This window comes from Opisthocomus hoazin, chromosome 1 (genome assembly GCF_030867145.1).
Source record: "Opisthocomus hoazin isolate bOpiHoa1 chromosome 1, bOpiHoa1.hap1, whole genome shotgun sequence".
In the NCBI taxonomy this organism is placed as follows: domain Eukaryota; kingdom Metazoa; phylum Chordata; class Aves; order Opisthocomiformes; family Opisthocomidae; genus Opisthocomus; species Opisthocomus hoazin.
In genome coordinates this window covers 123,915,690-123,979,899 of record NC_134414.1, presented here as the reverse complement: position 1 = coordinate 123,979,899, position 64,210 = coordinate 123,915,690, and the positions used below count along the sequence as shown (strand labels likewise).

The window sequence follows — 64,210 nt, the reverse complement described above, 5'->3', positions numbered from 1 at the left end:
CTCATAGCTTGAAGCACACAGAGCAGAGCTGCCAACAAAAGGTGAATTTTGGAAACGTGAGCAGCCTGAGAGCACGTGGCTAATTTTAAGTAGAAGTTTACCCGGGGTGTAAGTTAGTTACTAGAAGGATCTTTCCACGATAGAGGAGAGAGGGGACTGTGCTCTGTCAACAGCTTGTGGAGGCAAGTAACGGAGCCTTTCACATCTAAAATACGGGTTCAAATCCCTTCACAGCAGATGGTTTTGCAGTCCTCTTCCTCGGGTGTGGTGGTTACTCACACACTAGTAACTCCTGCTTCCCCAGCACCGGCTGGGTCTCGTGGAACAAACGTTACGTCATGCCGCCGGGTTCTGCGTTTGTGAGTGAAATACATGAAATACAGATCAATCAGCATGGGGATGGGTTACCAGGAGAGAGATTTTGCCAGGGGTGAACCTAAGGTTGTGCTGGTTGTACAAACGTGTACAAATTAGTAAAATTTAACTTCCTCTATAAAGCCTTTTTCTGTCATTGGGCTGTAACTTTTAAGCAAAAGAAGACATTCTCTACTTTCTAATTCGGACTCAGTGCATCACGATGTCACTCAACATTCAGGACACTTTTACTTACTCAAATTTACTTTACAAAATTTATTAAATTGTGTGTATTTTAGTGTAAACACTCACCAGTAGTTGAGATATTCAGAGGTGTACATTTTTGTAGCTCTCTGAAAAGCAAGTCACTGGCATGAAATTCTGCTTGTTTCTTTCATGAGAATTACAATGCTTTGAAGAATGAAGTAGTTCTCCAGACATGAAAGTTTGCATCACCTACATCAACACTTAAAGGATGTTTTCTTAGTACAGATGGGTGTAGCAGCAGATGCTAAAAATAGGGAGGCCACATCCTGCAACTCAGCTGGTCACGGAAACCATTGTAAGCTCTTATTTCTGTTCCAAAAATCCACAAAGTACTCTCAGCATAAGTGCTTGAATACCACTAGGATGAATACTCCAACAAATGCATATTTACATAATGGCTGTGATCTTTTAAGTTTTAGAAACGCTGTGGGACATAAAACCCGTACATTTGACTGGCTGCAAATCTGGCCACAAATAACAGGAATGGGAAATACTTGCGAATACTTTTTTTAAAGACTTCCATGCTGGTATGTCTAGACAAATTGACTACAAGTATTTATTAGGGTCCCCTTCTGGAAGATAACACAAGCTTCAGAAGAAGGTCATGTGAGTTTTAGTCAGCCCTCTAATGCCCTCTAAACAAGAAATAATGTGTTTAAATACTGTTTGTTATTTTTTACTATTTATACAAGCAATAGATTTTTGAAGTAAGTCTAACTCTCCGTTGGGAGAACACTTTGCCAGTGATTACATTCACAGCTGCAAAGTAACTGAAGAGTTTCCTCCATCGAAGCAGGTTGTGGAGGTTTTGGGCACAGGTGTAGGATGTGCCCGGAAGATAAATACAGGCAGGAATCTCTTTTCCTCCACATGACGTGTGGGCCTGCTTGCAGGACAGCCTACACAGGGCTTGGGCATGCTGAGCTGCAGGGCTCTTGCTGCTGCAGATCCTGTGAGAAATTTAGAAGAGGGAACTGGTCTGGGTCAAGACGCACATGGGTATATTTCTGGTGGAGGCTGAGGATTCACTGTGGGCTACAGGACAAACACCTCTACCTATAAGGCAGATTAAAAAAGTTTATGTGAAAACACTGGAGTTATGTTAGTTCATGTGAAAAGTTTAGGACACACACATTTAGATCAATTGGATGGGATCTTCTCAGGCAATCTGGAACATCTGGGCAGGATCCCTCCATAACAGCAGTGCAGTCATAAGGATGTCCTGGGGTTTTTTTAATCTATATTACACATTTGCTCAGCTTGCAGTCTTGTGTGCTGTTGCTGTTGCCAAAGCCTGTGTGTCCTTTGGCTTTACGTTCCCAGCATTGTCATTCCTGGTGCGGTTCTGCTTTCCATGACAGGATTTCCTGGAAGACTATCAAAGCCGTCTTAGCTCTGACCATTTGTTTGGCAGCGAACTGGCTGCCAAAGTACCCACTGACTCTGTCAGATTTCAGTCTCCCGGCATGCAGTGTGTCACCAGCTTCTCCAGCTCTGGAACTGGGAGCTTGACAAATGCAGCTTTTTGAAAGAGTGAAAGACATCACCATGCTATGAGGAAACAATATTGGAGCAGGAAAATCAAACAAATCAGAGAGTGGTTCAGGCTTCCAAATTTATTCCCATTTCCTAATCTTGACCAAGCAGTGAACAAGCATTTACCTTATGACATTTTCTGCCACCACAAATTATTATTTTGAACTGACTTTGTAAATATAAACTCGCTTCATTAAATGACAGACAAACCCAAGAAATTTAAGTGGAAAATGCTGCTTATTTGGGAAAGTCGCAAAAATAATCATGATTCTTTTCTGAATCACAGAATCACAGAATAGTAGGGGTTGGAAGGGACCTCTGTGGGTCATCTAGTGAAGCTATGAGCGTTTTTTGTGTGTGTCCCTGAACATCCTTAATTCAACCTCCTCAGCCTGAACCTAAGGCTATTTCCATGCAGGATTCATCTGGGACCGTCAGGATTCCTGTATATGGCTCTGTTTTGGCACAGCTGTTTCCATTTATTTCCTGTGTGTCTTGGTGTGGTTTCTTGAACTGTGCTGGGGACCAGTGCGGCAAGCAGGCATATGTAGCTTCTCCTCACTGTACCATTCAATCTCAAAAGTCAGAGGGAGAGGGAGGGTGGCAAAACCGCAAGCTCGTGTGTGCAGCAGAAAGCTGAAGAACCGGATTCTGATGAAGACATGGTTTGTGTGTTTTCTTGACAAAGCTTCCTAAAATCTCTGCCTCAAAGCCTGCATTTCTGAAACGAACGCTTATGCAGAAAGCAGGTGATTACAGCAGGTCTACAGGAGGCACAGGTGTGTGGGTGTCACGCCAGGGGCATAGCTTGTGCAGGTGACGCCAGCCATTCACCTGGGAGGTGGCTGTAAGACACCGAGCACGTCGCGTCTCGGACATTGTTCCTGTGCTGCCTCAGGGACTAGTGATCAAGATTTGTCCAAAATAGAAGGCCCTTCCCAGTGGTCCTGTGGGAAGTCAGGGACAGCTGGCAGGGTGAGGGGTTTTCTTGATGTCTTGGTGATGCAGAATGTACAAAGCCCCGTAGGCTTTGCTTCCTGCTTTCCGTTGGTCCCTACTCCACTGCTAAGCCGTAATCACTTTCCCCCTCGTTACCATTGGAGGATGAAGGCTGCTGAGGTGCACAGAGGTTGCCTAGTGAAATTGAAATGAGCAAGTGAAATAAGGGTAGGAGCTATTTGAAGACGATTGGTGATAATTGCCTACTAAAATGGACCACAAGTGGAGAACAAACAGAAAGGCTGATTAAAGAGGAACAGTTAGAGTGTAGACAGAAACTGGACAATACTTCAGGTGGAAGCTGCTTTCTGTTCAGGTGTTTGACAAAGGGCTCCCTTAGTGAGTGCGCTGCTTCTATGCTACTGCAGCAGTAGCCTGGGCATCAGATTGCCCCAGTGAAGTGTTGCACGGTCCAACTGAAAAAGAAACCAGACTGATGAGAGTTTTTCATTACCAGTTTTGCTGCTAACCAAACCAGCCTTGGTTATGAAGCAGAAGTCAGTTTTGGAAATTTTCAACTCTTTCTTCTACTGCTGTTGAATTATTTTTAAAACACGATGCTACCCTCATACGCAAAATAATGTCTAGCTTATAATGATTTTTGTTCATATGTACAAACCCCAGTAAAAAAAGTTGAACACAATATACACACTGGGAAATATAATCCTGGAATATGTGTCAATAACATGGTTGTTCTGCAAAATAATCCTGCCTACATTTCCCTTCAGAGATCTCTTCCTCTTCATGCGAGTTGTGTCCACGTTGGAGACGCTGGCTGCATGCGCCGGAGTCTCGTTCTCTTCGCAGCGCTCTGAGAAAGCAGTCAGGTCCATGTCCACATCTGTGTCGTGAAAGCAGCCGTCGAAAGCCATTGCTTGCACTGCATCGATGCTATATGTTCCTGAAGCCTGGCAACAAAGAACAGTTATTCTGCATCTAGCAGGGGCCATTTTAGTAAATTATAAATAAATAAAGCAGAAAATAAAGAAAGCTTTCCCTTCAGTGTTGTTCCCTCTGTGGAGAGTGTATGGAGAACAGGGATACCTCACAGCATTGCTGTCTGTGGGGCCTGCTCCCTTGCACAGGACGTGAGCGAGGAGGGGGATACATGCGGTAAGACACACATGTCTGACTGATTATTCCCAGCTTCTGTCTGGCAATGTGTGCCCAAGCTTCTGAAAGAGAAGAATCAAACTCTACCTCTCCTGTAGGTCTGTGTTGCTGGAGTTGTGGGAAATGACTTCCAGCATTTCCATGAGTGGGGTTTTGGTGGGATTATCAAATCGCGTGAGCAACATATACACCCTTTTTGTGTTTTTCCTCTTGTGATATTCCAACAAATGAGTTTACCTGGAGGCATATTCCTGAAGCAAAGATTTTAAGTGAGTGCTTCATAGAAAGCGAATGTTTAACTTGTGACTGTCTCTGCTTCAGGCACACTTCTAAAAATGACCTTTTCATTCATCTGGTCTTGGGACGTGAAGGCATCATTAAACCCATCTTCCCAATTGAAAATGGCAAAGCAGGAGAAGGATAAATAGACTGTGCTTTACAGGAAGCAGGAGTGAATATTACAGGAGTGGATTCTGGGGTGTATTGCAGAGAGAGGAAAAATACCTTGATCAATAGGTATTTGAGAACAGAATGAAGGTTACCTTCCGTGGGGGGGAATCAGGAGATGTACTCCCTAACTTCTGCGACGAGAAGAGGAAGGGAGAGAAAGCATAGACCTTCTCCAGATCTCAGAGAGGACGAAACATTTCCTCCCTTCAGCCAAGTAAAGAAAAGTGAGATACAAAGTGGAGTCACAGAGATAGTTACTGAACTGTTATCATGGTGATGTACTGGGATTACACTGTGGCTTCTGTGATGCTTTCTGAAGGCAACAAAACACAGAGGATTGTACCTTGCCCCTTTTTTTGAGTTGCTTTCTCTCTTCGATTGTGGTGAGATAGTTCACTGCTGCGTATTCGATGACAGACAGGAAGACAAAAAGGAAGCTGATCCATAAATACACATCCACAGCCTTTATGTAAGACACTTGAGGCATTGAGGCACTTACTCCTGTCATGATGGTGGACATTGTCAGCACTGTAGTTATACCTGCCAAAGGAAAAGGAGAGGTTATCATAATACTGGCCAGCTGGTTCTGTTTAGCTCATGACCATTGCTTGGACAGCACAGCTTTGTGAGGGCATGTGACTGACACTGCCTTTAACTTCATTGCACAGTGGAGTGAACCATGAATGACCCATCACATACAGTACTGAAGCCAGTAAATCATCTCTCTGCTCAGAGCATACAGTTAGAGCTGTGGCGCACTGGGTTTGAACAGCGGGGACGCAACACTGGTGATTCAGCAGCATAAGGAACACATTGCTGTGACAGTTTTAGGCACTGTTATAGAGAAGTGAAAGCAGGTTTGTAGTCCTCCCTCACTTCCCAGAGCCAGGGTCTCCACTACGCACTTTCTTGTGCCAGAGAATCATGAAAAAATCACCAATTGCCTTCCCAACCCCTTCTCAAATTGTACTTCTTGAGAACATCTGTCAGCTTGTATGTCTCATAACTCCATGGCTCTCTAAAAAGACTAGCATAAAATTTCTATATCAACTGAAACTAAGAAGTACTTTCTCTGTACTTCAGTGTGTCTGGAATTTCACCCTCATCTTTTCAATGTCTTCTCTTATGTGCAGCTATTCGTCTTACTTGGTTTTGCTGTACCTCAGAAAAAAACACCAACCAAAAAGCCAACACCCAACCCAGGTCCTGCATTTAAAGAAATGAAGGTAACACTGGAACTGAAGACATTTCAATCACACCTGTGAGACAGCACTGGCTGATAGCATGGCATTTCAGCTGCATCCCAGTATAGCCTTTCTCCAGTTTTGTGCTAGTTCAAGTCCACTGGAACATACAGGAGTTTTCCCTCTCCCTCTCTGCAAGTTCCTTCGGCTGAAGGATGGAATTTGAAATATAACATGTAAGAGGAAGTAGATTTATTTAAAATATGTATACTCTAGGCTAGGGAGCTAAGCTTTTTAAACTTTGTTGTTAACATTGCCTATAAATTATGTATGGTTATGTTAATAAAATGTGCATTATTCATAGAACTCCTGATGCATAACCTTCTGCAGAAATCCCTATATAAATTAAAGTACATGATCAGCAAAACCATCTTGACAACATTACAAATGACCTACTGAGAATTAAATCTTTATTTTTAAAGATGAAGTTAAGTTTCTTATAAAGAAAAGGAATTGGTAGATATGTTAGCAAAAGTAGGTAGGAGGTACCATAGATTGTTTTTAGACTAACAAATAGATTTATATCTCATGTATTAATAGCTTTAGACTGTGCAAATAGAAAGGGATCGGAGGTAGCTACATTCCCATTTTTTCTAAATTGATATACCTGTAGATAAAAATTGAGGGCTCCCTCAGTACATGCAAGTTTGTTTCATAAACAAAAATCCTCAAATTTTCACTTGTCTAAGAAATATGGCAACATACAGTTGGCTTCTGGGAGTAGCATCAGTGAGAAGAAAGAACAGGAGCTTCTTTGCTAGTTGTTAAACTGACAGTTGCAGGACTCAGATGCATTATGGTTGCATTAGACATCCTAACAAATTTCCATCAGATCTTCACAGAGATGCTAATCTTTGAAAAAAATGTACTTGTTCCAAGGCCGTCGGCATTGAATTCTCAACAAAGGCAGTCCTGAAGTGGTATCAACTGATTCATGACTGAGAAAAACAGTAATATTCTAAAAACCCCACTGTAATCGGTCTTTTTCTCCTGATCAATTGTGCTATGCCTATTAAGTATCTCTCATGAACCGTGGCGTTGGGGAGGGATCTGACCACCTCTTACTACCTGTTACTTTGCTGGGAAGAAGGGAGGAAGAAAACAACCCAGTCTTTGAAAAAAAAAAATAAAAAGGAATGAAGTAAATTTCTACACAGAGAAATCTGCAGAATCATCCCTTTTACCTTTTGTGGTGTGTGAGCTGTTTTCTAATACAGCAAAGCCAGTCTGAACACACATCCCATTTCCAAATGTAGAGGTTGATGAAAGGAATTTGTGGTAGTGACAAGAGTGGCAAGAATAGCATTATTCAGGCAATTGCCTGATATACTTGGTCATGTGCTGTGTAAATAAGCAGCTAGGGTAACTCCAAAACCTCTGCCCTACCCATTCTATATCTCCCGAAAGAACACACGAGGAGCTGGGGGAACCTCGCCCCCCTCCTCTTTATCTAGTGAGGATGTATTGAGCTGTAGCCCTATACGCACTACCGAATAAGGTAGTACAAAAGTACTACTAAAGTACTGTAGCCCTATACGTAGTGCCGAGTAAAGGTTTACCTAGGGATACCCTGGCAGGAACAGCTCTTCTGTCAATCCAGAATGAAACCCAGGACAGCATCACCATCAGCATGGCTGGGAAATAGGATTGCAGCACGAAAAAGAAAATATGTCTCCGGAGTGCAAAGTTTATAAAAAGTCGATTGTACCAACCTATTGAAAAAAGAGAGAGGAACAGGTTGGGGGAGAAGAGATCTGTATTATTTGTGAGCTCTGTTCACTGGCCTGGTCCTTCCATTAAGAACGGTGTATTCACATCAGTAATAGTAAATGCCTAAGAAATATCACCACCACCTTGGTTTTATGTAGTGCTTTACAAACTGACCATCACACCTCACTAAAATACTGCTGCCTTGGGAGTGAAGCATCACGACTGCATAAATAAAATACTGTATTAGCTTAGGAAATGGAAAAAAAAAAAAGTAAATGGCCTAAAAGTGAAACTGCCAGGGGAATACAGACAGAATACCGTTGTCCAGTCGGGCTAGGACGGTGCAGCCATCGCCCCGAGTCCCCCAAAAGGTGGCTCTCCCTCCCTCCCTCCCTCCCGCCGCGCGTACCCGGCCCCAGGCCGCCCTCCTGCCCGGCGGTGGCCGCAGGGGAGCGGGTGCCGCCTGGCGAGGTCCCGCCCGGGCAGCCAAGCGCCGGGGCCGCCCGCCGGCGGCGGGACGGAGGTCGGCTGGCAGTGCGGGGGGGGAAGAAGGCAGGGGGGGCTGGATGCACAGCGTCTGCCTGTCCGGTGGGAGTCGACACACGGGTGAGCCTGTGCTGGAGCAGCCGTGCCACTGCGGAGAACCACTTTCTAAAAAAGAATATCTCACCCTATCTAAGATTAAACACGCTCTGCGTGTTTTCAGTTCTGGAGGAGGTTTGTGGTTTTAAAAACAGTTGTCTCAAAAATGGATTGAAATTGTTGCTCCTTTGGAGGCCAGGGAACTCCAACAGCCTCAACGCTGTGTGTGTGCAGTTCTCTGAGATTCGCAGGAAAGGATACACAGACCCTAAAATGCGTAAGGCTGCTTTGTGACTCTCCAGGGGAGATGGCTCCCGTTAGAGCTGCGCTGATTGTTCCCCACTATTACTTACTTCGGGGGGCAGGGTTTGTCTGTCATCTTTTTCTTGTAACAAGAAGCTAAATAAAAGAACGAGAGAACGTGGAACCTCCTGACTGAAACAAAACCTCAAAGCCAAAGAAAAGTGTATGTCCACCAAGGGCAGTGTTCTAGTTAACAGATACAGTACACGCATTATTCAGATACTTCCCAGTGGTCCCTGCGACTTAAAAAAGTCCTTCCTTCCACCTTTACCCTGCTGAGTAAGCTTATAATCAAAACATCTGCATGTAAGTGTTAAGCAGTTACACTTTGCGAAGTCAGAGGTGCTGTGCAGGTGCTGCAGAGACCTGGGTGCAGGGGTACGAGTTTGCACAGTGGTGCACAAGGCCATATTTGCTTGCATAAGTGTGTTTTGATGAGAACAGCAAGGCAGAAAGAAGCCAGCTGAGTTCCCAGACACCAGTTTCAACACACAGTGATAGTAGTTTGGTGGAAAACATCCCAGTCTCCTTCTTGCAACAAGGACAAATTTGACGTAGCTCTCAGCAAGGCACAGTTATGATTGTAAGGTATCACTTGCCCTCTTCTCACATGACAATGGCGCTTGAAAGCTGGAGCTCTGTTCTTAGCTCATGCACAAGCAAGAGATAAGGATGAAGAACCTGATCAAGCTGTGAATTCCTCATTGCTTAGGCTGCATCGTAACTTAAACTGGAGTTTCTGCACTCAGTATCAGACACCTCAGACTTGAATGGGTCTTTTTTAAATTCAAAAAGAAGCTATCCTATAAATAAAATACAGCAAATAAATCTATTTGCAGCTTTCCTGTATGTCTTAAAGGCGTTTTTTCCAAAGTGTTATGCATTACATCTATTATATGGAATAATTTCTATTTTATTAATCTGCCTTGGTGTAAAGGGCAATATCCACACTGAAATGAATTGACTCAGACTGAAAAGTACAGTAGCAAGTGTGCTGTCTTATCTGGTTAAAAACGTATGGTTAGACTACTTACATAGAGAAGTATTTCAAAATTTAAAATTGCATGTACAATGAAAATAAAACCCACCTTGCGTGAAATCAAGACTACAATAAACTCCTAAAGCCTTGTTCAGGTTGCCAGAAAGTATAGTTCAAGATCTATAAGGAGAAATAAAAACCTGTCTGGGGCAGATATCTGTATTTAAACAATGTAGCACTGACATAAAGGGATTTTTTTCTGCTTCTTTATGTACAAGCATGGACCATTAAGGAAACCATGAATTAGACCTCAATAGGTCTAATACTTGACCCTTTAGGGTTTGCATTTTCAAGCTTTTCTGTACAGCCAAGACCCAAAGATTCTTGTAAACCAAATATTCCAGTGGCTTTCAGAGAAGCATCACAATTTTGCAAGAGATCACAACAGCACATCTTTGGTTGTTGTGCATTTTTTTCAGGTTCTTTTTGTGAGATGTTAAATTACAAGTATTATTATAGCCTCTTCTAATATCAAGAAAGTGTTGCATTGGTAATGTAAAAAGAACCAAGAACCTAGGCCGACAGACTAGTGTGATTGACAGACATCATTTTAACTAGATCTCTCAGCAGTAACAGTCATTTATTAGCAACAAATTTAAATGTGAAAGACATTCTGGATGATTGTATCCTGTGCTTCTCTCTTGTGATGACAGGGGCTTACTATACCAGTACTGCTGTAAAAAGCTAATCCACTGGAAGCACTGAATTCTTCGATGAAAAACTGGGAGAGAGAGATGTGCTCATCTGTGCTCAGGGACTTGTTTCCATGTTTCCAGTATAACATCAGATCATCTTCATTGTATGCATCTATGAGAAAACAAAAACTAAATCACGTCTTCTGCTGGAATAATGCTTCTGTTTTCTTTTCCTAGGGATAGGAGACCACTCAGACAATTTGTGAAAACCCCAAAGAAACATTTTTTCACATCAATTTGCCAGTTAGCTGACATGGAAAAATTTGCAAAGGCCATATTCCAACTTGTTTCAAGCAGAGCCCATTCCTGTGCCCTGCCAGCAGCTTACCTGACAGGTGGGGTACATGGGCATGCTCAGGGTCAGAAGGCACATGGGATCGGAGCTCTGCAGCTGCCGCACTGAGCAGACTGCCCAACCCTCAAGATCTGTTCTCTTTTCCAAGACTAAGCAACAAACCAGCATCCCAGTTTTACTCATAATCCAAATAAAAATAAATTTTGAGATATCAAGAGGCTCTGCAAAACAGGATTACCATTTGTTGTCCAGCTCTGCAGACAACTACAGACAACTGAGTCAGGGGTGAGAAAGCAGACATGTCACAGTAACACCAGCACTCATTTTCATTTTTCCATGAGGTGAAATATTGACATCTTATTTTAATTTTAACTTATACTTTTTACTCAGAAAATAACATGACTTTTTTTGACAGAGGAAACATTTTCAGATTTAGGCCTTGGATTATCAACCCAGTCAAAATGAAGCAGGGCACATCATGGTTTTCCTATCTTCCCAAAGCTCACTGTGTTCTGGAATGATCCCAAACTGACCACAGTTTAATAGGTGCAGGTTGAAGGGTTCAGGTCACAAATCAAAATAAGTGAAAAAGGTATTATGAACAAGGTGGAATGCTGGTAAGAGTGCACATATGAACAACAGGTATGATTTAAACTTACAGCTTTCCAGTTCTAAAGAACAGTTCTGAGTGTCCAGAGGAAACCTACTGAAATCCATGAAACACATAGCAGAAACTGTTATTCTGCAGAAAGGAACAGAAAAACAGAAATTAAATGAAAAATTTCATGCTTTCTTAGGGTTGTGCAGACATGTTCATGAGATCCCCCACTAATTGGCTCTTTAGAACCCTAATGATTGAGTTGTTCTGGTTTTTTTAGACACCTCTACAATGGCTTCAAGAGAATGAGATGCAAATAAATCAGTGAGAGAACCGTATTTTTTAAACATAAATAGTCTTTCTTATTAAGTACATTACCTTCAGTTTTTAAACCCTTTACTGGCCTTCATTAGCTTTTCAAATGTTTTGCTTTGAAAGGTTACACTTATGAAAGTTAATAAGGAGATTTCACATTTCTTAATTGGATTTCTCATAGACTGAAGTAGATAATATTACAAATTAGAGGATATATTATTTCAACTGCTATTTTCCCAGCTGCAATGGTTATAATATTTAATTGCATAGAAAGATAAGCTGCAATTTCTGGAAGACTACTCTCCTCTTCAACACCACAGAAATGCCTTATACTATACTCTATAAAGCTTAAGGAAACCTAGGCAAAGACATTATTCTGCATTCCACCTGCTTTTTCACAAATGTTTAGAAGGAAAATGTGCCTTGATATTTTAACCAATAAACAAAAAAAAGGCTAGAGGCAGCAATTTAAATATGGTAAATATTGCCAGATTTCCCTCTCTTGTCACAGCTTGCATGTCATTTGGTGTTTTAGTTTGATTTCTCAGTTTTCCCCAAATGGAATCCTACAGATATTTAAGTGTAAGGGATATACTGGGTATATAAGTGATCTTTGAAAACTTGTGACTGGTAATCACACTGTAGATTAATTTTTACAAGTGTAAGATTTTACTGGCTTGAAATGAGATTGTGAGAGTGGTACATCTTTAAAATCATGCATAAGACTTCCAACTATGGATATTGTTTCTGTCTTTTAGCTATTTACTAAAGGATCAGGGGAAGAATAAGAAAATGTTGATTGAAAAAAAAAAGACCGTTTTAGCAACAAATCTGGATTTTTGTTCCGCTTTGCCTCAATAAAATCCTGGATGCTAGGCACTGAAAATAAACTGTGGAATATGCAGATTTCTTGCACATAAGTATTTGGAATGTAATCTACTCACTGTGTATAAAACTGGGAATGCAAAAAGGGTGTTTTAATGAGCATCTGACAATACAGGAACATACACCCTAACACTACTCAGGCTACACACACATTGTTTCACCTTAATCAGTTCAAAACTTTGGTTCACCAGCCTTTAGGTCACCCTTTTCCCCGCCTCTCAGTTTGATAAGAAATGAGAGAGAAGTAAAGGAAGGGGACAGGACACCTGTCCTTCCTGCTTATGTCCAGGAGGAAACCCACAGGTTTGTCAGGAACTTTGGGGCTTTGCGGTTCACTGGCACAGGAAGGTGAGCCTGGCCGCAAGCTCACCTGTCAGAGCAAGGACAAGTCACCCAGTACCCACCATCTGGTAATGCTGGGTTAGGGAAAAATAGCTGTGGGAGCAGAGAGGAAGAGGGCAAGGAAAAAATGCAGAGCACCAGCTTGCAAATGTGACACAGGACACAGGGCAAGGGCTCCCACCACAGAGGGGACCCCGAGCAACGAGCAAACTGATTCATGCTGTGTCTGTCCCTCAGCTCTACTTCCTCCTTTTCCTTTCCTCCCATCTTGCTTTTTCCTTTCTTTCTGTTTCTGTCCTTCCCATCACATGCTTCTTTTAGTTTGTAACTATTTGTGTGCAATTTCCTGCTGTTAATCTTGCTGACCACCTCTCCAGCAAGCTGACAGAATGTGTTTGCCCATCTTCTGCCTCTTCGCCACTCTTCCTTCCCCCAGCTGAGTGTGTGTCGTACCCCTCACATGGAGAGCCACAGCTGTAAGCCTTGATGTAGTACTGCCATTCCTCTGATCCCTTGCTTTCTCTCATAAAGCATGGAGATGAATATAGCAATAAAATGCATACTTTACCTCATTGTTTCTTACTGGTCAGTGTGGTTCTTGAACAGGCACTATTTTAAAGTGGTGTACAGCTGTTGGGAGGGTTTCTGTGTGTCTTCATGAGAGGGTAGATAAATTCATTACTTGTTGGAACGATTATTGCATAGCCAAAATTTCAAGTGCTTGCATAAATCTTCAAACTATCCAGATGAGATAAAGTATCACCTCTGTGCACGGGCCTAATTAGTAATACACTGGAGAACTGTGATTTCTGCAATGCACAGGCCTCAGGGCCTTTATCCTAGGGGGAAAGTTCCTCCCTTAAAACTCTTTCTGCCACATCATCCAAACCTGCTTCATAAAGAAAAGCAATAGCATGTAGATATAAAGGAGACATGTCTAATGACCTTGCTGTTCTAGTCCTGGAATTGCTGTTTCACTTTCCAGTTCCTTATAGTCACACAACACACCTGTCTAACACTGCTGGTATTGGCACCAAGAATCGGCTCTCCATGCCTGTCTGGAGCCCCAGTTAATATCAGTGGCATCTTTACAGGTATCGCAGAGTGAAAATAACAGAGACAGACAGTTTTAAAAGACTCAGGGGAAAAAAACCCCACATTTGTTCTTTGCTAATAATTTTGGGCCTTACTGTACTCAACAGTAAAACTACTGCAATATTGCTAAAACCACTGGCAATGAATTAACACTTGATAGACTTCAGCGCTATTTACAACAGATGAAAAAACTGTCGTTATTCTGTGATGGGAAATAATATGTGAATGATAGAAAAATATGTTATCTGTATGATATCAGTCCTAAATTTATTTTCCCACTGGTACACTGGTCACCTGCTCCCATTATCTGATGCCAGGGGATTAATGCCTGTCCAGAATGAGAATCTTTACTGCAAGTACTTCTAGTAATTTCTCACTGTACAGACTATTGGCCCACAATTGCAGTAATGCATTTTCTTATAAAATGCTATTTTTCTTACCGTAGACTGAAGAGTACATTGCCATCAGGGTATACTCGGAGCATGACGTTTTCCACAGTTGTGTCATGGATGAAAGATCTTTTGGAGTGTACAAAAAATACATCAGGTACCCAAATCTTTTTTATCAGTCTTCCATCAAAAGTCATACTTTTGTTTTTGTTACTATGAAATGAAAGTCTCTCATCCTTCCAGTAATGTCTGAGATATAAAGTCATTGTGAAGTCCTTTGTTTAATTAAAAATAAAAGAAGACAATGCTTGTTTTATTCACATACAATAGAAAACAGTACAAAGTAATCAACTCATGCAAAGGATCAATTTGTTCTCTGGACATCATCTGGAGGATCCTCAATGAGAGGAATCAAACACCACTCAATGAGTTTAAATACAGATTAGAACTACCTCTGAGATACTGGCTGTTTGGCTTATCACTGGTGTCTGTGTCTGAGGTTCATACTTCGTTTATACTTAGACAAACTTTTACAGATTTCAACGGCCTGCTGGATTGGGCCATCAGTGGAGTAATAAGGAAACTTTAAAACCAACCAAAGGCAAATGGAAAGGGATTTCCTCTAGAAGTCTTCACAAGCTTTTCCCACAGTGGACTGTGGTTCTTTTACAAAAGGATAAATTTGAATTCTCCCTGAGCATTAGTCCAATTTGTAAAATCCATTAATCTGCACATTTTGTAGAAATATTGCACAGGGGTTTTAGATTCGTACATTTATGAATGAAATGCATCGTGAAGAAATAATATGATGAATTTCATAAGAGTAAACAACTAAATTTTACAAGAATTAAATTTTTTTAAATTTGAAAGATTGTTACAAATATTTTATCATCCTATTTAGAGGAATAATGTGACTACAGATATACATGTGGAAAGAGATGGAGAGAATGCTGCAAACCCTGTCTGGGCTTCTGCACAGCCTGACTGTTCTGTGCTCACCCATACAACTTTTGCCTTATTAGGCAGGCATCATTTATCTTAGTAAAACAATTACTTCTGAGAAGAATACTGGGAAGATACTTAGGGTGTAGTATGGTTTTATGACCCCGTAATGTGATTTTATTGTTTGGGTAGGTTTGCAAAGGAATGCAAGGGTTCATATTGACAGATCCTATTGCAAACTGAACACCTACGACTCACTGTCAAAAGATCCTGTAAATGAGGCCTCTTTGCAAAGTTAACGTGCCCTGCTATTCTAGGACGGAGCAACTTGGCACTCATGTCTGGGTTGCTTTATTAGTCACAATTTCATCTGAGGAATGAACAGCCTGCATTCCAACGCTACAGGTCCTTGATTGCAGTGATGGTGTCTCCTTCCTAGGACCATTCCTGGAACTGTTTTTTCTATTTCCATTTGTTATGACCACAGCTCCACACATGCCAGAAATGATGGGAATATTCAGATCTGCCTAAGCAAAGGGAGCAAAGGACATGAAGCCTCATCACCTAACATGCAGAGCACTAAGAGGTCATGTGGAAGCCCATGGGGCTGACTGAATTGTCAGCATTTTCAAATCCAAGCACTATCCACTCTGATCTGTTTCTCTTGCCCAGGGAGAAATTCAACATGTGCTCTTATATAACACTTACTAGTTTAAATGAGAATGACTTGCATGCTGCAAGGCAAGGTTGTGCTTTTTAAGAGTTTGCTTTCTTTGACTGTATTATTCTATATCATCCAGCTGGACGTTTCTGAGACTCTGTATTTTGGCTGAAATTCTTTATTCCAGTTCTACTAACCAACTTACCATGTCAACTTCAGATATGCTGTCAATGCTTTCTACCTGCACATCAATGCCCACAGGTATTGGCGACCCTTCAATGTAACAGAATGAAAGAGTGATGAGAAGTGTAAATCCATATTTTTTAAGGGATGACCGTGTATCAGCAACATACAGAGAGCACCCCATCCCAGCATTTACTATGCTCTGTCCTCCTGGGTGCACTGAATGAGACAGTCCACAGCAACAAAGTAAAACCCGGTGCTAAACAGTTATAAAAGCAAGTACAAAATCTGCAGTGATCTTTTTGCAGCCAGGCTAGTTGTCACTGGCATTGCAGTTTGGACAGCAGTGACAGCTTCCTTGTGACGCCAAAGCTGATGAACTGCTTGGAGTGCTATCTAGAACTGTCGTAGCAATAAGAAAAAACCATGAAAGGCTAGTGATGCAAATGAAAAGCAATTGCTCATCACCGATCAACCAATGCCCAGCCTGTCCCCAAGCAGCGGCCCGCCCTCAGTCAGCGTTCCCCTTAGTTTACATGATGAGCATGACATCATATGGTATGGAATATCCCTTTGGCCAGTTTGGGTCAGCTGTCCCGGCTGTGTCCCCTCCCAGCCTCTTGTACAGCCCCAGCCTCCTCGCTGGCAGGGCAGTATGAGAAGCTGAAACGTCCTTGACTTAGTGTAAACACTGCTTAGCAACAACTAAAACATCAGTGTATTATCAATGTTATTCTCATCCTAAATCCAAAACACAGAACTATACCAGCTACTAGGAAGAAAATTAACCCTATCCCAGCCGAAACTGGGACAATATGTCAAATACATCAAAGATTGCAAAGCTTACTTACCAGTTCCAATGTTTATTCACACACTTATAAACAAAATATTTATTATGCATCCTAATTATCTTTAGTTACTTACCTATTTAAAGTTTGGCATAGATATTTTTGAAAAAGGATTTCTTGCTCACTGCCTCATGAGGGAAAAGCTGTACACATACTAAGCCTGTTCTGTGATGGAGTGTTGTATATTACTGAGTACATAATTTATTATCAAGTACAATACATACCAAACTGCACTAGATGACTTTATTTTATATACTGCCCCACTATTTCATGCCACTGAAAAAGGCTGTGGGTTTATAACACAATGGGATCTCAACATACAAACTATAACACCATATTTACATTTTTACAGTGCAGTGACTAAAAATCAATTAAAAATACTGCAAAATAAAAAATTATTTCCAGTCTCTTCAGTGTACAATATCTAAAATGAAGGATCTAGCTCTGTATGGGTTATGTAACTGTGTAATTTTTCAGCAAGCCAGCCATTCCACTAAAGTAATTGACTAATCACTTCCTTACCGAGAAGGGAGAGGAGAGAGGTGTGTCCATATATGTGTATACACCCTTTCCCCAAAGAATATTCTGCATTTGGCATGAAAATTGATAGCAATTATTGTACATGGGATTCCAATTATGCTTATTAAAAGTGGTCAATTAAAATATTTTTAAAGTACAAGTTTAATATAACCCAGTACAAAACATGAGTACAAGGAAGTCTGAACAGGAGGAGATAGCAACAGCTTTTTTAATGTGTCTTTCTGTTTTTCTTTCCTTTTCCTTTTATCAGTGTCAAGCCAAAATAGTCCAGAAATATCACTCTCCTGATAACCAGCCACAATACTGTGCCTCTTTTTGGAATTATCCTTAAAATAGCAGCCCTCGAGGATTACACAGCTGCCTCCAGTTCTTACCAGTAGAGATCTTGAACTATTTTTGAGGTATTTTAAAATCTGGCTCTGTAATCTCTTGATTTGACTTGTATTTTTTAATGGAGGGTTTGACCCTGCACAGAACAGATGAAGATGCATTGTGCATGGAAAAGCAAGGTAAAATGTGTTCAGAGTTAGCAGGGCACATAGGAGCATGTTTCAGCACTGACAAGAGCTGTGCTGTCTGGCTTGGAAATCACATCTCTCTCTGAGAGGAATGCGTGGCTCAGTCTGTTGGCCAAGGCTCAGAACAAAATTCAGGACTCCAGACAGCAAAGTGCTGTCAATTAGTTTATTGGTAAAACAGTAGACAGCACTTAGAAAATGCTGCTTCTTTTGAAGAACAGAGGCAGCAGGAGACATCTACCCTAGAGGCTTACACACAAGAGTATCAATGTATTTATCCAGCTTCTTCACACAAACCAATAAAAATTTTTATGCCTCTCCTAAACCAGTTTTGACCACTTCTTGTCTTCACAGAACGGTTGGGGTTGGAAGGGACCTCTGTGGGTCATCTAGTCCAACCCTCCTGCCAAAGCAGGGTCACCTACAGCAGGCTGCACAGGACCTTGTCCAGGTGGGTCTTGAATATCTCCAGAGAAGGAGACTCCACAACCTCCCTGGGCAGCCTGTTCCAGTGCTCCGTCACCCTCAGAGGGAAGAAGTTCTTCCTCATGTTCAGGCGGAACTTCCTGTGCTTCAGTTTGTGCCCATTGCCCCTTGTCCTGTCGCTGGGCACTAATGAAAAGAGCTTGGCCCGATCCTCCTGACACCCACCCTTCAGATATTTGTAAGTATATATTAGGTCCCCTCGCAGCCTTCTCTTCTTCAGGCTGAACAAGCCCAGCTCCCTCAGCCTCTCCTCGTAGGAGAGATGCTCCAGTCCCCTCACCATCCTTGTAGCCTTCCTCTGGACTCTCTCCAGTAGCTCTTCATCTTTCTTGAACTGGGGAGCCCAGAACTGGACACAGTACTCCAGATGAGGCCTCACTAGGGCAGTGTAGAGGGGAAGGAGAACCTCCCTCGACCTGCTGGCCACACTCCTCCTAAGGCACCCCAGGATCCCATTGGCTTTCTTGGCAACCAGGGCACACTGCTGGCTCATGGTTAACCTGTCGTCTACCAGGACACCCAGGTCCCTCTCCGCAGAGCTGTTCTCCAGCAGGTCCACCCCAAGCCTGTACTGATGCATGGGGTTGTTCATCCCCAGGTGCAGGACCATGCATTTGCCTTTGTTGAACCTCATCACGTTCCTCTCTGCCCAGCTATGTCTTTGTTTTGACTACACCACACAAGTAGCTTACTTCATGCTAAATACCAAGTTGTACCAAGTACCAGTACAAAAATGCCTGCTTGTAATCTGAGTGGAGTCATCCTGTCAGTATTCCACTGAAATCTAAACTATCTTGTAAACTAAAGACAGGTTTTGCCTGAGTAGAAGTCAGTGTGTGGTTTATAGAAGATGTGAACATCATTCACCAGTGGCATTCACACATCATTTACATGCAAACGCCACAGAAAGATGAGGTGTTGTCTCTCAAGCTCCTTATTTGCACGATGAAACAGGCCTAGCCTACACTGCAGAGCTGACACTTGGGCTAGCTCTACCCAGGGCAGGGTGGCTCAGGGAGCAGGCTGGTTGTAGAAGGACAGTGCTGCAGCCTAGGAGCGTGATCAGTACTAAAGCTGATGACTATGCCAACAGCAGGGAAGATAGAAATCTGGCCTTGTCGCCCTTGGCTCCCTTTAAAGTCTGTGCAGTGGAACAGGCACTTTCTAGATTTCTAATTGGGGTGGGGTGGTTTGTGCCTTGGAAATGCCTGTTGGTTACCAGGGTTGCTTAGAGTGACTGTAAATGGACAGATGAACAGGGTATTATCTAGCTTTACCTACCACAAAGCTTCGAATTCTCTATGTTGTAGGTGGGTCCAAACTGTTACCATGGGACTATGGCAGAGGCGCGTGGTAGGATGTACTGGAAATGCTCATATCTGAGCATACATTTGATCTAGCATGTTAAAAATAGTGGGTTTAGTCCTATTTATGTAGAATTATGTGAATGAAAGGGGAGGAGAGGGGAACAGCTCTCAACATAAAGCAACGGCATTACCAGTTTCTGAGTCAAGGACAAGTCTAACGCAATAAAGTTAAATGTCAGCCATCAACATTCTTCAAACAGGCAAGGACCTACCCACAAATCGTATCACAGAATAGAACGACTAGTTTTCTAAGTACACATATACTACTTGTTGTGGGGAAAACATTTTTTCTTAGTGACAGCTGCTCAAAGATGATGGCTATCCTAATACTTTGTTGGGATTGGCAAAAATTACAGACAGTCGCCTACCCCAACAAGCTCTATTCCAGTGCGGGCACAATTTCATTCAATAATTCAGCTCATCTGGGCAGATATAAAGGAACTGATCACAGAACTAGAAATCACTGCCAGCTTATGATTATGTTGGTTATATGCACATAAACTGAAGTGCAAGTTATACATAAATACACACAGAGGCACTTGATTCTTTGAAAGGACAGCTTGCACTAAATTGGGAACTCTTATAAAACTATGTCAGTGGGGAAAATGAATAGCATAAAAGAGCTCAAAAGCTATGGCCAGGAGAAATACAGTGGATGGTTCTAAAGTGAAATAAATAAAAAGGGAACTGTTACAATGAATTTTGTTCCTAATTAGGTAGAAATGTTAGAACTGCAAAACAGACTTCTTAAAAAGAGATTCCTGCTCTCTGTCTGGGGAAAGGTCAAAGACCGTACTCATGCTGCTTAATGAGAAAATACTGTTCGGGCTAGCATTCACTACAGACACTTATTAAACTACATCCCTGACCCCAGCCCTGACCTAGCATTGACAGATCATAGCAGCTGCGGAAGTTTTCTTCCCATTCTGACTGTACTTTGGCAACAAATCTAAGTAGGTGACAAAGACACTACACACTGCATATATACGCAGCCCCTGTCAGTTCAGTGTGCTGTTCACTTCTCTAATCCAAAGCATTTTTGTATTTTTGTCACCAATACTCCCACCTCCGTAAGGTACAGATTGGCCTTACTCTGGTCCAGGTCTTCTGAGCGCTGTAGTTTTCTGGGAACATTTCTTTCTGTGATTAAAAACAACTCCACTAGAAACAGTAATAATTAAGCTTTGGGAACAGGTTGCGGAGAACTGTAATTTCTTCATCACTTGGATTTGTTTTACCATGATTGGATGTTTTTAAAAAAGAACATTTCAACAAACATTGGAAAGGATCCTAAACCAGCCAGAACAGTGAAGTGATTTGTCTATACTTCAGTCTGCGCAACAGCTTTCTCCCTAGTATACTGAGAATTTCAATCGCTGGCTGACCATCACGCAACAACATCAAACTCACTTTGAAAAAAGTAGCCAGAGCAAAGCTGTGTTTTTTATTTCCCAGTTTGACAAAACTGGGGATGGCAGAGAGGATTTTGTTATTAAATTGAGCAGCTTCAGTTGCTTCTGGAGCATTGCTACAAATCATTATTTTAGAGGGATTAGTGATTTTCACAATGGAGGCTCCACAGATTTTCAAGATAATTACTCCTCAGGAGAAAAAATAGAATTGTTTTCGGATGGGATTATCTTCACACAAGCCATTTCCAGTCTTTTATTTTAAAGGTATAAACATAGCAAAAGAATTCCTTGATGAGCGTGGAATTTTTTTAATAGATAGTACAGCAGGCAAATTCTATAATACCCTTTTTAGAAAGGTTATTACGTAAAAAGGATATCCTTTTAGCATTTTAGGATCAATTTCTACAGTAATAATGACTGGTTTAGTGAATTCTACGGTATTTTTCTGATAGTCAGACCTTTGAACACGCAGTGGATTGCACCTGAAATTCCATAAGATAAATGTTGATTTGAGAAAAACCAGCCACTGTATCCCAATTGTCTTTGTAACAGTGTGTGCTGGAAAAACACTAGGTCTACAGAAAGCTCCCAGTAGGAGACAGAGACCAGGGAAGGATTAAGGTCTGTCGGAGTACTTTCTTCTAAAAAAGGCTTGTGGACCTGTAGAGGAAGAAACCAGATAGAAATGTAAACAAGCCCCAGGGAACTGAAGCTATGCAGATGTATTTACTTTACTGCGGCAATGAGTGAAATGGGACAATTACTGGAAATGGAATTTTTTTCTTGTTATTGTTCTGTTTCTTGCTTATTTATGTGAGAAATGAAGGTGGACTGGTATTAGCAGTAACCAACTCTTGGAATCAAAGAATTAGCAATGTTACAGAAAAAAATCCAGGAGAAGCAGCCTTGCAAATTACCAAAATATTTCCCTCCTGTTCTGGACCCCAGCTATTCCTTCCAGCAACACATGAGAAAAAGCCATTCCACTTAAATTAGTGAGTCTTCTCGACCACAGTGAGATCTTTCTGACTTTCAGGGAGGGCTGTGGTGCAGAAAGGAAAACAGCTTGGTGGCAAAGAGCTATTAAAATTCCAGCATGCTTTGAACATTCATTGGGCCCTGTTTTCCTTCCTTCCCCCCCCCCCCCTTCACATGCAGGTGAATTTAAATGTTACTAATATAGCTTGAGGAGGGAGGAAGCATAAGGGGGAGTGAGCTAATGGGATCTCTGATCCTCTGAAAATTTGGAATTAAGATTATCCCTAATTGCAGATGGGGATGCATATTGTCTAGAAGGGCTGTTACCTCTTGACCAGCTAAATGCTACTATTTTTTTCTCCATGATTTTTAATACTTGTTAATGTTATTATCCTCTATATTGGTTTGCAAAGCAGAGACAACCAAAAACTTATTTAAGTAACACACAGTTACCACAGGAAATTAGAGGTCCCTAAGACATAATGTAAAAGAAAAATGAAGTTGTCATACTTCAATATATATGTACACTACACAGTGAGAACTTGCGTGTACACAGTGGCAATGATCATATGGTTCCATAATCTTTAGATTGCAAAATAGTTCAGAGAGTGCATGGAGGGGTTTTACTGTCAGGAAAATCAAGGCACAGAGGAATAAAAGAATGACCTCCTCTGTATGCTAGTCTACGATTTCTTTTAAGGGAAATGTTAATTTTTGGTAAGTGGAGACAGAACTCAGGAAATCAAAAGCTCACACCAATGACTTCTGAAATAACATTATTTTGGAATAAGATAGTTCAGAAAATAATAGGTTATAGATGAATAGATGTATAATAGAAAAGAAAGTAACTTTAAAGAATTTCTAAGGATTCGCTCTAACACCTCTCTCGGCACACACACTTTAGGCTGCTAAGGCAGCCTGCATCTTGGCTCTCAGATCTGAGCTGCTGGAAGTCTCTGTTCATTGTCTGATATTGGCCTGTGCTCACCCTTCCTCACTGAGCTTAAAACATGAGGATGACCATTCCAAGAAGTGCTGGCATCATAATTTGATTTCTTACTTTTTCTTCAGTCCAAACTTCAGCTATCTTCTTACAGACTATCAGTTTATCAGGCTACTGAAAAATCCATTGAAGTACTTTAGGCCATAGTAGTACAAAGATAAATAAGCCATGAAAAGATCTGACTCAGTCTACTGACAGTCTTTCATTTACTTTGGTAGCACCTATGCGGATGGAACAGCCTTACCAGAAGTGGCCAGCATTATTGTACCATTGCAGGGCCACTAACACACCCATCTCCTGGCCTTTATCAGTGCTTCTGGAAGCAGCAAGGACTGAACATAATTCCTACAATGTTCACTGATGCAGTTGGTAGAGCTGTTTGAGCAAAGGAAACATCTGTGCTCCTAGTGTCTAGTGGAATTATTCAAATCACTATGCTGGCCCACATCTGTTTGCATCAGCAAGGGTCCATCTATTGGAGACTTCCAATCAAAAGAGGACCACAACATTATGTAGAAGGCAACAACAACAACAACAACAAATATCCAGGAAAGGAAAAAAAACACAACCCCCTGCCCCCCTCAAACAGCAACCCAAGAACCTGTCTTAGGGAATAAATGCAATGTAACAGTGTAAATTTAGTTCTTTAAAGAACATTTGCGTGTACTGAATTATTGGTTTGCTACACTCAATCTCACTGTATAACGAACTGTAGACAAAGTAGCATTTCCACAGAAAAAATGTAGAAACAGGTTGCTAGCAGCTCGCTGGTTTTGCTTCATCCTGACACAGTATGCCTCTCAGACTTTGATCTCCAATCTGTTAATAAACGGACAATGTCAGGACTCGATTTTAAAATCAACAGAGAGTCAAATTTTGATTGTACAGCTGGAATGGCACAGCAGTCTGTTTGGTCAAAAAAGGATCTCGTACCCCCACAGGGCAGTGATAAATTTTCATGAGAAAGCAGCCAGTCATGTGAGCAAAGTCATGATTATTTCCAGTAACACTGCAGCTGGTAGCATCAGTATCCAACTATTCTACATTTGTTTCCCCCAGGTTTTCTCCTGTGCATGCTTGCTCAGTTTATAATCAAATTCAGCATGTGGTCTCTCTGTTTTTCCTTTGTTACTTAATTATGAATACTAAAAACTCTGGGTCCTGTAGTCTGCCTTGTTTACTTTGCATGTGTGAGGCTAAATGAAATCAAACATGCCAAACTCAGATTTAAGAGTTCCCTGAACTGAGGGATCTCCAGCAGGTTCAAAACAGCATGAATTTTCCAGCTGTTTCTTCTCACAAACTGGTGCAATGGATAATTGACCTTCTCAGGGAAAGGGGCACAGTGGAGCTAGATTAACAAAATCTGTCATTCCAACCCCCTGACACACCCAGAAAATTGCAGTGGGGTATAGAACAGCACAAAAAATTGTCCCTCTTCTAAAGGTACAGAATAATTTTAAACTACATGTTTTTCACCCAGCTGTTCTGATGTGGTTCTTTTTTCTCCCATCAGTACTGTGAATTGATGCATTGTGCTGAGCTGAATGAATCATGCACTGTGGCACGTGACAGATATGAGCCCTTCATGAATGACAGTATTGAAATGCTTCATTAGATTTGATAAAAATAACCCCAAATTTTACCTGCTTTAAATATGTAAAGCCACATATGCAGTTCAGGGCTGTCATGACTGCCATGGCAATGACTGTAGCAATGGTATCTCCAATTTCATCTTCTCCTCTAGTTAGGTTTCATTCTGCTGCACACTTAATCATCAGAGAATCTTCAGAGAAACACAGACTCTGTATCTGTGGTCATATAATAATTCTGGTTATGTTATTCAGATTCATGTTTCAGTTGGTGAATTTTGTCTTCTGATGAGGTCACACTTGTGTACTCGCTGCTGCTGCCTTATTAACCCGCCTTTTGTTACTACTGTAACATCACTGAAATCAATGGTAAGATAGGAATAATGGGGTATAAATTTAAGACATTCATTTGGCTGAAACTTTTTTTACTATGTGCTGTAAAAATGTTAATGGATCTACGTTGTAGTCTTACAGAGATTCACATGGAAGTATTCTCCATATTAAGAGAATCCTGAAAATTTGGAAATGTATGAACTATTGCATGTGACTGAAAAAAGTGCCTCCCATGTCACTCTGGCACATGGATGATAGAAGAGAAGCAAAGCTGATGTACTCTTCTGCTGAAAGCTATTTCTGAAAGACAGGAGTACAGCTGAAATCATACCCATGGCAACGTGATTACTGAGAGGCCTGTGCAATGAAGTCAGCGGAAAAACTACAGCTGGCTTCAGTAGGAAGTGAAGGGGCTCTATGACCAGTCATCTGAAAAGAAAAGGACAAGGGGAAAAATCCTGGTACAGATTTGCTGGGTGTAAAAAAATCCTTACTGCCTGTGGAAAATTACAACTGCCAGATCACAGGGTATATTCTGAAAGCTGCTTTTATGTACATCATAAGTATTGCTTTCTGGGTTGATCGAGCAGTAAAGTACATCCCAAACTGTTGTTCGTTTTCATGGAAATGCTGCTTCCTTTCTGAGATGACACTCTCGAAAATTTAAATTTCTTGTGTGGCAAAGCAGGTGGTAACAAGAAGATGTCCAGACTAACAGATATGAGACTAGACAGGTATTAGGCAAGAGGTAATCCTATCTTTTGTTATCAAGAAACAGACGTATCTCAACTATTGCTCAAATTCAGGCATGATTTTTGCTCTCTGACAAGATAGAATTTCTAGGGTAACAAGAAACTCTTGCACATTCTCCCAGTGCACCCAGAAAGGCTTTTCTTACCCCAGGTTTCCCTTCAGGCATGCTTGCCAGGCCCCCTGTCCCAGCAGCTGGTGTCAACAAGAAGAGCTCCACGGACTTCAGCTAGCCTGCCAGATTTATGTTTGTTTACACAGCTGATTATTGGTCCTCATATATTTTATTTTGGCTTCATAATCCAGGGCAGTTCAGCCTCTTTTCATGAATCAAGAACATGGAACTGGTGACGCAAAGGCTCAGACAAAGCTTATTAGTGGGGCAGCTTTCTCATTTTACCTTTCATGAAGAAGAGTAAAAATTGAATCCAAACTGTGAACATCCCATTGAATACTCCCTTTATCCACATGTAATTTAGTTAAATGAAGAAATAATCATCATAGTGGCCAAGAACACAGAAGCAACATGGTAATACACTGAAGACCGGTGAGCAGTTTTTTAATTTTATACAGAGCAAACAGATTTAGGAATTGATGGTTCATTTCAATCTCTCAAAAAAAATTTGATGACTAAGTAATTTGCTAATTGCTGCTGGACTATGCAGCTTACAGGAATACCTTCATCACTGTTCTCAAAGAATCCTACCCTAGTAATATGTTTTTAATTAGTTCTGAAAAGGGGGCAATTTGAACAGTTTCTCCTACCAATACGCTAAACACAAAAAAGTCCCTTGCCTTCAAGTATTTCTGGATTTCTTCTTTCTTTATTTCCTGGAGTACAACGAAACAGATGAGCTACAATTAAGCCTGTCATTCAATTTTAAATGACACTGCTGGACAGAGTTTAAGTAAACTTCCAGAAATAGGATAAACTATTAACCAGCACAGCGCAGGCATGTGCTGCTTACCTCCAAATCCAGGTCTCAGTGCAAAGTCATGGTCCTCTATGCGAAGAAGCTGCTCAGATTTAAGTGGCCGTACTTTGGTGCTGTCAAGTTTCCTCATTTTAATTTCTCGTTTGCTATGTTTAAAAAAAAAATGTAAGAAATTTCATTTTTTTTTCTGCCTGACATTCAGAGTGCTAGTTAAATGAAGCAGGGACGCAAGAATACTGGACAGTTGAATCTGGTGTGATAAGGGAAACAACTGTGCTAATAAAGTAGGAGAAAGATATATTGAAAAAGTAGGGAAATCAGGTATAAGGGTGCCCAGGTCCAAGAGGAACACCAGTTATATATAAAAAGTCCCAGGAAGATCATCTAGCTCTTCTTCTGTTTGCCTCAGAAATTGTACCTATCCTTACATAAGAGATTACAGCTGTTTAAAAAAGTGTTCTTATTCACACAGAATCACAGAATCACAGAATGGTCAGGGTTGGAAGGGACCTCTGTGGGTCATCTAGTCCAACCCTCCTGCCAAAGCAGGGTCACCTACAGCAGGCTGCACAGGACCTTGTCCGGGCGGGTCTTGAATATCTCCAGAGAAGGAGACTCCACAACCTCCCTGGGCAGCCTGTTCCAGTGCTCCGTCACCCTCAGAGGGAAGAAGTTCTTCCTCATGTTCAGACGGAACATGAAGAAGCACTTCCTGTGCTTCAGTTTGTGCCCATTGCCCCTTGTCCCATCACTGGTCACCACTGAAAAGAGCTTGGCCCTATCTTCCTGACACCCACCCTTCAGATATTTGTAAGTATATATTAGGTCCCCTCGCAGCCTTCTCTTCTTCAGGCTGAACAAGCCCAGCTCCCTCAGCCTCTCCTCGTAGGAGAGATGTTCCAGACCCCTCACCATCCTCGTAGCCCTCTGTTGGACTCTTTCCAGTAGCTCTTCATCTTTCTTGAAGTGGGGAGCCCAGAACTGGACACAGTACTCTAGATGAGGCCTCACTAGGGCAGTGTAGAGGGGAAGGAGAACCTCCCCCGACCTGCTGGCCACACTCCTCCTAAGGCACCCCAGGATCCCATTGGCTTTCTTGGCAACCAGGGCACACTTGCTGGCTCATGGTTAACCTGTCCGTCCACCAGGACACCCAGGTCCCTCTCCACAGAGCTGCTGTCCAGCAGGTCCACCCCAAGCCTGTACTGATGCATGGGGTTGTTCCCCCCCAGGTGCAGGACCCTGCATTTGCCCTTGTTGAACCTCATCAGGTTCCTCTCTGCCCAACTTTCCAGCCTGTCCAGGTCACGCTGAATGGCAGCACAGCCTTCTGGTGTATCTACCACACATCCCAGCTTGGTGTCATCAGCAAACTTGCTGAGGGTACACTCTAACTCTTCATCCAGGTCGTTGACGAAGAAGTTAAACAAGGCTGGGCCCAGTACTGACCCCTGGGGGACACCACTAGTTACCGGCCTCCAACTAGACTCAGCGCTGTTGATGACAACGCTCTGCGTTCTGCCATTCAGCCAGTTCTCAATCCACCTCACCGACCACTCATCCAGCCCACACTTCCTGAGCTTCCCTAGGAGGATGTTATGGGAGACCATGTCCAAAGCTTTGCTGAAGTCTAGGTAGACAACATCCACGGCTCTCCCTTCATCTACCCAGCTAGTCATGTCATCGTAGAAAGCTATTAGATTGGTCAGGCATGATTTCCCCTTGGTGAATCCATGCTGACTACTCCTGATAACCTTCTTTTCCTCCACTTGCTTGTTGATTACCTCCAGGATAAGCTGCTCCATCACCTTTCCCAGGATGGAGGTGAGGCTGACCGGCCTGTAGTTCCCTGGGTCCTCCTTCTTGCCCTTTTTGAAGATTGGAGTGACATTGGCCTTTCTCCAGTCCTCAGGCACCTCTCCTGTCCTCCAGGACCTCTCAAAGATGATGGAGAGTGGCTCAGCAATGACATCCGCCAGCTCCCTCAGCACTCGTGGGTGCATTCCATCGGGGCCCATGGATTTGTGGATGTCCAGATCGCTTAAGCGATCCCTCACACAGTCCTCCTCAACCAAGGGAAAGTCATCCTCTCTGTAGGCTTCTTCTCTTACCTCCGGGGCCTGGGATTCCTGAGGGCCGGCCTTGGCACTGAAGACTGAAGCAAAGAAGGCATTCAGTAGCTCTGCCTTCTCCGCATCCTCTGTCACCAGGACACCCGCCTCATTCAGCAGCGGCCCCACATTGTCCCTAGCTTTCCTTTTGCTGCTGATGTAGTTGAAGAAGCCCTTCTTGTTGTTTTTGACATCCCTTGCCAGCTTCAATTCCAGGTGGGCTTTGGCCTTCCTCATTGCATCCCTGCACGCTCTGACCACATTCCTGTACTCTTCCCAAGTGGTCTGTCCCTCTTTCCACATTCCATGGACACAACCACTTGCAACTCAGACTTGGAAATAACAACATGTATCCACAGTTTTAAACCACTTCATACATTACCCATATTACAGAGACACCTATACCTTTTATTATAAATATTTTTTTTTTCCTAGGAGCTCAAATGAGTTAATATTTTTTCAGAAGGATGGAGAAACTGATGGTCCTGGCTCCAGGGACTTGTTTTTTGAGATCCTGTTAAACATTGTTCCGATTTGGCCAAGTTACTTGCTAGCTCATCCCCTTATTTGCTGCTCAGACATGCAGCGTTTCTTTGCATCAAGAGTCCTGTTTCTGTATTTTTCACCATGCCGCATGTATCTGAGCCTCTGCCTAGTACCAAGGCAACACAGATGAACCTGTGCTCTAAGCAGGATGCCATGAATTCCATACTTCTTTCTGGTGACTGTTGCTAACTTTCTTCCCTTAACAGAACGTGCTGAACAACATCCCAAACTCCACTGGGAAATTCACATGGCTAAGAATGGACTTGAGGTCTCCGGACAGAAATCTCATATTCTGGGCCTGCATTTAAAATGAACAGCAGATGCCCATCACAACGCAAACTCTTTTTCCCATTTTTCCTGTAAACAGAAACCGTGGCACAGACAACAGAGGAGTCTGGTGCATGCCCATATCACAAAGGTATTGGGTTAAAACATAGACAAAATCTACAGCCATATCTGGCAGCTGGGGGGCACAGCCTTTAGAAAGAATCTGTTACGTTATTTGGTTCTGCTATTAGGAAAATGCTATGGTGTCTCCGTAAGTTTCCACTCCTTGTTACATGTCCTGCTTTGAGCGGCTGGCCCTAAGCAGTAACAGAACTAGCCACACCTTAGCTGCAGAACTATAGGTAGATTCGGGCCCTCAGTTCAGGAAAGGCATGGGAAGATTGTAAGAACCTGAGTAGTTCAATTCAGAGGAAGAAGACTGAGGGAACACATCACAGTTTCAGAACACATCATGAGCTTTTAGAGGACCCTTTGTTCCATGTCCACTCCCCAGCAGCATAAGCAGTGGCAACAGGGGAGAGCTGTGGTACACATTAGGAAAACCTTTCTTATGGTGAGAATAGTGAAACATGGAACGTATTGATTGGGAAGGTTTTGAGACTCCTTTCACTGGAGCTGTTTAAGAATAGGTTAGGCATATATTTGTAGGAATGACTCAAATACAGCTGCTTTGCCACAAGCAAGGGACTCTCCCTAGACATAATTTCTTTCACACCATCTGTGATTCTCTGGGACTTTGCTGCCAGCAACTCTAATTACTACTTTAGACTGAATGATAGAAATCCATTCTGAAGATTTGCACTGTAGTCAAACACTGCTAAAGACGAGGTATGGAATACCTTAGGATAAGGTATTTTCATATTTTTTTTCTCCTTTCCTCCCTTTTTTCTCAATAATGAAGCCCAAGAAACTACTTATAAAAATGCTGTGTTACAGGAATGCCAAGGTGGCTGCTAGGCTGTTCAGAACTGTTGGGCTTGACAAAATTAATGAATTACTTTACCTGAGTATTCTTGAATGTCTCTGGCAGTGTTGTCTGAACCAAATTACCAGGGCAATCAAAATGCCCATCAGGCATTTCAGATACAGTCTTTAGTTTTCAGAGTATTAAAATTATATGGATGCTGAACTGAAACCCCATGCTTCAGAGAATTAAAACCACCACAGAGCAAGCCTGTATCAGAGTAGAATGGGCAGTAGAACTGAACCCCTGCAATGCTCTGCAATAGGTATATAAGGAAATTCTGTTGCTTGGGAACAAATGTAAGAGAAAATGATGAATTATGTTCAAAATGCCATGGCGCAGCTAATACATTTTGGAACCATTAGGTTATTTGTCCTCAGATGTGCCAAGGAAAATACCCGTTTGATGCTCCAAATATTTCACTGGAAGAAGCAGGCTAAAGCTATGATGCATTTATTACAACTTCGTACTAGAAGAGAGCATGTGACTGAGGAAGACTTTACCTAGCCACCAGAGGCAAAACATAAGCTACCAGGGCAGGAATTCTTTGCTTAATGTGCCACTGAGAAGAGATGTTATGGGATTTTAACATTCCTCCTGTTTTTCTGGATGAGGACAAAATAAACAGAAATGCTGCCTATATGAAAGGCATCTTTTGTGCCCACTTACTTGAACAGCCTCTTCAAGCTGATGTTTTATGTACAAATGGCAGAGTATCTATAATTCTTTCTAGCTGCCATCAAAAGTGGTTGTTCAAGCGAGGCAAGATCTTGCAGGGGTCAGAACAGCACTTTCATTACAAACATGCTACATCTTTTCTTCAGTACCATCCTTTGGCAGAATACATATTTTTTACTGTAAAGGAAAATAGGCTTACCTGCAGAGGTATATGCTCATGGTACTTGGAAGTAATTTCATGGACACAGGTAACTTGTGTAAAGGTACCAGAACTGAGAAAAATGTCATTAAAAATTCTAAAATAATTAAAAAACAATATCTTCTGCTCCACTTTTTTTCTGCTTCTTCACTGCTTCCCCCTCCCAAGGCTAAGAAGTGTTCTTCAGCAGATAGTCCTTTAACATCGGCATCTGGACTCCAGATGTTGCTCCTTGGCTAAGAGTTACGATATTAAATTGTTCTCACTGCAGCGTTACAGTTATTTAACCAATCATTCAAAGGGAGTCGCATGTATGTATTTGCTTACTCCCCAAAAATCCTAGACCCATATCTACCTATTGATCAGCACTACAGCATTGTGAAATCATCAGCAGATGTTTTGTTGAGTGCTCCTTCCCATGGCACCAATTCCGTTAAAAGCAGAAGAGACAGATCTAAGTAGCCTAGGTCTCAGAAAAGCTTCCTGAGGTCAGTCAAGACGTACTTTGCATTCTCGCAGAAGCACAGCGAAGACAGATTATATTTCAGTGGCCTAGCACTCTGGTCTCTTTATCATGCAGCTTCGGCCAATGCACCACAATCTAGGAGTCTAAATACAGTCATCCATTTTGCATATTCATTGTATGGCATATGGCAGGCTGTGGAGTTTGTGAGGAAAAGCCCAGATGGACCTCAGGAAAGCAAATGTCTCTTTACTTGCCTGGGGTAATAGCAATAAAGGGAACTCTGATAGATGGCTTGGTACTGCACAGATCTGGGCAATGATAAATACAAGTTTGTCAGTCTCAGTGAAGCACATGCTCAAGCAACTACTGCTTCCAGTTATAATACCTCTGCTTTACACAGCTGTATTCCAGGCAACGATTTACATTATGCAAATGAAATAGTAATCTATAATTAAATTCCAACAGAGGGCATAAAAAACACTTGAAGTGTTTCAGATCACATACAGAAGACACCCCTACTAGTACTTATGTAGGAAGTTAGTGGAAGCACTAGCTCTTTGGATGAAAAAAAGTGAGATATACCCTTTGGACACTTCACTACCCGCTACCGTTATATGGAGTCACGGCTCCATGCCTTGGTATCTCACAGAGCTCTCCGAGAGCAGTTAGTCACTGCCTACAAAACCAAAGCAATTAATTCAGAATTTCATAACAATGAACAAATGTGTGGCAGGGTTTTAAAGACAAATCGAGCTGCTCCTACCTAACCTTGAATACCTAATAGTGAACGAAAGGTCAAAGGTCTGCTCAAGGGTAGTTGGTTAAAGCATTTAACCACATAATGCCATTAATGTAGTTCCATAACCAGTGGCATTCATGGGATCAATGTGGTTAGCATCCCGTCTGGTTGTCCTGTTCATAGAAAAGAAATCCACTAAAGGTCACTAATTCTGCAGAAATTGCATCCAACACAGGAAGGCTCTGAGGAAAATCTGGTGACTGGATATGGGTGGGAGTATTATGGGGAAATACCTTATTTGCTTGCCCTGTCCTTACTCTTCTAAACTAGTTCTTATAGCCCTTGTTGGAAACAGTAAATACAGTATATGGACCTTTGTTAAGATCCTGTGTGCTGTTCTTCTGTTTCAATGCCCTGTGTAACTAATGATAAAGTTCTTGGTAGGAGACTGGAGGAAGGCTGAAGCACCTCTAGGTATTCAGGAAGATACAAACACATTTCCAGCACCACCCTCATCATGAAAGATTTTGAAAAATCTGAAACTCACATCTTAGGAAGGATAGTTAAGAGAGGTTTTGGTTTCAGTTACACTTATTTTGTTTCCAAGATGCCACGTTTCCTTTATTGCTGCAGTATGGGGGTAGTGGGTAAAAAAATCTCATCCTGTTAAAAATGAAACTAGGTAAATTTATGAAAAGAATACTATGAAGGACCATTTTATGAAAAGAATGCCCTAAATTTAGTGGCCATATACTTCTTTCTAGTGCTACGTCCCCAACATACTCTAGCTACTACCAAATCAAAGATATCCAAAAGGTAGAAGTTACAGAAATCTTATTCCCAGGAGAGTCTCTGGAGCTGTATAGCAGTGTGATCTCTTAAATGTTTTAACACATTTATCAAATTTTGAAACCCAGAGAAATGTAATCATCAAAATTGTGCAGTTCTCTCTCTCACACACATAAAAATGCATTTTTAAGTGTTCAGTAACGTCAGCAACATGTATTGTCAAAAAGCCTAATATTTTGAGTCAAATGTTTTGTTCTTTGCTGTAGGAAATGGACCATGAGAATAATCTCTTTCTCATGTACTTTTGGTTAATGCTTTAAAATCTTCTTTACAAGAGAATGCAGACAAATAGCTTTGGAGGGAGAATTGGGTTACTCTATTAGAACAGTGGAACTTGTAGGTTAAGTAACATTTTCACATGGGATTCTTTTTAAAAGGCCACCCATTTAACCAAGGCCATCTGTCAGCTGTGTCCCTAATAACCCTAGTGCTGGCTGAAAGGTTTTTCCCCAGAAAGAAAAAGAGGCTGGAGGAAAGTCAGACCCTGTTGCACTGTACTGGAGGATAATGCTGCCTTTAGAACAAAACCAAAGAATCACACAAAGAGAAATTAAACGTATTTGGATCCTTTCCACAGAAAAGCTTATTTGCAGCTGTTAAGCTTTGAGAACTACTGTGGCTCAGATTCTGCAGTCTTCTTCCCAGTTCCAAATCACTACAGCCTAGGAAATGAAGATGTGGAAGGCCAAAGCATTGCCTTGTGTAAAGAAAACTGCTACACTAGTCAGGATCGGCTGAGAATGCAGTCCTAGCATTCCTCCTTGTTCCTGTTCTTCCTTTCTGTTAACACACTTCTGCCTGTCTCACAGGAGTGTCGTATGGATACATTTGTATGTATTTGTAAATATCTGTGAAGATGGAGGACACCGTGCTAGTATTGCTACTGCTGTCCTGTGGCAAGAGGTCAGCAAAGGATGTCCAGAAGGGTGCTGAAAAATATGCTCTCTCCTACCACGAGGCTTGTCTCCTTCTTCGTGAATTTTTAAGCCAGTGAGGGAGCAACTCCTCTCAGCTACTGCAGAATGGGATAAATGCAAACAACAGCAGCATGTGTTTCCCTTTTACCACTGACAAAACTGTACCAGCTGAGCTTAAAATAGACATTCCTTACCACTAAAGAAATAAGAAGATATTTTATTCTGCTTCTGCTTGATTCTTAACAGCTTCCTGAGACTAGCAAAGCAATAGATTAGACCCTTTATTGATATTAGGGCTAGTTCTGTTTATTTCGTTTTGTTATTACAAATAATCATGCACTAGCACTCACTCCAAAAGTGCCAGTGAGTTTGAAACAGTCTGCTGAGTAGCCACTCTTTTCATGAGATTTTAGCTTAGACCAAACTTGAACCTACAACCTTGAATTGAAATCCAGAAGTACTGAGTGACAGAAAATCTCCAGGCACCACCACAGTGTCACTGGGATTTGCTTTATTGCCTTACATTGCTTGATTGTATCAAGACCTGTAGGGTTTCAGAGATACGTCATTGCTGTATAGTAAGAAGTGACACAGAAGGTAAACAGGTGTATGTCTGCTACAAAGCACGTAACTTGAAAGAATGTCTTAAACACATCAGAGGAGTCCACTTGTGTTACTTTTCCTCAACATGTGATATTGTCTGAATAAACTATGAGCTCCCCTGCCCATTTCAATAGGGGGTCAAGCACATTGAAAAATGTAACTGTTGTATCCCTTCTCCTTATTTAAATGGAGCTACTTATTACAATTTCTCCTACCTCCCAGCAAAGAGAGATTTTGCTTGCACAATCACTGGCAGTCGTTGGTCTGTTTACACACTATTAGATTAATCTGGAAACACATTCAGAGGCCTCACATGGCAGATGTGAAATTGCGTTGGTGGGAAAAAGCACTAACAATTTGCACAGAAATGTACATATAAAAATCTTTGTGTCCTTATTCATTTTAAACCAGCTACTTGATCGGAAGGACCTAGAACAGACACAATCTTCAATGTCTAAAAGCATAAGCATATTCCAGAAAGGGAACACACTGTGTCATCACTACAAATAAGGTACAATTTGCCTCATGTAGTGCCATAAACATATCTTCTGTATCTTGATAGTGTAGCTAATCTGCTGCTTAGGTAATGGGAGTCACTTTATAACATTGGCAGAGAACTTTGGAAGGCATTTCTGCTTCTTGTAATGCGAGTGAGAGGACAAGGATACTTGATACATCACCATAGTAGTCTGGTATCAGAAGTTACAAGAGCTGTGTGTGGGTGTCAGTGTATACATACCTGCACATACATGAAGCATTCATGAAATTACAATATGCAATGTCTGGTTATGAAAAACTAATCAATAGTTCACCACTTCTGTTTTGGGAACACCCTATCAATGCTATGCACACTACAAATTCAGAAACTGTCCAAACAGGACAGTGAAAAAAAGGGTGCATTGAAAGGTTGCTGACAGTGTAAAGTTTATCAGATGAACACAGACAGAGAGGGTATATTGCTTACCTGCTATGCTTTCTTAAGAATGAGAATTGTTGCCGATGACGAAGATGGTGATGCTGACTTTGAGAGCTGTGTAGCACTGCTGTCGGCCACAGGCAGATGAGGAGCAGAAGTTTCATGACCAGGACCATCTCTTCCAAAAGAGAAATGCACCTGATCAGCCAATCCACCTTGCTGACTTCTTATTTTTGGTGTTTTTACTGTTTAGAAACAGCATAGCATACAAAGGAAGCATGTGAAGCAAGGCATCACTAAAGACAGAAGACAGGGGCATCCCAGTTCTGATGTCCTCACCGAGTTCCCCTCATATTTTGGCAAATTGTAAAAATCCCTTCAGCTCTACATCCCTGCGGCATCTGCTGTCAAACCAGAAGCACCTTGCTTTTAGAACTGTTGTAGATATAACAGTTTTTTTGGCCAGGTTGCAGTCTGATCCATTGCTTCTACTTTTTCAGCATAGGCGCATATTTGAATTCTCCATCACCCGCTCAGTAAACTCTTCAACATAGACTGTGCAGGCAAAGTGATGTCAAACATTTAATCCCCCTTAAATCCCACACAAAACCATACAAAAATCTGCTTTAATGACAAAGGTCTCTAAATTAATCTTGCTTTCTATATATGTGTGTATCTGCTCAAAATAATTTTCTGTACAGATCAAGCTCTTTCATTAACTGGTGATATTGTATTGTCTTCCTAACCATTAACATAATTTCTGTTTCTGTGTTCAGTAGCGAGCACTTTGTCTGTAGATACAGAACTACTTTTGGACAGCACAGTATCATGGAACAAGTCCAAACTAAAAATGAAGTCTTGCTTCAATATTCCCCAATAATATTTGGAAATATAAAAAACCATTTTATTTTATTTTTTTCTTTTTCCAAGCTCTGCAGATATCTATTTAATTTACCCTAAATTTACGAGGTTTGTGCGTGTCTAAGATCTAGTAACCTTCCACAACCCCTGATTTTATTTTTATTTCATTTAGCCTGCCCTGCCTGTTCAATAGCAGATTGAATTGCAAAACATTTTATTAACAAAATGCTGCTTAAGCAATAACATGAGCATGCCTGCTTGTCCTGTGAAAGGTGATAAGATTTCTTGTGGGCTTACAACTGGGCAATACTGGGCACACCTGCTTAGCTGACACAGTCAAATTTATCCTTTTCAAGCCATCAGGAAATTTAGTCGTTATTTTTCTTTACCTAGAAAATTAGAGATCTGAGATTGAACATTAGGAAAACAGAAATACCCAACCCCTATCTCACAGATGTAGAAGAAATTCAGGTCTCTCAGCAGTAGGCTTCTTCCTAAGTAACACAAAGAGAGGAATTAAAGAAACCACACCATTGTGTCTGCTGAGACTGTCAAGACCCAAGCATATTGGGATAATAATTCTGTGCTGGGGACACCTGCCTCAACAGAAGTTCCCTGAGATTCCCATCTAACTGATTTGGGCTAAGAAATAATTCTCAGATGCAAATGACTTCCAGGAGGAATTTACCAAAGGACAGTTAATTTCCACTGTTTTTTCCATTTGGAGCTGAACAGCTATCTGCCTGTGACTTCAAGAGAAAAAGAACAAAAAAATCCCTTCCAAACCATGCAGAAAACTTTAGCAGTTTTTGACTGAATTTAGTGGCCTAGATCAAAGGCTTTCAACCCTATTACCCATCTCATTCTACATTGTTCATAGTTTAATCCTTTCCTATTCAGCAAATTTATGGAAGATCATTTGCAGCCTGACGCAGGGAGAGTCAGATAGTGCTTCCAGCAGGTCTGGTGTATTCCCAGGGTGAAGTTTCTGGAGAAGGTACACACAAGCTGTAGTCAGTAAGGTCTTTAGCAGGTTCCATTAATTTGCACTATCATTTGGGTGGAAAAGAGAAAATAAACAATAACTCTAATGAAAATTTATTCCAGGTAGAGATAATACTTCTTCCTGAGCCAGTCTGATGAAGTTATCTGGTCTCATCCAGTCTACATATATCAAAGTATGAGCACACCTGATTAAGTTACATGTAAGAAGAGATCCAAGAACCTTTGGATCCTCCTCATTCTGTACTCAAGCACAGAGCTAACAGTAGCAGCAACAGCAGCAAATCAGATAAAAAGCTATCTACACTGCAGGCTGTGGGGTGAATATTTCTGCATGTTCAGCTATCCGCACATTCATCAGTGTTAACTCATTTCCAGCCATTTTCCTCAACTGTAAAGGAATAACAACACGTATATACTGTCTTCTCTGCTAATAGTAATGATCCACATTGTTTCCAGAGACTTTTGGGAAAGCCATATTTTAGATGTTAACATCGTCCTTGTCTGAAACTGATAGCTGTTATCCTCACTAAGCAGGCGATAGAATGGGGAAGGAGGGGATGTTCCAGCGGCTGAGGTTATCCACCAACAGTGCTGCAGGGGATCTGAGGTTAGATCACATCATGCTAATGCATAAATATGTGCTGACCTCAAGGAATTCAGAAGAGTCCATTAAAAATAAATAAGTAAAAATTGCTCTGTGTATTCGTTTCCTAGTTAGAAAAGCAAGTGCTTAGAACCCCTGCTCCAGGGATATGGCAAAGACAAACCAGCCAGCTTTGCAGAATGACCGGTGTGCTCCTGGCCAAACTGCATATGGATGTCCCTCCCTCCAGAAGGCGCATCAGCCAGGAGGGGAGTCTTTAAAACAGAAAGAGGCAATTAGATGTTGTTTTCATTCAGCTATCAGCACCCCACTGTTTTATTATTCCTGGCTGTAGCAAGAACTTTACCGCTGTGTGGTGTTGAAAGGACTGCTCTATGAAGGATTTCCAAAAAATGCTCAATGTTCACAGAATCACAGAATCAGAGAATGTTCGGGGTTGGAAGGGACCTCTGTGGGTCATCTAGTCCAACCCCCCTGCAATATGAAGTGAGAGGAAAGCAGAGATTGAGCATTATGATTCCAGTCTGCAGATCTCAGAACAGATGAAGTGCTTTACCTAACACATGCACTGGGACCCAGCTCTTATGGTCCTGCTCTTTATCAAGTCTCTTAGTAAGGGGTGGCAAGTGAGCACTCATCACTGCCCCAAATAGTCTGAGGTAACAAACTGGGAATGTTAGGACTGCAAAGTACTAAAAGAGAAAAGAATTCAAAAGCCAGCAAAAACCACCAGCTGCAAGATTTTTGCATGGTGCCTACTGAGATGGACTCACCCTGGGGTTTTACAACCAGCTTAAACAGAACTATCGGGTTGCTGCTGAAACCCTATCCTCCCCTTCATCCCTGCAGTGTGCTGGTACTTGCTACCCTTTCTTCACCATCACCAACTGTTCAGCCAGTTGTTAAAGGAATGGGCAGCAGGGTGGGAGGGAGGACCTGCCCCTTCTCTGTGGTGACACACGGCTAGACTGGCTTAAGCTAACCTTGAAACAGTACCCTTCATTCCTGCTAGGCAATATGAAAAATAGCAATAATACTGAAGTGAGCACATAATATTTTCTGACGAATGTTTAGTTTTACTGTAAAAAGAAAATCCTGATTGTTTTCCTTTTATGGGATGTAAAATTTTTGCAGTCTGAGTGCAAATTTCCTGTGAAATTAATTGGTACAGGACTTACTGTTTCTTACATTTTTCTTAACATCTCACTGTCTGTGGAATTCTCATATCATCAGAAGGAGTAGTCCTGACACTAGGCAAAGCCTACTGAGAAGGCAAAGAAACCACAGATGCACAGAGTCACCAGGTACAGCCTGCACAGACATATTGCCTGCATCCAGACTGAACCCAGGAGTTTGGTCTTGGTTCTGATGGATGCCGTGTGAAGTCTGGCTCACCTCACAGCTGCTTTAGCATGTTGAACACACAGTCTTGAGCACATTTTCCTAAGAACTTCTTTGTTCTGAAAAGCTCCTCCAGCCACAGATCTGAAGTTATACCACTATTCCAACCCCTCAAACATTCCCATCAGTAGTAAAGCTAAAGCTCAGATTTGGAATCTAAACTATAAAGCCCAAGTGGGAAATAACATGAACTCAGAAGCCAGTATGAGACATAGAAAATATTTGGCTTCCAGTTGGCTTCATCAGCAGCTGAGTCATCAACATATCTTAAAATCAGTACTCTGAAAACCATACACATCCAAGTCTGCAAGACATGCTGACAAAAGATCAAAATCCTAGAAATCAAATGTAACTTTAGTAGTCTGCCCTTTCTTCTCCTTAGAGAACATTTGTTCTTCTCATTAGAGAACATTCATTTGCTATGTCTTATTAAGACAAAGTGTAGTTCATTAAAAAGTGAAAGACAGCTAGCTGTTGCCTGAACATGGTTGTTGTGCTCTATGGGGTCTCCTCAGGTGTCTGAGACACCCGTTCACAAACAGGACATGGGACCTGTAGAAGGTTTGCAGCTTTCAGGAGCAGCAGCTGGTGGCCTGGAGACGTGGCACTAAAATGGCTTAAGACTGGAGACTAAATCCCATTCCTGAAGCATGTCCAGTTTCTTACTGTCTTCATCCATTGCCTATTTATCCAAAGAAATGTTTTAAAATTGTCATGGGGGATCCTGAAAAGACCATAATACACCTAAGGAAGGCATATTTTCCTACATAATACAGCCTTTTAATATAAGACTTGAACAGATGACCCTGTTTGGCACAGGGGTCTTTTCTTCTTTTCCTTCAGTTTATAAAATTCAGGCTTCTGTTTGTTCTAGAACTCTGGTGGCTGCACACTTTTGTGCAATCAGACATTTGGTTTGAAAAAGTGACATGAACAACAAGGGAAAAGCACACACTTCCGTGATTCCCTGCATTCCTTATTTCCAGAGCCTCAAAACTGGGGATTCTTTCCCGTTCATCATTCTGCCCAGGACGGAACAATCACTGAATTGATTCCATCCCTAAATGCCTTTACTTAGCTTGTACACCAGCAATTCTGAAAGTAAAATAATCAGTTTTACTGCCTCTAGCTAAGGAATGATCTGTGTCTTCTCTGGAGAAAAAAGCAGCCACATTTTTCCTAGATTTACAGTTCTCATAAACTCAGTGGCAGAAAACTTTGCCTTTCCGCCACCTCTTGTTGATCACAGGCATGGGATACAGCTACCCTGCTCCTGCATTTATGTCCTTCTCCTCAGGAGCGGTTTCTAGGGCTTGCTTCTTTATGTCTGTAGGATATATTTCTCTAAATATCTTGTAGCGTCATTCACAAGTGAGGGAAGATCAAGAGGATGACCCAGAAGCCAGAGCAATTCACAGAAAATGAGGGTTTGCAACAGCATGGTGTATCCCCAAGAAGTAAGCTAGTTTGCCATCTGTACGGCCTGAACAGTGTGCTTCAATCCGAAAAGCAATATACACTGCCTTAGATTTTTATTTTCTTTCTTTCTTGCCTGTCTGGCAAATACCAGTGTTTCTCAGCAGCGCTTACCAGTTAGATCCTAGCTGCTATCTGAAGTTCTTTTGGCTCATTTCCCTCTACAGACTGAAACAAAACAATTCAGCAATTGTGTTTACTCTTTTCTTGCTGCCACACTGATGTTTATTAAGCATTTTCTACACAGGGGATATCAGAACATGCCCAGTTTGTTGTCCAGGAGTCAACAATATCTCCAATGGGAACTAATTTATGAAATGTATTGCATCTCTACAGAACTCCTTTTCTGTCACCAATGAACGTGAGAAGGAAAAAACTGTTGAACAGTGGGGAAAATGTGCCTTTCAGCTTTGGCATTGCGAACTTTTTTCATTTTACAGTCAAAACAGAGACAGATTTATTGATTAAAATCTGATCTCTATTGGTCATAAGACAGCTTCAGAAGCCATCAGGCGCAATTCAGTGCGGCTGTTTTCCAGGCTTTTCTTTCCCATTGATGACTTCCAGAGAAACATATGTTAACATCACAGAGCAGGTGCTCGTTTCAAACTGGGAAGCCAATTTTAACTACCCGAATTATGTTCTTAAGTAAATTTATACTCAAGTTTTAGACACTTGAGACTTTCTAGGGGGTACCCATATTTGAGTCTTCTAAGGTTTTACAGCTTCTGTTTTCCTGGTGGCTGCCAAAAGAATGTATTCAATAAATCAATAAGAATCAATAACTACTTGAATAGTTCATATTTCCTGTCAATGAATGAAAAGGGGGTTCTTTTCTACATATTTGAATACCTTGCAAGACAGAATGGGCAAAGGACTGAGACGGAGATATAGAGAAATTGAGGGAATAAGCAATATTTTAAAATAAGCAACTGTTAAAAATAAATTCATGTTGGTGTGTTGCAGAAACATTAACTCCAAGATGAAGCACCTAAGTGTACAACACAAATATTTCCCTGGAGAATTTACAGGTAATGCTACTGCTGAGTCTCTTCAATTTCTCTTTCACACACTCTTCTGACAAAATCTTGAAGGAGACATAAGCTGAGTAATGGACAGCAGCAGTGAAGGTTGATTTGAAATTTGTTCGACGTGAGAAAAATGTTTGTTACCAGCAAGAACGGTTCCTTCTCATAACTTCAACAAAAATCCTTCAATCAAGGCTGAAATAACCAGGATGAAAGTGGGAGGAGAAAAAGCTTGATTCTTTCTGCTGAAAATACCCATGTGCTGGCAAGTCACCCTCCCAGTCACTAGACCCTCAAGCCAGCTGTCCCACAAGAGAAGATGACAAGAACGGTGACACTGCTGATAGCACTGAAAAGACGAGAGGCCACCCTGCCTGTCCAAGTGTCCCGCGGTGTCTGCTGAGAGACAGGGTGACACAGGCATTCAGCAGGTCTGTCACCTTCCTGGGACTGACAACTGAAGCTAACAGGAATGCGCATTAAATCAAATCTGGTTTCGGAGACCTTGCCCAAACTCTAGCTCTCCTGTTCATTGTTTCACTGATAACGTAAAGGTAATTCCACACAAATATTTGGGCTGTGAGCTACAGTACAGCTATCCTGGCTATGCCGTGTTCTACCTGTAAAAGATACATAAAGCCTAGCTGAGATCACAGATGAAATGGAGCACCTTCACTGCAAGATCCCCCCTGCTGCGACGCCTTCAACGCAGAAATGTTGAGCTGCTAATCGCCTTGAAGCGCGGGAAAAGCTATGGGGGGTACCGGCATGTGTGGACATGGTTTCCCTAAGAGCACCGAGCGTCCGCCTTGTCGCATACGGACAGACAGACAGACACCCACCGTAAGAAAGAGCGGGGCATCAGGTTTCAAAGCCAGGGCAGGCACAAAGATGCGTCATTTCATCGCTGTATCAGGACGCCCCGAGATGGGCGGCAGTTTCCGCAGGCTGCCGGCGCACAGGTGATGGTTTGCGTGTGATGCTTTGACAGATACGCACACGGACGGGCATCAAGATAGACGCTGGCCCTGTCGCCCACAAAATGCGTACGTATAAAATGCGGGAAAGGTGTGAAGACGGGCACGAAGAGAGCGGGAGGAGATGGCTGGCGGGCATGCAGGGAAATCTGCGGCGACAGGTAGCGGCCGCTGCCAGCTCTGCCTCCGCACACAGCCCCGCGGGCGTCGCACCCGGGAGAGGCCAAGTCTCCTTCTCTCCCTTCTGTTTTTTTGAGAGGAAAAAACCCGAAGTTGGTCACTATTTCGCAAATATTTTCCTCATTCTGGAGTACCCTTGGCGGGGGGGGGGGGGGGGGGGGGGGGAAGTAACGGCGAACGGCCGCCAGGTGGCAGCGCCAGCCGCGCCATCGGCGCGCGCCCCTCCTCCGCGCCCACCGGTGCGGGTCGGCGTGAGGCGGTGAGGGCGGCGGGCGCTGGGGAGGGGGCTGGGGCCCGGCGGCTGGGCAGCCCCTCCCGCCCCCTCCCCCGTCGTTCCCTCCCGCGGCGCCGGTGGGGAAGGTTGTGGGGGGCGAGAAGGGCTGCGGGGGGGGGTGGGGGAGGAGAGAAAATGGCCTCCGGCGGTGGCAGGGGGAGCAGAGGGAGAGCCTGCAGGGGGGAGAGGGCGGCTCTTCAGCAGACCCGAGGGAGAGAGGCCTCGGCCGGAGGGCGGTGTGAGACAGGAGCCTTACACTTCCCAGTCCGAGCTGGCAATTTTCAGACGGTAGAAGCTGATGAAAACAGAAGGGGACAGCAACCGGGGAAAAAAAGCTAAAAGCAGTTGTGAGACTGGTCGGATGTCCTCGTTTGGCCAAGAGGAGCCCAGTGTACAAGTCCGTGTTCTGGCGGCTTCAGCGGATGCTTCTGCCACAGGTTGTCCAGAGCAACTTCCCCAACGTCCCTTGCAGAGACTGATTTCCAGCCGCTTAGCACAAGAGTAAGATAGGCTGTAGTGACTATGAGTTAATCTTAATTCCTTTAATAGTCCTTGGTATATGATACAGTAGAAGAGACCACTAGAAATCGTTTAGAATTGAAATAAAGGTAGTGACTTCATAAAGCATGACAAAAAGCTGTAGGTGAACAGATGGGCTTTAGTCAGACTGATGGGAAATCAGAACACCAGGAAAAGGTGAAGACATTCATTAGTAAGAAATGAGCACACCTCTCCACGAATAGTTTAGTATTGGTAATAGCCTAATCATAGAGTCATGGAAGGGACCTTAAAGATCAGCTAGTTCCAACCCTCCTGCCACAAGCAGGGACATCTTCCACTAGACCAGGTTGCTCAAAGCCCCATCCAACCTGACCTTGAACACTGCCAGGGAGGGGGCAACCACAGCTTCATGAGATTCACATGACGCAAACGGAAATGCCATCACATGTCTTTTCAGTATGATTTTTTTAAAACCAGTTATGAATAAAATCCCTTACTATTGCCTTTGGTGGGAGGCACCCACATACCCAATAATCCATCAGTGCACATAGATGTGTTGTGTTCGGAGAAGTCTACAGGGCTGGGAGTTGTGGGGTGTTGACTGAGGCTGCCGACTGTAACTCTGGAAGCCTGGGCGTGTTTGAGAGTCTGCCTGCGCTGGGATGGAGCGATACCTCCTGCTGTGGGAGGGTCACACTCTTTGGGAGTGAGTTACAAGAGAGTGACACAATGGTGTGCATTGACAACAGCTGCACATTGCCCTCCATCTGCTGAGCGAACCTCCTTTGTTACAGACCGAAAAAAAATCCACCTCAGGAATATTGGAGAGAATTCTGTAGCAAGTCTTAGATGCCAAGTCCCTGAGCATGTGAAACCCAATGCTCTGCTACAGGTTTTAATCAACTCAGTGTTTATTCAGAAAGAGGCATAAATCCAGCATCCCTAAAAATTAACCTAATTTTGACTACGATTCAAGGTCGAGTCTGAGTTAGCTCATACTTCTGGAAATGTCTCAGCCACAGTTTGCACGTACATTCCCCCATCCACACAGTATTAATCATGCTCCTGCCATCTCAGGCTGCCAGAGTATCTCTGCATTTCCCAGGAATAAAATTTTTTCTTTCTCTTCATATTCTGCAAGTCTACACACTATGGACTGACCCCAACAACTATACCTAGCAAGTTTATCCCCTTCCTTTTTATGGCATTTTCCTGAAAACTGCATTTAGAACAGGCTGTAATGTAATACTTGGCAGATCAACATTCCCTATAAAACAAAACTTTGTTCACTTTTGTTATTGGAAAGGCTTTTAAATGTGACCACTCAAGACTTAGAAAGTAGAAGGCAAGCAAAACAGTATCCCACATCTGCTACTTAAAATAATTTTTTTTCAAGCCATCCTGAATTTCTGCACGTGACAACTTTTGAAGTTTGGGGGCAAAGTGCCTACTACATTGGTCCCCAAATTATTTCCACATCAGCACATCTGTGATGTTTATTTCCACCATGTGTATCTTGACACTCACGCTAATATTGGTGACAGATGAAGGCAGCTGCTGAGTCTCTAGGAATGCATTGTGCTGAAGTGATCAGATTAAAAGCGAAGGGCTTGGCCTGTAAGGAGACCTTCTTAACATGTGTGACAGAGTGATGCCACCTGCATCAGGTCACAGATGCCAGTGCAGATGGTGTGTCACCTTGCATAACCTGGCAGGGGCCATGTGACAGTAGGACACTCCATCTGGGTCAGGCTCTGCACCAGGGGACGTGTTTCAGTCTGAAGCCACAAATTAGCATCTGGAGTGGAGCCTGTGACCCCCAACATGCAATGTGAATTACAAGGATTCAGAGAAATTGGGATCTCTTGCAGTTAACAAATTCAAACATTTTACTTATGATCGCCAACACCAGCAATCATAAAGAACAAAACAATGCGCCAAGAATGATAGTAAAAGATGGTGGCAGCACACCTTTAAGGCAAGTGCAAGCAGGTATTTATCCTGGGGCTGAGTAACAATGCTGTGAAGCTCCCTGCTGCGGGCCATTATGAACACTGACACTTCAGACTGGGTCTCTGTAGCCAGGAACACCGTTTCTGAGCAGATGCCCCTTGTGTACCATCACTCACTAAAATATTCTTAATCTGCATAAGGTAGTTAGATATTAGGAAGAAATTCTTCACCATGAGGGTGGTGAGGCGCTGGAACAGGTTGCTTCCGTTTGCGTCATGTGAATCTCATCCCACTGCATCAAGAGAAAACTGAGTAAGAGGCAAGAAACTCCGGGCTCTAAGATTACGATTTGTGGAAAAAATAAACTAATTCTGATTGTTTCATTGAAAAACTATTTCTCTCTTTTCTGCTTTTCACAAGGCTTCTTCTACCTCTGCTTTTCAGGCTGCAGATCGAGGTGTTCAGCAATAGAGGAAAGGATGGTGTAAATGATAGAGTCCAGCAACCCACGATTCAGTGCAACAGAGAGACAGGGTCAACTATTGATCCATCTGCTTTCTGCAGTCTGTAGGGTTTTCAGCATTTTGTAAGGAAAGCTCTTTGAAAAGGTACTTTATGTCCTGCAGCATTAAATGAATATGCTTACTTTTGAATTTTTTATCGTATTTGTAGTTGAAAGCGTTGGACAAACATCCACTGCTCAGTGTCTGTAGAGTTTCTACCCTTTCTGTGTCAATTCTCTGATCCTGCGGGATCTTAGTTCCAACCTGTATAAAACTGGTAGAAAAATATATATTAATACAAATATTACTACTACTGCAAGAGTGAGGTAGGCAACTATATCACTACTGTTAAATATTTTTCCTTATTAAATACTAGATCAGAAATGTTCTGATATGAAGCCTTATCTACAGGAGGAAAATACAGGGTTTAGAAAGATTGTACCTAGTCACTCAGAGTCAGCCTGAAAGTGCAGCTATGCAAATTAAAGTAAAAAGCAGTCATGAAGCTGAACACCCATTGGCAATGATTCACACTTTTGTTTACACTTTGAAAATCCTCTTTGCCATAAATTTGCTCCAAGGCATATGTGTTTCCATGTGTTTTTACAAGGCAATTTCTCACTTTCATCTTCTCCTGCCCAGAACACAGCTAATCAAGTAAAGGCTGTAAGTCTCAGCAAACCCTCCCAAGTATATAAAAGGGTTAGGTAAAGGTGTTATTATTGGCTTTGTCATCACTGAAAATAATGCATTTTCATTACACTGGAATAGCCTTGTTTTTCTAAGATCTTACACAAGACAAAGGGATGATTTCTACCATGACGCAGCTAGGAGAATTCAAGTTCTAATGGATAGTATAGGTCACGGTGCAACAATAGTCATACTGAAGTAAAAGCTTATGAATCCTCTCCAGCGTGGCTGGCTCAGTGTCAAAACACCTTTTTTTGTTGTTGTTTTTGGGAAGACAGAGTAGTTGTTATTCATGTAAAAATTCCAGAGAAAATCAAGGGATATTCAAAAATCCATTTATCCTTTCTAGTGTATGTGTGTGACTTCAAAACACTTGAAAAGGGCCATCCAGTGTTCTGGCCACTGGCTTTCATTTCACAACATCTGTAACATTCCACTTTCTGCATCTTACATAACCCATTGGACTGATTAGCAGACAGTAAGGAGAAGGAGAAGAAATGCAAACACATCTCATCTAAATTGCTACATGCATATGCCCAGTACAATCAAATATGACAGGCCCAACTCAATTCCTATTTCTTTAGTAGTGAATTTTAGAAGTAAAACACAATGGCTCCCAACATATATTTGGTTAGAAGAATGCAAGTGATTTGCTTCAGGTCCTCAAAGCCCCTTGAATATTAAAAAAAAAATCTTAATAAAACTTAGTATTTTTAATCTAGAAAAGTTTCAAAATACTTTAGTCAAGGAGCAGCAGAGATCAAGATCCTAAGGAAGGATATAAAAAAATTTAAACTCTCCATTCCATAAAACCACATAGTATAAGGCAGAGTCTTTAAACGATAGCAGAGCCATTCAACATCTTTTGCAGCCACAGGAAATTAAAGAGCTAAAACTGAAGGTGACAGGCAGAGCTAAGCACAGTGCTGCCTGCAGCACGTTATTTCCTCGGTGTCATTGCCTACGGACCCATGAAGCCTGTGGTCCATTCATCTGTAGATCTGTTGCCGACTTACAGACTGACAACCTAATGGTACTTTGATGCTGCAGACCCCAAAACACAGAGATCTGCAAGCAGATTGTCAGCGAGGCTGGTTATGAGGAGCAGCCTGGCAGCTCGGGCAGAGAGCGAAGCAGTGGAAATTAGCTGCCATCGAGCTGCCACTGCAGCTGTGCTGTCACTGCGTCCTTGCTGCTTCAGCTTCTGGGCCAGCTTTAGCATCTCATGGAAGTGAGACCATGCAGAAATTGTTGGCCGTTCATTAGAAGAATCTGAAAAGGGGAAACTTATTTCCCTCTTCCTGCAACGTCCCCTCTCTGCCTTTGTCAAAGAAAATATTTTGCCTTTTCTTCCTAACCCATGTCCAAGAGCAGGCTGGCTGCAGGGGAAGGGCAGGGAGGGGGTCGCAGCTATCTTGCCTCAACACCTGGTGTGGAGGTAAGCCATGCTGCTGTTGCTGCCAGGCAGGGCTTACATGCATCTCCTCAGCACAGAGGACAGTACTGAACCCAACAGCAGTGAGGGGAAGGGGAAAGAGGAGGCCGTCATCAAACGGACATGCTTGATGTGTTCAGCTTAGCTCATAGCTGAAGTCAACACACAACATGACTGCCTAAATCTAGCATCTAGTCTAAAATTAATTCAATTTCTGCTTATATCTTATTTTATAGTTCCAGCAAGATTAAAAAGAGTTACAGAAAGGCACTTTTACATTTATTCAAAACTAGAAAATACAATTTTCTTCAAAAAGAAGTCCCACTCTCCTAGTCCCACTGAAGATCGTTACTATTTGTACAAAAAAAGACCATAACGGACCCAGCAAGGCTCAGAAAATTGAGATATTTGGGAAAAACTCACAGAAGGAGGAGAGGCATACTCTGCATCTGGACAGCAGGCAGTTAGAGGTGACAAGCCAACACACCGGAGTGGTGGGGCAAGGATCGCAAGCTCAAATGCGAGGTACAACAAGATGGAGAAATTGAGTACAACTGCTTGGTTCCTGCAATAGTTAGACTGGGGAGGGGGGTACTAGGAGAGACAGGATTTGAGAGAGCGCAAAACACTGGATGCAAACAGTTGGAATTGGCAGCTATTTTGTACAGATCACTTTTGAGAACATTTAAATTCCCTAGTTTTAAAGAAATGTATTTCACGTTCCTTCTTTCTTCCGTACATTACATGAAGCAGCCCTGCCAGCTCCCGTGTGAACGAGCGTAGGGGGCTATGGCTCATTCCTAGCCATATGTTTCTGTCAGATGTTTATTTGCATGAGTGACAAATCGTTCTGAGCTTTTGAAAAGCTACGGGAGGCATTGCCGTTCTCCACTCCTACCTCATTTCTGCAGTCACAGCCTGTGCTGCAGTCAAGGAGCAGGCAGCTCCCAGGCAGGGAGAAGGAGCAAGACCCGCAGGCCACGCAGCTGTGTGCTGTGGAGCAGCACACCTAAACTATGAAGGGAAATGCTCTGGAACTGAAGTGACCCCTCAGTAGTTACAGAAGCGCCAGTCTCTCTAGAGAGGAAGGTGTTCCTTTCCTTTCTGAGAAGGAAAAGCTGGTGAGGAAAAGGAGAACCGTGAAACTGAAAGTCTGGCGTCTCTGCTACTGCCCCTTTGTTTTGGACTTTCAAAAGATTTTTACACCTCTGCAATTAAGACCTTGTATCCTCTTAGTACCCTTATCCTTAGCCACAGTGAGGCAAATGAAGCTTGAAGGTAATGCTTCAGTTTAATCCTTGTCTTTCTTTTTTAAAGAGTAAAGGCCCTATGTAAATGTACTTTCAATGTGCATGTTACTTACTGATAATTTTGGATACCCACAAGACCTTAAAACAAAGAAATTATGAGCCACAAGCAGAAGAGGGAAAGAAGCACTCCTCAGAAGCTGATGAAAGGGAGAGCTGTAATATAAAGCTTTAAAGGACATCACAGAATGATATGTTTATTTTGAGGTATATCCTTGGTACCAGCTCTGATGGTAATAGTGGTTTCTCTGGGCAGGCATGCTTAACTCCTGAAACCAATCTCGGTGTCTCTTAATTAATCAGAAACAGGTCCTACCCATCAGCACCACTGTGAAAAGGAGGCAGAGAAAATTTGCTTTTTGGTGCAGAATTTCTACTCCTCCCAACAAAAAACCACATGGTTTTGCTTTTCTTTCTTGTGAAGAGGAGATGGAGGCTCTAGTATCTCAAGGGATTTGGGGTAGAGTGGGAAGCAGAATAGATCCCTCTGACAGTCAGGCCATCCCAGCACCCATACGTTAGAGTATTGCTAGTTATTCTTGAAACCCAGCAAAGCAGTTATTTTCTAGAAGTCTGTGATTTGCTAGGAGATTCAATTTTCTACAAAGATGTCAGTAGTACGACGAGCTTGGTCTTTGCAACACTTTGGGGAAGGTAATCCATTTTGCACCCTTATTAAACTGTCCCTTCATTTCCTTTGCTTTTTGTGTCCTAGTGTTCTCTCCATGATTTTCAACTGCTTTATCTTCTTTGCTTACAAGTGCCGTACTTCTCTAATCTCAGAAAAATTGCCCTTCCTCCCACTCTACCTTTCTGACTTTCAGTAAATTAGCTGGCGCCTCCATGACAACAAAATTGATCATATCTCCTGAAGCTGTTTCTGTAGGTCTCAGGCAAGCTGTCTGTTCACAGGACCTTGTCTTCTCTGACAGCTCGATTCCTGGTTTTACTCCAGTACACTTCAACAGCAACTGCTAAGTTAAAGGAGACATTTCTGGTGCTGTTTTACCTGATTGTTCTGCCACTTCCATGAACATTTCCATCCCTGGCTGTCAATGATTGCTCTCTTTTTATCCTGTCTCCTTCACAGAATGCCCTAACTTCACTGATCGCAAGTTTTGCAACTTTCTGTTTGGTTTTTTTCAGTCAGCATCAGTGTTTTCCCCTACCTTTTATGTGTTACATTTTTTCACTGGAGCCTTCTCTCTAACCTCACCTAGCAGCTCTCTGCTGCTAACTGCCTAATTCATCTCTCTTTAGCCTATCTCCACAGCCCTGGATAGCTTTGTACCTCTAGCCATTTGCTTAACATCTTCTCATCTGTTTCTCAGAACTGGATTAAAAGATCCTTACCTTTACATCCAGCTGTAATAGCTAAAATGCAAACGGTAATTCAGCTTTTACACTCCTTTCCCTCAGCTGAAGCAGCTCAGCTGAGTCAGGCGACAGATTTCATAACCAAATGTTGTAGACTTATTGCTTATTTTTCTAATTAAGCCAGCTGAGAAAGAATGCTTCTCATATTTTCCAACATCATTTAAAGCTATTAACTGCTCCACAAAGGAGGTGGGTGTCTGGCTGCAAACCTGCAGTAAGGATAGAAGAGCAGCCATTCCTAACGTTCAACTCTTCAAGCCAAACCAGCACTTTGAGAAGGCTTTAAAAAGTATTATTATTATTGTCATCATCTGGATACTGTTACCTAGTAGGATGTAGAAAAAATTAAGGTGTTCAGACTACTAAAATACCTGCTAATTAGCCTTAGTTTCCTCCAGTATCGACCTATGAGTGGAATATAGCCTGAAATCATTTGGCTTGGGAGGCCTTGGGAACTAACATCATTAGCTGTTTCATTAACTGTCTTGTCCTAGCAGAGCATATTTTGGACCACAGGGATATGTTTGTCCTTTCAGAAAGAGGAGTTCTGTAGCTGCATTTCTGCAGACAGCAGGAATCTACTAAATCACAGTAGCTCGGACTAAAATGCGGGACAGTTGAGTAAAGCACAAGGAGGACAAAGTCTACACTGTCCAAATGTAGACCAGAGATCAATCAGATTTTCTCAGCCCAGAGGAAGTAGGCTCAACTCCTGCAAACTAAAGTTGAAAAGGTCTTTTGATTTAGAGTTAGAACAGGAGCCATGGCCAGTGAGGCTCTGTCTCCCCTCTCCCTATGTAGCAATACATCCTCTAATGCCACCGAAATTTAAAAAAACCCAAACCAAAACACACCAAGAAACACCCCCACACACACTTTACTAATGATTTTTATAGGCAGCAGGCTGAGCTTTTATCTTTGCTCGGGGAACTCTGTGGTTCACGACAGCTGCACTAGAAGTATACAGCTGTCAATCCCTTTTCCAGAGAGAGAGCTGTAATCTCATTTATTCTCAACTTCTGGAGAGCATATTTATGTTCTGAACATCTTTTGATAACACTGAGAAGCACCTGTTGAATAACAGGAAAAAAAACTGTGCGGACAGGCTAACTCAAGGAAACCAGAGCCACCCTTGCCAAGTGGAGAGGCAACCATTAACAGGTCCAAGCTGACGCCCTAGACTGGCTCAGTAGCTCTCCCCCCAGGCACCAGTGTGTCCTTTCTTCTGAACGGATTGCAACTCACTCAAAATTTCTGTTTGTAATCAGTTTAGCAATAATCTGCCTGCTCCACACACACGGTAATTTTCATCCACAGCCACAGCGCAAATTCACATGCTAGCGGTGCAACTATCAGCTTCTTAGTGCTCTAAATAGCTCCTGTGTGTCACATGTGAGCAACTCCCCTGCTCCCAGCTGGCATTCCCAGCCCACAGAAATCTGAATAGCAACTCAGTTTGAGAAATCTAGAAATAACATGCTGTTTTACTATTTATTTCTCTGCAAGTTTTGACTTGTGGGTCTTCTGCAGATAGTGGACACAGGAGAAAGCCCCTGCATGTACAACACTCGAATTCAACAATACATGGCTGTGCTTTTTAACTGGTTCATGGGCACATTTGCACCATGAGGCGAAGTCCCCAGGATAGCTGTTGCCTTGCATAAGAGGAGCCTAGATAATTTGGCTGTAGACTTGGAAAGGTGGCTCTAATTTCAACTAAAAATACATTTGCATTCCTTCTGCCTTATTCCTAACCACACAGCTTCCCTCTCACAGAGGCACAACCCTTGTGCGCTCCTTTCCCCCTTGTCCAGACTTTCTTTACTCACTGCTTCTCCAAAACAGGACACAACGCTGTCTGCCTCTTTCCCAGCTCCCGCTTTCAAGCCCCATCTTTCTCCCCAGGTGAATGTGATGCAGATTTAACCCCCCAAAACCCATCCAAAACTACTTGATTTCTCCTTGTTTAGGCAAAGACAGGAAATATTTCTGAACTTGAAGGTTGTATTATAGAAAGTGCATGAGTAGGTAAGATGTTACATTAAAATAAGGTCACAGAAAGACAGGGTTTTTTTCCATTTGCACTGAAGTTGGCAATTGTTTTGCAATTCTTGTTTAACTAAGACAAGGTCTAGATTATTTTTAAATAATATTTAATTACGTTAAATACTGAAGTACATTATATTGAATCCCATTAAACACAATTAAGTAAACCTTGTTTATTCCCAAGTTAATCACAAAGTGTTACTTTTACCCAAATTTAATCTGGACAGAATATTTTCAGTTTCACTGTCTTAAAACCTCAGTATTACACAGCATTTGCGATCTGCTTAACAGATGCTATAGCTTAATGCCAGGTTTTTCTCTAGTCATCACACTTTCTCTAGAATTTATTGAGACTCAACATTGCAGCAGGGAGTACTTTGGTGAGGTACGGCCCCACTAAGCAGGAGAGAAGGGGCTGAAGTAGCTGGGGAGGTTTGGAGCCTCTGGGTCACTTTGACAAATCCACCAGACATTCGCTTCCAGCAGCCCTCACGCTACATTGTACGGACAACCTCAACACTGCACTTCGTGCTGTACCCAGCAGTCCTCCACAGAATTGTCCAGTTTTCATCAAGTCGTATGTAACAGGGGTTCTTCTGTCCATACTGCACCTCAGAGCCAAGCCACCACAACATAAATGATTTCTTTGACAAAAATACTCCACAGTCGTCAAACTCCATCATGAAAACGCCTTATCCCAAAGTATCCACTTGCCTAAAAATAAAAGACCTACTATCCCTGCAACAGCCATTACACTCCAATGGTTGGTGCAAAGTTAAAAATCAAATGTGCAGTGCAGTTCTGTTGAAGAGAGTTAAAACTGAATGGGGTTTGAAAAGCGGTAACATTTTATCGAGTAATCACCCTTCTCACAGGGGGAAGTTTAGGTGCTGAAGCTGAGGGTACTCAGCAGTACCGGTGCTGCTGGTTTCACTTGGTTCCTTACTGTCACTGATGTTAAACAAAAAAAGCGAGTAAAAGGCAAGATAGTTATGATGTTCTTGAAATTTCTTCATCTGGGGATCAATTCTTTCCTTTAAACTAAAAAACAAAACAAACAAAATAACCACCTCACTTTTCCCAGTGTTTGGTTTGGAAGAACTAACATAATTTGGAAAAGATGGCTAAATACATCTGTTAAAAAAAAAAAAAAGAAATTATGTTATACTGCTTTTGCCCTCTCAGTAGTTAATAGACCAAAGTAGTGTTGACTGGATATGCTTTTTTGTCTTGGATCTATTTTCTGCTGTTGCCCAGCCAACTCATAGTTGGCTGTTGATTCATTCAAAGCCCTTCAGTATCTTCACAAGCTTCTAACAAGAAAATGTGTTTCCTCTACTAATAATTCTTGAAGAAGGTTATTTGGATTATTAAATGTTCTCCAAGCCCACTTTCCTATGGTTTATGAGCTCTTGTTATCTTCAGTCGTCTGGAGAAAAACAGCTGAAGCTTGTAAGACTCCAGTAAACAGTACTTCTTAGTAGCTACAAGCCACAGAAGTGATATCATTGAGAGTTCAGTATTCTGAGACCAGCAATCATACAAATTTTACACTAAAACATTTCTGTAAATTATAAATATAGTCCATTGGGATTTTTAAGAATAAGAACGTTTTTTCTGGAGAAAAAATTAGTGGCAGCGAAAGACCTGTACGTTGACTCTGGGGACACATTTTCCTGAAAGCAAAGATGGGCAGGTGACCAGCTGGCTCAGAGACATTGAAAAGGCTTAGAAAATCCTATTCTTATGTTGCTGATTTTGGCATTAGCTTGCTGGCTCAAAAAGTCATGGCGTGATCTGAAACCTTTTCGCACTGGCCAGCTGTGACCGCAGGCGGTTTCCATTTTGAAACCTTTTGGCAGCATTTGTAAAACTGTTAATGTCTGAGAGTACGGTTGCTGATACCTTGAGTCAACTGCTGCAGACACTGAAGAGTGTCATGAGAGCATTATGTATAATATGCAAAGGCATTATGTACATGCATCTATAAACCAAATGTGTGTACTTCATCTTCACAGAATCACAGAATCACAGAATGTTAGGGGTTGGAAGGGCCTCTGCAGATCATCTAGTCCAACCCCCCTGCTGAAGCAGGTTCCCCTAGAGCAGGCTACACAGGACCGTGTCCAGGTGGGGTTTGAATATCTCCAGAGAAGGAGACTCCACAACCACTCTAGGCAGCCTGTTCCAGTGCTCCGTCACCCTCAGAGGGAAGAAGTTCTTCCTCATGTTCAGGCGGAACTTCCTATGCTTCAGTTTGTGCCCATTGCCCTTTGTCCTGTCGCTGGGCACCACTGGAAAGAGTCTGGCCCCATCCTCCTGACACCTACCCTTGAGATATTTATAAGCATTTATTAGGTCCCCTCTCAGCCTTCTCTTTTTCAGGCTAAACAAGCCCAGCTCCCTCAGCCTTTCCTCATAGGAGAGATGCTCCAGTCCCCTCATCATCCTCGTAGCCCTCCGCTGGACTCTCTCCAGTAGCTCTTCATCTTTCTTGAACTGGGGAGCCCAGAACTGGACAGAGTACTGCACATGGGGCCTCACTAGGGCAGAGTAGAGGGGGAGGAGAACCTCCCTTCATCTGCTGGCCACACTCCTACACTACACTACACTTGATGGCCACATTCAATGCATCCCAGGCATCTTGTTTTTATTCTGCTGTAAAGTTGATGTTCATCTGCATCGTTCAGTGCATAATTATAATTTTTAACATGTGCATTTGTTTAGCTATTATTGTGTAGCAGCTTTTTGCTCACACATTATATTTCATATTAGTTGTCCTCTGTGTTTGATACATCGTTTTAGGAATACAATTATTTTCTGCTGGCATCTCCACCATGTTGAGTCATATAATGAAATTTAGCCTTAAATCCATTACAACATGAGATAATTTACAAAACACTAAACAAGAAGCCCTCCCTCTCCCCAAGAACTAAGACAAGAACAAAAGGTGTAATCATGGGTGATAATTGCATTGTCTCATTCCATTTTCTTCTGAAATCTTATTACAGCTGTCCCAAGAAAACATGCATTATACAATCCAAGTAATGAAAGAGTAATTCTAAAAGCTAATTGTCTATAAAAATCTAGCGTTGATCCTTTACTCCATGGAAATAGGGAGGTAAGTGCAATGGTGTGCCAGTTCATAGCGATCATCACTGGAATATTAAATCCAGATTCAGAGTACCAACTTCTCTATCTCAGAATACTCTTGCTGCAACATCTTATAACACAGAGATGACTTCTCGTTCCTTACGGGTCTATATCTGAGACAAAAATGTGTACAAGGTCCAATGGCTAAAAACTAATGAAAAATTCCGTGGTCCAGGGCAGGAGGATCAGACGAGCTTCAAGCCTTTAAATCTATTGAACTGATACATCAGTCGGGAAAACAGTATTATCTTCAAGAAATCCGACCAAGACACAGGAAACTAGAATAAGAAAAGGAAACATATCACAAGTGGCTACATACAAGTAATTTATTGTTGCTCCATTGATCGTCTTTCCTGCCACAGTCGTTACCTCAAATTGCAGTAGTGAGGTTGTTCCAGAGGGTCTGATCGAAGACCGGACCTGGAACTAGGCTGTTCACCCAGCAAGCCTACATCAACATATCTCTGCTGAGAGGTATCACATGACTGTCGTGGTGCAGATCAGCAGTATAGACATTGAAGAGTGACATTTCTATGTTGTTTAATAGACCAGAAAAATTAGACAAGCACCAAGTACCATATGTATGCATTGTACAGAAGAAAGAACCAGCCGTGCTTATCTCATGAAAAAGAGAAAAAACAACCCTGAATTCAGTTATTATATACATCCTAGTAGACAAGTGCCATAATTATTCATCTTTACAAATAAAACTATGGACTGATAAGTATAATCCCTTTAGACTAAAATTCAGCTCTGCTTAGTGCAAAGGTAGAAGAGGTTCCATAAACGTAGATGTATGTGAGAAAATGGTATCTAGAAATTTATCTTATTTGAAAATAGATCACTATGTATATGCAAATCATTGTATATAAAATAGAAGTTCCAGATTATTAATTTTTTTTGTCTCCAGGAAGAAAAAAAGTTAAAAACAGACGCAGTAATTAGTTGCTCAGTGATTTAGTAAAATGCTGCTGCCCAGGTCTGATCACACAACCATAGGATCTCTCAAGTGCATTCACAGCGGGGACAGTACAAAAGTTGGAGACATAACTGAAGATAACTGAAGGTTGTTGAACCGATAAAGTGTTATGTATGGTTTAAAAATAACCCCAAACAACCCACCCGATTGTCTTTTACTTTCACTGGAATACCCTGAGAGTAAGGGCAAGTGATCTTTTTATGCAAGAGAACAGCATGTCTCCTAGTAGCCTGAAAAGTCAAACAACAGTCTTACTCACAAAAATGACAACAAAAAGGTCATCCCAGGTTTTGATCCAAATTTGTTTTGAGTTGGCATAGGATTTTAATTCTGTGCCTTTAAAAACTGGCAGTTTAGCAAAAATGTCAAGCTGCATAATTTCCCACTGGCTAGAAAAATACTGCTGATGATCTCTCAAGTGAAACTGAGCAAAATCCTTATCTCATGCAAACAGTAAGGTGGTTTTTTTCTCTGTGTTATAAAAAGAAATCAGGTGCATTTTTTGCTTTTCATTGTATGACAAACTGCAATATGACATTGGGAAATAATGATTCCTTATTTCGACTGCTGACTTTTAAGAGCCCCCCTCCCAATATATATCTTGGTTATAGGATTGAACATTAATCTATATAAAAGGCCTAGAGTTCAATTACTATAGGCTCAGTACAGATTAATTAATCTGCAGATTCAGCTACACAAAATCCCTGAACTCATCCCTCAAGCAAGGCTGTTGATAAATGAATAAAACTGGCATATTCGTCCTGGACTTTTCAGGTTGTACCACACAAACAGATGAAATGGAGCCCAGAACAAATGGACATATCCTACAACCCCATCCCTTACAGCTCAAAGCTGCGGTCTTTAAAAGCAGTGCATCCATCAGCTGGTAACTGCTTCAGACAAGAAGCAGAGAGGGACACGTGTCAGGTTTGAACAGTACAGGGTTTCTAATTCCAGATCTTTATAGTGGGGCAGAAAGCCCGAATGGAGTCTTCAGGGAATGTGTGCAACAGTCACCTTTTTGCGTTCCCCCCTTCCTCCCCTCCCCCCCCCCCCCCAAGGGTGAAAATTAAGGAGATAGGATGCAGCGGGAGAGGAGGAGGATGTTTATTGATTTAATGCATATGGAATGTAAGGAAGAGGAATCAACCGAAAGGCAGTTTCTAAAGAGCATACCAAAAAAATCACACCCCATCCTTGTTTCCAGTTGGGGAGTTAGAGCTTGCTTTTTCTGCCTGAAAAACTCAACCAGATCTTCCCACTGATGTTTAATGATGACAATAGCAAATTTTTACATAAAATAATTTTGGGATCTCTGCAGCATCCACTGCAATTTTAACATCAGTGTATTATTTAACTATGACTTATCTAATGATACTGAATTTGATGCATTATCCTGATGCTTTGCAGTCCTAGTGATACTTTGGTCTAGTTCTTTGAGCTACACGTATATTTACCAGATCCAGGAGATTTAGCTCATCTGAAACCAGGAAAGGAAGAAGCAACACAGATTTTATTGGTACGGTCTGTCTCTGGGAAACTATTAAAATCACTAAACAAGAAATGCATTTTCAGTTGCTTCAGGGCTGTGTTGGACCCCAGAGCCTAAGATGACCACTACAATTAGGACTAAAAGTCAAGAAGTGGAGTAGATACAAGTGAGTTCTACCAAAAGGATGAAATGTGTACAGGGTTTCGAGTGCGTTGACTGAGCTCCACATACCATTAGAAAATTGGGAAAGAGAAATGCTGTTTTCTGAGTAAACAAACAAAAAAAATAATGCTTTTCCTGAGATCTAATTCACCTAATAGTTTGCATTTTTCAGCAAGTGAAGCTGATTTTTTTTTTAAATGTTCTTGTGAAGCCAGGCAAGTACATTAGAAATTGCTAACATTTATCATGTTCCTTGGCAGGATAGTTAGATACTTTGGTAAAAAAAAAAAATACACACTGATAGTCTCGCTTAAATAAATGGTCTTAAACAAATACTGGGCTATTGAACAAATGAAAAATGGAAACAGAACAAAAGATAAACCAAATATTATTAGTGCTGCAAGAAAATTGTGTCCAAATTTAGTCCGTGCAATTTTTGTTGGAAGAGAGAGGCTGAAATTATCTCCAGCTAAACCAAGGCTCCCGTATCCTTCTCATTTAGGAAGTCTTTCAGTGACATGCAGGCAAAGACTAGAACTGACAATTGTTTGCGACCGAAAAAAAGAACAACAAAACAGTGGTTATAGAAAGAGTTATTTATCGCGCTCATCTGACAGCCCGAATGCAATGAGATTAGGCAGAAGTGCCCAGGCAGTACTTACAGGAAGAATCATCTTTTGAAACAGACTTTGCTCTGTCATAACTAGGAATGTCAAATTTCTCTGAAAAAATGAAAGCATGTGAGAAGAGAGAGTTTCACTTCCTCTTCTTCCTCAGCAAATGAAAATATGAGTAAGAACTGAAATACCTATCTGCAGTAAATATTTGCTTGCTCAACCTAAAATTTTTTTACATTTTTGAAAAAATGCATTGTTCATAATCCGGTTAGTTTATAGGAAGTATATTGAGGTCTGTAAAATATGAATTCTTTACCTCTGAATGATGATAAATCTGTTATCAGAAGTGATGCTCTGATGCACCCCAAAGAACCTAACCTGGGATACCAGTAAAACTGGAAAAATTTGAGAAATGCTGTGAGTGGAAAGCAACAGTATAGCTGAGCAGCGCAGGGAAAAGACAGCACACAGAAATTGTAGACTGTAGATACCGAGGCATATTGTGTTTCTGAAAGCAATCTTAGAAGATTAATTTAATATAACAACACATTTGTTATAATGGACTTAACGCTGCACACAGTACGAAGGAACCACAGTAAATGTGGTTTACAAAAAAACCCTCCAAAGCAGTAATTGTCTAACAGTAAGTTGATTTTTCATACACTTGTGGTGCTGGTTATTTTGGTTTTGTTCGGGCTTTTTCCCTCTCCTCTGATTTCTGCCCTTAGATAGGGGAGCTTCTCACGTGCTCAGGTTTTGTGTGCTCCATACAGCTGGCTGACAAAGCACACGCTGTCCTGTACGAGAAACATTCTTGTTAAAACATGGACTTGGGCCGCGTTGGAACAAGATGGTTCTTCTTTCCTTATTTTCATTTCAAGTTGTTTTGCGAACAGAGAATTCTAAGGACATTTTGTTTTGGAAACATTTCTGTAACGAAATACCTTGCCTGTGCTCTGAGAGGGGATCAGTGACTCTGACAACATCAATTCCAGCTCGCAGCTGCCTGGGATCCCAAGTCCTTGGCTCTGGGTGCATCTAAGACTGCCAAAGGGCTTAACTTCACAGTGAAGTGGGAAGCCCTCTCCATCTGAGCTGGCTGCTCCTGACACAGGGCTGTGAGAGCACCGTGTGCCGGGCTCAGGGCAATCCACGAGGCTTTCAGGCAGGCTTGGATTACTTGGGAGTTCATCAAGCCCTCCGTGTTTCAGATAAAACATATTGGGTTCAGTGAGCAAATCTGGGAACAAATTAATGCTTTAAATTAAATTTTGCTTCTGACTGGATCTCCTCCCTGCTTCCCCGGTGCAGAACCTCCCACGTGCCAACACCGCCACCCGGGGAGATTTCTAAATCTGCGTGTCTGGCTGTGGGGTACCACCCCCTGAGGCAGCTGAATCCCATCCATCTGCCACCCTCCAGCCAGCATTTAGCCCAGTAGTTGCATTTTTCTTAAGCACCCCCCACCCTAGGCAGTTACCATAGCAACCCAGGGACCGACTGGCAGATGCCGGTCCTGCTACAGCTCCACTTCTGTCAGGATACAGCCAAATCACTACAGGGCTAATTAGTATAACTGGACTATACATTTTATGGTCTTTATTGTAAGATCTAAGGTGAATAAAGAGCTGAAGTTATACCTGCACAAACCAACTACATTCAGAGCTGTTATTCCCATATCAAGCACAAATTACGCTTTTGTACCAGCCTTTTTTACGTTTACTGTATTGAGATAGAGCCCGAGGAGCACTCAGGTTTGTTATCACACAGATAACATATCACACAGAAGCAGCATAGCCATGCAGCAGCAATGCCACTAATGGTTTACCAAGAAATACACTTGCTCCCTTGCCTCAGGAGAGAATTCAGAGTTGCCAGGATGGAGAAGCGTCGTTAAAGGTTTTGAGTCGCCTGCTATTTTTGAGGCATCATATGGGCTGGTGGAAGGGGACTCACCTCAGAAGTCTTAAAGGATCTGAATGCTGGTTTTATTACTAGGCTGTTAGAGGGTGATCGGCAATATGTTTCCTCCTTCAGGCTCAATGTCTCCATCTGTAAAAGGAGAATCCTGACATTGGTGTCTCTCCTTGTAAACTTGATTTAACAGCATTTTAAAGGAAATTTGTATAAAAGCTAAGTATTATCACCACTTACATCATCACTCCAGGTGGTCCCAGACCACTGTCAGAAGATAGCAATGTTTGACTCGGAGCACCATGTCTTGCCCAAGGACCCAGTTTGCTCTCTGGTTGCCAGCAAACTTGGCAATAAGCTTCAAAACCCTGGTGGGCACAAATCCGGAGCTCCAGTGCCAGACAGAAGAGATTCCCAGCCTCGCTCTCCCATCTATTCTTTCTTCAGTAATATATCCTAGTGGATGTCCTGTGTTTTTCAACCTGCAGTTTCACTGAGATACCAGTTACTTTTTCATGGAAAGGAAAAAAAGGCTTTTTCTCTTTTAGATGTGTAACGCAGTACAGTTTATTTTCCTGCATAGCTCTGCAACTTGACAATACTTTCTTATAGCAGTGTCATACAGCCATTACGCAGCAACGCAGGAGGCCGTATTAATCTGACAATCACTTGTAATGCAAGACACTCCCTGCCATACAGCGTGCAGCTGGCACTTGAGTGTTTTCCTGCAGCTCAGCTACACTTTTCTATAGCTACAGTCTCTTCTATAGCATCCCTCTGTTTTTAGAATGTCTTTCAGTGAACCAAAAATCACTGCTGCAGTGAATATTTTCTCCTTCCTTCTGTCTAATTCAGATTTTGATTTATCCTCGCTCTCTTTCAGCTGCTCTCTGTCTGCTTTCCAGGGAGTGAACGTGCAGAGGGGAAGTGGAGACCTTTCTTCTCCCGCACCTCACGTCTGCTCTCTGCCTGTCCACCGACAGTCCACAGGGCCAGGGGTCCAGCTATCCCCTGTATCGTGGGCTCACTCTTAGTCCCCACACCATTTGATAGGTTGCCAGTGAACCAAGGAGAAAGAGATCATCAGAAGAGGGACAAGAAAAATAATTCCTCAAATTAAATGATCAGTTTCTCATTTCTGTATGTTTTGCCCAGCTCTCATCTATAAGAGCACGTAACAAACCAAATTCAGAGCCTCCAGACTGCAATCAAATCCATTCACCGTAGTGATGTGAAATTCATGAGATGTGAATGAAGCTGAATTTCTGAGCAATCACATGGATTTTCAGCGTGGTGGGGGGAAGTGTGCAACTGCCGCCATCAGTGACACCCACACGCCCAGTGAGCTGCCAGAGCGGGCACGTGCGGCGTGGTTGTGAGGGGCTGGGACTTGCTGCTCCCGCGGTGAGGGGCTGTTGATGGAGGCGATGACTGTAACTCTGGGTGTGTTTGAGTGTCCCTGCACTGGGACTGAGCAGCAGCTCCTGCCCTGGGGACGGTCGCACTTTTCGATGCGTGTGTTGTACGACCCTTACACACAATGATAGCAGGTGCACAATGTGATTAATTCTTTAAGAAAAAAACTCACTTGAAAAAAACTGGAGAGAATTTCGAAGTGAGTGTTGTAATTTACATCCTTGAGCCTGTAAAGCTTCTGTAGTACAACCAACATCCAAGCCCAATGGTTTTGTCGCAGTGCCTAACTTTATTTTAAAAGCCATATTCATTTAAAGATTTACAGAAACTTTCCTTGCTCTTTATAATCCTGGGTAAAATGAGCACAAGTGATTTTAGAGCACAGTATTTTCTCTTTGAAATGCTCATGAAATGAGACCGATAACAATCTTGGACAATTTTTTCCGTGAAGAAAGGTGCTGAATCAGCATCCCATGCCCTCAGAGCTAGCTGCTGACAACCATGACAACATTAAGTCAGCAAGAAGTGAAGTGAGAGCACCAACTCATCTTTCGCCTACTACCGAATGGTCATCGCACTCTGATGAACAGATATCTAGTGTAGCAACTTCGAAGGTGTGATGTTCAACTCACCATAAAAAGTATGTTGTATTAGTTATTATTCCTTTAGATGATTTGACGATTACAGGTTCATTTTTAACATATGTTGGTTTAAACCAAATTTCTTTAGATATGTATGGGGATCCAGTACAAAAATAAAGAGTAGATACCCAGGAAATCTTACATATAAGATCAATAAGGAACATCAGAGTCTCAGTATCAGTG

At 42.1% G+C, this 64,210-nt stretch overlaps 1 protein-coding gene across 1 annotated transcript; it reads right to left on the bottom strand.

Moving 5' to 3' along the window:
* Positions 1-3,761: 3,761 nt before the first annotated feature.
* Positions 3,762-49,440, bottom strand: GABRR3 (gamma-aminobutyric acid type A receptor subunit rho3). The gene is made up of 11 exons (XM_009943268.2): positions 49,347-49,440; positions 46,942-47,072; positions 36,084-36,213; positions 26,793-26,905; positions 16,020-16,087; positions 14,263-14,486; positions 11,247-11,329; positions 10,264-10,404; positions 7,523-7,675; positions 5,063-5,259; positions 3,762-4,064 (listed from the first exon to the last, which is right to left on the bottom strand). Exons 1-11 carry the CDS (start codon positions 49,370-49,372, stop codon positions 3,762-3,764), a joined length of 1,569 nt encoding a protein of 522 aa, XP_009941570.2. The 5' UTR covers positions 49,373-49,440.
* Positions 49,441-64,210: the final 14,770 nt, after the last annotated feature.

Excerpts from the sequence above, each read along its gene's own strand:
- GABRR3 (XM_009943268.2), bottom strand. The coding sequence starts at position 49,372 with ATGCAGAGTATGCCTCTCCTCCTTCT. Across the intron at positions 26,906-36,083 it reads TTCTTAAGAAAGCATAGCAG|CAAACGAGAAATTAAAATGA; the intron begins GTAAGCAATATA and ends TTTTAAACATAG. Across the intron at positions 5,260-7,522 it reads TCCTGCCAGGGTATCCCTAG|GTATAACTACAGTGCTGACA; the intron begins GTAAACCTTTAC and ends TTCCTTTGGCAG.